The 69635-nt window shown below is 45.6% G+C and overlaps 6 protein-coding genes and 1 non-coding gene across 9 annotated transcripts; 5 read left to right on the top strand and 2 right to left on the bottom strand.

Annotated features, from left to right (window-relative positions):
* Positions 1 to 1444: 1444 nt before the first annotated feature.
* LOC124665330 (probable glucuronosyltransferase Os01g0926700) lies at positions 1445 to 4407 on the top strand. Its single transcript, XM_047202745.1, has 4 exons — positions 1445 to 1903; positions 2438 to 2826; positions 3291 to 3532; positions 3637 to 4407. The coding sequence occupies exons 1-4, from the start codon at positions 1801 to 1803 to the stop codon at positions 4148 to 4150; spliced, it is 1248 nt and encodes a 415-aa protein (XP_047058701.1). The 5' UTR covers positions 1445 to 1800; the 3' UTR covers positions 4151 to 4407.
* A 7685-nt stretch (positions 4408 to 12092) lies between these two features.
* LOC124660335 (probable glucuronosyltransferase Os01g0926600) lies at positions 12093 to 14745 on the top strand. Its single transcript, XM_047198143.1, has 4 exons — positions 12093 to 12196; positions 13020 to 13408; positions 13616 to 13857; positions 13950 to 14745. Exons 1-4 carry the CDS (start codon positions 12094 to 12096, stop codon positions 14461 to 14463), a joined length of 1248 nt encoding a protein of 415 aa, XP_047054099.1. The 5' UTR covers position 12093; the 3' UTR covers positions 14464 to 14745.
* A 2725-nt stretch (positions 14746 to 17470) lies between these two features.
* TRNAF-GAA lies at positions 17471 to 17543 on the top strand. The gene has a single exon. It is a non-coding gene; the product is annotated as a tRNA-Phe (tRNA).
* Positions 17544 to 36766: 19223 nt separating this feature from the next.
* On the top strand, positions 36767 to 38208 carry LOC124661865 (probable glucuronosyltransferase Os01g0926400). The gene is made up of 3 exons (XM_047199756.1): positions 36767 to 37153; positions 37269 to 37510; positions 37623 to 38208. Exons 1-3 carry the CDS (start codon positions 36827 to 36829, stop codon positions 38137 to 38139), a joined length of 1086 nt encoding a protein of 361 aa, XP_047055712.1. The 5' UTR covers positions 36767 to 36826; the 3' UTR covers positions 38140 to 38208.
* Positions 38209 to 44088: 5880 nt separating this feature from the next.
* LOC124664362 (transaldolase-like) lies at positions 44089 to 46791 on the top strand. Its single transcript, XM_047201899.1, has 6 exons — positions 44089 to 44254; positions 44958 to 45129; positions 45227 to 45577; positions 45759 to 45947; positions 46029 to 46211; positions 46325 to 46791. Exons 1-6 carry the CDS (start codon positions 44103 to 44105, stop codon positions 46571 to 46573), a joined length of 1296 nt encoding a protein of 431 aa, XP_047057855.1. The 5' UTR covers positions 44089 to 44102; the 3' UTR covers positions 46574 to 46791.
* Positions 46792 to 48022: 1231 nt separating this feature from the next.
* LOC124665688 (E3 ubiquitin-protein ligase At3g02290-like) lies at positions 48023 to 51520 on the bottom strand. Of its 3 annotated transcripts, none has more exons than XM_047203080.1 (6): positions 51353 to 51520; positions 50044 to 50167; positions 49801 to 49926; positions 48587 to 49019; positions 48394 to 48503; positions 48023 to 48234 (listed from the first exon to the last, which is right to left on the bottom strand). In XM_047203080.1, exons 3-6 carry the CDS (start codon positions 49918 to 49920, stop codon positions 48208 to 48210), a joined length of 690 nt encoding a protein of 229 aa, XP_047059036.1. In that variant the 5' UTR covers positions 49921 to 49926; positions 50044 to 50167; positions 51353 to 51520; the 3' UTR covers positions 48023 to 48207. The 3 variants fall into 3 exon arrangements, with proteins under 3 accessions (XP_047059036.1, XP_047059034.1, XP_047059037.1); XM_047203078.1 differs by having other exon boundaries at positions 50044 to 50161; XM_047203081.1 differs by lacking the exon at positions 51353 to 51520 and adding an exon at positions 50508 to 50555 and having other exon boundaries at positions 50044 to 50161.
* Positions 51521 to 60108: 8588 nt separating this feature from the next.
* Positions 60109 to 62620, bottom strand: LOC124662515 (transcription initiation factor IIA subunit 2-like). The gene is made up of 3 exons (XM_047200342.1): positions 62492 to 62620; positions 62348 to 62398; positions 60109 to 60267 (listed from the first exon to the last, which is right to left on the bottom strand). The coding sequence occupies exons 1-3, from the start codon at positions 62618 to 62620 to the stop codon at positions 60109 to 60111; spliced, it is 339 nt and encodes a 112-aa protein (XP_047056298.1).
* Between the last annotated feature and the right edge of the window lie 7015 nt (positions 62621 to 69635).

Genomic DNA, 69635 nt, shown 5'->3' with positions numbered 1-69635 from the left:
TCTTCTCCTCCGCCTGGCCTAGTGGTTGTTCTGAGTTCCGTGTTGACATTCGAAAGAAACAGACATGCAGCCAGCTGACTCCGCGTTGATTCGTCTCATCTGAAGTAACATGCACGGAAGCCTACTCGTTATTACTAGTAGTTAAGAAAGAGCAATTGACTATTGCAGTTGCAGCATATGGATCATGGACTCGTCGGTGGTTCTCTTCTCTTCTATTCTCCTGTCCAGGAATTTCTAAAGTACATATTTTTATATATAAAAAAGGAACAAGTACAATAATGCATGACCTAATGGAAGGAAAAAATAATAAAAAGTGAGATTTTTTGCTTGAAATGAGGGGCTCACGTTGCTACGCTGAAGATTTGAAAGTGCACGATTTCTGTATTCTTTGGGTTGGGTCCCCTGTCTCTTGTTGATCACCAGCTAATGCTTTATGCTCTTCACCTTTACAATAGTTTTTTTTTGTGTGTAGATAAAGAAAATCATTGAGTGGAAAGCATTAATAGCAAGAGAAAGCTTTGGGTCCAACTACTAGGACACAAAAACAGATACTGACTCATGAGTCGTGACAATGAGTGGATTGGCCATTCCATTCATCCCATGTGCAATGGAACAGTCCAAATCATCATATTTTCAAGGGAGAACAGTTTTGTCACGTAGGGACTAGAAGAAATTGACCCAAGACCCCAAATATACTACAAGAGGGGCTTTTCGATTTTTCCGAACCTAGGTGCACCGAGCCCTTATACAAAACAGGAAAAAACTAAGAAAATGAGAGTGCTACAGAATAAAATTTTGAAACTTAAGCTTTAGCTTTTGTGTAGAAAAAGATTACGGTAAGAAGCTTTGGCTGCAATTATCAATACCCCCAAAATGGATCATGATCTTCCCTTAGTTTTTGCAGAAAAATATATTGTAAAAAGCTTTGGCTGCGATTATTATGAGCCAAAAATGGATCATGAGTCATGACACTGAGTGGCCATTCCATTCATCCCATGTGCAGTATAACAATCCAAATCACCACATTATTAATTAGCAGAAAACATTTGTGTGACAGAGGAGACTTGGAGAAAGAAACTGAAAACCCAAATACAGTAGGATTTAATTATGTACCAAACAATTAGACTATGACAGACCCAAATACAGTAGCAGTTAATTACGTACCAAACAATTAGACTTTGTCGGTGAGCGTGCTAATTACATACTAAAGCACAATTAGAAAGAGAGATATGAGTTGACAGTTGACATGTTTAAGGTAATAAGACAAGTGAGAGGTTCAGTGTCCAAGTTTGGTGTGGAAGGAGGAAAGAAACCTGGCAACTGACGGGGGGAGGTAAGCCCCTCACCAAACCTCCATGGAAACATCACATTGTAGACTTAATCTACAGCTCATCATTGGTGTGTACAAAATGTGAAGGAAAGTAGCAGGAAGGAGGGGACAGCTCTCCCCTACCTTCCTCTCATCTTTTGGCTCAAATACTAATACCCCGCTTCCCTTGAAGTAAACATGAACCATTCCGGATCCATTCTTCTTGAAGCTCTTTTCTGTGTGTAGAAGGAGAGGAGGAAGAGGCAAGGAAGCCTAGGAAAGGCCCCGCTCACCATCCCCCACCACCAAACGCTTCTTGGTAGGACAAGGAATTCCCGGAAAAGTTCCTTCCCCCGTTCCTCTTTAACTACCCCTGGCGATTGCCTAGCCAACAAGACCAGAGCCAGACAGAAGACCAGACAGAGAGAGAGCGTTGGAGAGGAGACACAGGTGCTGGAGAGAGGGGTACGCTTGTGGGGATCGAGAGGAAGATGTCGAGGTGGGGCTTGGCTGCCATCGCCGTTCTTGTGGCGGCGACGGCGCTCTTCGTCGCGGCGGAGGCTCAGCAGGGCCACCAGACAGAAAGGATCTCAGGTGAGGGGCCTTGCTCTTTTGATACGAACACCTTATCAGTTTCTGCAACTCGAACTACTTGATTTCTGTAAGGCTGTTTTGTGTCCATCTGGGAAAGCTGCCAAAGCAAGCATATTTTGGCACCTCACAGTATGGAATTTTTCATGTTTGATTTGGTTGTGGTTGCACTTTTCCTTCCTGAATCACATGTCCTGGTTCAGATTACATGCAAATGAACTATACAGAAAGGTGGAGGGGAGTAGTTCCTGTTAATGTTCTACCCCCAAATGATTTATATCGTTTCTTGTTCGATTCAGACCTCTTTTATTGCAAACCCTAATGCTATTGACACTTCTGTCGATGTAGTCAGGACATGTTGCTTGATTGCTTAGGGCAATCATGATTCATGCCATTTAGCAGTTAGGCCTGCACCTTGCTTACCTATGATACAATCCGTTCAACCAAAGTGCTATGTGACCCTGTTCTCAAACTTGGCATATTCTTTCCTCTGTCTCTGGGCAAAACTAATGGTGTACTGTGGAAACTGAAATGCAGGAAGTGCTGGTGATGTGCTGGACGATGACCCTGTTGGGAAGCTCAAGGTGTTTATCTACGATCTCCCCGGAAAGTACAACAAGAAGCTGCTGAAGAAAGACCCTAGGTGCCTGAACCACATGTTCGCCGCGGAGATCTTCATGCACCGATTCCTGCTGTCCAGCGCGGTCCGGACTTCCAACCCAGAGGAAGCAGATTGGTTCTACACGCCCGTGTACCCGACCTGCGATCTGACACCTTCAGGTCTCCCGTTGCCATTCAAGTCTCCGCGAATGATGCGCAGCGCCATCGAGCTGATCGCGACGAAATGGCCTTACTGGAATAGGTCGGAGGGGGCAGATCATTTCTTTGTCACACCACATGACTTTGGCGCTTGCTTCCATTATCAGGTACAGACACACATTGCAAATCCCTGCTGTTGCACACATTCTCTCATTCAATTAACTTAATAGTACTAGATGTAAAGCAATTGTTTAGTACTGAGTTCGAACAGCTGGGGCATATCTGATTGCAGCAAAGAACATGGGGACAATGGGGCAGGAAGATGCTGCTCTCATTATTTATGCTTATGAATGGGCACCTCTGACTTAATTACTTCAGTTTGCACATGTTCTGTCCCTTTGTGTCAGATAATGATTTATTTCTTTTTCAGAAAATAATAATAATGGCTGACTACTCTTTAGGTTGATGATTAACTGTCCAATTGAAAATAAGCACCTACGTCCCTCCGGGGACATCCGATAAAATAAGCACCTGCCATGGCATACCTTCTTTTCTTCTGACTGGCACTCTCTTGTTGCTTATTCCAACTCAATTTGTCTTTCCGTGACAAGAGCTTCCACTATTATTTCAGGAAGAGAAAGCAATTGGACGAGGAATCCTTCCCTTGCTTCAGCGTGCCACACTGGTTCAGACCTTTGGACAAAAGAACCATGTCTGCTTGAAGGACGGCTCCATCACGATTCCGCCATTTGCACCTCCACAGAAAATGCAAAATCACCTTATTCCCGGAGACACCCCTCGGTCCATCTTCGTGTACTTCCGTGGTCTGTTCTATGACACCGGCAATGATCCCGAGGGTGGATACTATGCAAGGTAAAAACTGTTGTCTGTCGAAAAAGAATACAACCAGTCTTTCTATGCTTCCTTGCATTCCCTCTTATTGTATTGTTGGTCTGACGTTTTTATGTATTCTACAGAGGTGCTCGTGCATCTGTTTGGGAGAACTTCAAGAACAACCCGCTGTTTGACATCTCTACCGATCACCCACCAACATACTACGAAGATATGCAGAGGTCTGTGTTCTGCCTCTGCCCATTGGGCTGGGCTCCATGGAGCCCCAGGCTGGTGGAAGCCGTGGTTTTTGGTTGCATCCCGGTGATCATCGCAGATGACATCGTCCTGCCCTTCGCGGACGCAATCCCATGGGAGGAAATCGGTGTGTTTGTCTCCGAGGAGGATGTTCCGAGGCTGGACAGTATCCTGACATCCATACCGACAGATGTTATACTGAGGAAGCAAAGGCTTCTCGCAAACCCTTCGATGAAACAGGCAATGCTGTTCCCCCAGCCTGCTCAACCAAGAGATGCATTCCATCAGATACTGAACGGGCTTGCTCGCAAGCTTCCACATGGCGAGAATGTCTTCTTGAAGCCCGGGGAGAGGGTCCTGAACTGGACTGCTGGCCCGGTGGGTGACCTGAAGCCTTGGTAGCATCTCTCACGGCGTAGAGATGTAAAAAAAAACCTTTTTGAAAAGAATTTTTTACAAACCTGATATAGTTTGCGCCTTATACCGCCATGGTTGCGTAGTGCTGACCATAAGCCAAATGTACATTTTCGTATCTCCTTTTCTGATAGCTATCATACCATATACCTTTGTCTCTTCTTCTTCTTCATTAGATGATGAAGTATGAACAATTGTGGATTTGTGGATATTATAATGAAAATTACAAGGTTTCGATCCTGTCAACTGTCTGTTGTCATCTCAACTGGGGCTTGCGACTTCCAATTGACAAACCTGCACATACTTTGTCAGTCATGTTCTAACGCATGACCCGGATGATGATTTTTATTCCTCCTCCGTGCATTTTTATGTCCTATATAAACAGTCATGAAAATATGAACTGTTGTAAGAACCGATAGTCGAACCCGCGCCTTTGTTTACTCCTCAGAGACTGGCGTTTGGGGCAATCTCATCTCAACAGTTGCTCAATGTGAGGTTTACAGTGACAGTCCGACCCTTGCTGGTAATTATCTTTACTGGTTGGCTACCAGAGATTGAATGCTTGAGTTTGATTTGGATGGACAGAGCCTTGCTGTGATCACGGTGCCTCCTGTTACTGATTTCCGACATTTCAGCTGTCACATCATCCAATGTGAAGATGGTACTGTTGGCTTCGCCATATTGTCCCTCACTTGCTTCAAAATGTGGCAGAGGAATGTTAATTTCCATGGTGTTGCCACATGGTTGCCCTGGAAGACCATTTAATTGCACAATATTCTTACGCTCCGTCCTCAGATTGAGGGAGCGATAAGACGGGTGAAATACTGGGTTATGATGAGGATAATTGGGTAATTTTTTTATTTGTGGATGCCAGTGTCTACACAGTTCATCTTATGTGAATGCAATCCAGAAAACTTCGTGAAACTTCTAATATCTGCAACATTGAAGGCTACTGTCCTTTCACAAGTTCCTATCCACCAGGTTTTTATGTTCTGAGTACACGGTTGCTCTAATACCTTCATTGTTCTTCTAAGAGTTCGCTGTCAAGAAACAACTAAAGCTTAGTTAGCAGTTGTCCTTTTTGCTAGATAGATGGGCTTGTAGCTGAATTGATTTTTCTGTTACCATTCCGTGTAGATACCCTACACTCTTTGGAGATACCGAAGTAACCGTCAAATGACTAAATGAGTAGACAAACTTGTAGCCGTATTTTTTTTTTTGCCCTCGCTTTTCAGATATACCGAATCAAATGTCTCGAGTAACTCATTTCGTTGCTTTGGAACCTCAAAGCTAGTTATACTCCTTTATTCAGTACTATCTGTCTTGATCTTGCTACTAATGTTATCTCCATAGTAACAACTTTACTTGAATTTATAACCTCTGAAGTAATAGATTTTTTCTAACCTGTTGAAGAGTGAACACCCCCTGCTGCAAGTGACTAGCGGACTTGTACCACACAGAGATATATTGAAATTTCTTGTCTATAATTGGGCTATATTTATCAAAGCTGAATACTCAAGATCCCTTTTGTTGCTGCAGTTTATTGTTTGGGCATATTCTTGTTTTGTTTGCTTGATACTTGTGAAAACATTTGGACAGTTTATCAACTAAAAATTTCAACATAAATTTTCTTTGTTTTTTTAAAGCAGATGTGTTTTTGTTTATTTATTGTTAGTATCAAAACTGGGTTCTAAAAGATCAATAAAAGGGAGTTATTTTGCTCAAGTTATATTTGTTGGCTCACCTCTGAGACTAACTCACTGTTGCCTTCCCTTCTCCATTTGTATTTTCCTCAGCACAGTTATTAATTGCGTGGCTTCTTATGCTTCTAGGCACACCCCTTGCTGGCGAATTTAATGGAGCTAAAATGTTGCACATAGGATAACTATCTGGTTTGATGTGCTTATTTGCTGAAATGGTTCAACAGGTAAGAAAATCTTAATATTGTTTGTGAGACCTGGAGACTCGATTATTCGATTTTCTATGGAAAAATATATATCTGCCATCATGGATAGCATACACCACAAAGTACTGTTTATTTGGCTGTTGGGATTCACTCATGTGAATAACACATCAAACAATTAAATTGACGGTGATGCTTAGAAAATAAAAATGACTCCTTGAACTGTAAAATGATATCCAGATGATCGAGATATTGAATATGGTATTGGTGTTGCAGTTGCTTGTGAGTGCCTATCTGGACATGCCTAGAGGTTTCCGTGGTTTAGCTGTATCATAGTCTGTAAGCTCGAAGCAATATATTGCCCCCTTTTGGCTTCAGCTTGTGGAGAAACCAGCTTTAGACCTCTGGGGAGAAGCTGTAAAAATATTAGTACTCCATTTTGTTATCACTTTATTACAAACATCAGCTTAAGTATTCAACTCCAGTATATTATTCCATTTTGGATATATCATAGTTTGTATTGCTTTTTATCATTCTGCTTTTTTTAAAAAAAAAAGTGGAGGCAAAAGACTTGCATCCTTCATTAATCAAGGAGGAGTGTCTTGACAAGACAAAGTACAAAGCAAAAAAAAAGTTTGACAGGGGGGGGGGGCTACTCTCCCGCTATTAGAACACTCAAATGTTTGGCGCTCGCGGAAACCCAAAATTTTGTCTCATCTTTAATCATCATTAAAAGGATCGGTGCAGGGGTGGACTTGTTGCGGAAGACCCTCGCGTTTCTCTCTTTGCAAGTCCAACTAATGACCATTCGGCGTAGATACCTACACTCTTCGGAAATACCGAAGCATGTGTCAAATGACTAAATTAGTAGACAAATTTGTAGGCATGTTTTCACTCTTCAGAAATACCGAATCAACTGTGATAAGTGGCGCATTTGGTTACTTTCGAACCTCAAAGCTAGTTATATTCTTTTATCCAGTACCATATGTTTTGATCTTGTTATTAGTGTAATCTCATAGCAACAACTTTTCTTTAATCTATGCCCTCTGAAGTAGTAATAGTTTATTTCTCACCTGTTGAAGAGTGAGGACTGCTACAATATTGAAACTTCAGAGTGCCACACAAAAAACAATGTCTGTTTGAAGGACGGCTCCAATTACAAATCCACCATATGCACCTGCGCAGAAAATGCAAGTCAGCATTTTCCCAGAGACACCCCTCAATCCATTTTCGTATCCTTCTATGGTCTGATCTACGATACTAGCACTGATTCTGAGGACGGATACTATGTATCCGAGAGAGTATCCTGACATCCATACTAACAGAGGTTATACAGAGTCTTGCAGACCCTTTGATGATGCTTTTCTCGCAACCTGCTCAAGCACGAGATGCATTCCATCATATTTGAATGGGCTTACCCGCAAGCTTTCTCATGGCAAAATGTCTTATTTTGCGCTTCTTAGTATCCATAAAAAACAATCCAGAACAGGTGAACTGTTGTATGAAGCAATGTCCTTTCACATAGGAACCTGTCAAGTTGATTTATTGGAGATTGGAAGTACCAATCAGGCTTATAGCAGCAGTCCTTTTATAAACGTCGCTTATTTCTCAAATAATAATTTTCAGACATGTGACTGAATTAGAGCGCCAAGCTGAAGCTCCCAACAGATGTTTGTTGGCTCCTGAAAACTGGAGTGAACTTCAGGCCTTTATGTTAGGCCTTCCTTAGAAAACCGGAAATTTTCAAGTTACACAGTTAAATTGACCTTGTGCTATAAGCTGGTCACTTAATCCACCTACTTTGACAGCCACTGCAAAATTTACCCTGACTGCGGCATTGCTAGTAGTTTCGCATAAGTCTACCTTTATTAATTAGTACTTCCCAAAACAGAGGGGATAAATTACATCCATTTCAAGAATTAAAAAAAGATGTCAGGCCTGTTCTTGACCTATAACATCAACAGGAAGCAATAGATGAAATGGTGTTCTTTATATAAAAAAAAAGATGAAATGGTGTTGGCGTCTACGCTCGCTTGGTTACTGTAAAAGAGCTCGACCTGTTGTTAGCCAGGCTTATTGCTAAGTGGTTTCATCTGGTAGCCTGTCTGGTAGAGCGATTTGACACTTGGAGTAATGATTAGGCATCTAGCTTCTAGTCTTTGTCCAAATGTTGCCGATACATTAAGCAAAACAAAAGCGTTTGGACATGTGACCGAATTAGCCAACAGACGTCTGTTGGCTCCTACGAAAACGAGAGGCGGCAGCGTCATCAGGACTTTTGCGCCATGGGCTCGCTTTTGTTAGGCCTTCCTCAGAAAGGGAAAAAGAAGTTCAGGTTGAAGACTTCTAAATTGGGCTCTTTCATGAAGAAATGAGGAAGAAGAAGACGAAGATAGATGGTTGGCCTCATCATCCAGTAATAATCCTCTAGCAAAAAACCACTTATTTTGTATTGCTTTTCGATCATTGAACGTCTGATGAAGATCCGAGAGCGATCAAACTTGTCCGGCTTCAGACCGCTGGTAGTATTCAAGTTGAGAGGCTATATATAATCGAGTCTGAATTCATCCTACAGTCGGTTGACAAGAATGCACATTTTCCCGGGATATTCACTTTGGCTCATAGGAGCATTTGCTCCCATTATGTGAATCAACATTTTGAAGTGTCAAAAAATTCTAAAATAAAATTTTACATGTACATCTACACATTTTATGTTAGTACACAAGTTTTCAAAAAAAAACTAAAAAAAATTGTGGCTCCTGTAAAAAAGACAAATTTTGATGCTATAACATGACTACGTACAGGGCATTTTTTTTGTCTTTTTTGTACACGCCATATAAAATATTGTTTCTCCACGAAAACTTGTACACTAACATAGAATGTCATGATGTACACCAAAAAAATTATGTCAGATTTTTTTGCCATTTTAAAATTATTTTTTATTATTTTGTATAATGGGAGCATTTGCTCCTATGAGCCAAAACGCCTCCTCCCATTTTCCCTCCCTATTCCGAACGGCGACGGAGGGTGAAGCTCCGTGAAATCAAATGCATTTTCTAGCTCGACCCAGAGAAACTAAACTCTCCTAAACTTGCAGGTAGGCAGGCGAGTAGGTAGGGGTCAACTCAGACAGGGAAGACGACGACATCTGGATCTTCTTACTGCTGAAACCTAGTAGTACCATACCTAACTACCGGCCGAGCTGTACGCCAGCCGACGGCGACGGGCGGCGGGCGAGCGAGGTAGCTGGCGAGACGACAGGCGCCGCTCGTCCGCTCCGAGTCAAAGCGGGGTGTACGCATCGATCGGCATGGCGTATCTGGATGTCATGGATTGATTGCGCGGCAAGCACGCATCCCGTTCCACCGACAGATTCGACGGCCCTCTTGAATACGCGGTTTGGAGACTCTCGCTGGAGCCCGCCAAAAAAGAAGCGACCCAACGCTTCCTTCCCCGTCGGTGCCGGATATTACTGGATTAGATTAGCAGCGTTAATCTCCGCGTGTTCCGGGGCCGATTGATCGTCTCCGTCTGCCTGAAAAAGCCTAACTTTTGTTTCCTTCGCTCACCTAACCCAACCGCCGTTCAGACGTACGGGGCGCGCGTAGCACTCCAGGACAGATAGAACGACCGCCACAGCTGTTCTTTAGCGACCAACATCAGGCTAATAACCCGGTGCATGATCCAGCTATATACCTAGAATTTGCTTTACTGATCAAAAGTTAATCCTGCAATTAGGTTAATGTCCCTGCATTTAGCTCTGCAAACTCATGGATCATGTATTTTTTCCGAAGAAAAACATCTAGCACACCACCGTAAATCGGCAAAGTTATGAGGCCATTTCGAAGAAATTAGGCTTGCACATGTCTCTGTACTTCGGCTCTCATATGATGTCAATGGATAAAAAGTATTGTGATTTTTGTGTTAAGAACCAACTTAATTTGGTGCACGCAAAATTGTTTTTCAGCACAAATCTTCTTTTTTACCGATGGAAGTATTCCTTTATAAGAGATTTTACACAACTATGATCAGGTGCAAATAAAATTGAATATATAACTTGCTCCAATGTTTCTAAATTTTGCTTTCAAAGCTAGTTCTTTTAGTGACTACCTTAAGGACGCGAATTTTTGGCACATGGGTGCTATGCACCCCATAAACCCGAAAATTTGTGGTCATTTGAAATATTGAGAAAAAATTCAAATCCTTCTAAAAACAAAGGATGATCAAGTATTGTAGTCGTATAAAAATATTTAGGCTCAAAATAATTCTCATGGTTTGTTGCAAAAAAGACAAATTTATGACGAATATAGAGTGAATAATACATGGACATGGGGCTTGTTCGATTTTGTAATTTTTAACCGGGTTACAATTATAGTAATTCCCTCGCGAAATATTTTTATACAAGTGCAATACTTGATCATCTTTGGTTCTCAAAAGGATTCCAATTTTTTAACCTTTTTTTGAATTATTGTTTTTTCATTTTGGATGTATTGTGTGATTGCACCCATGAGCATGGATGTATTTTACATACCTTAACACTTACTAGCTGAGCATAACAGCACATGCTCTTCGGTCAGAGATTTTTTTTTTTGGTATTTTAACAAATCTACACACCTATTTGGTTCAAAGGAATTTAGGAGGATTCTATTGCTTAAGAGTTTTTTCCTGTAGTTTTTCTTTGGTTTATATGGTTGAAAAGCATAGGGATTTTTCATATGTGATCTACTTTTCATGCAAATCCAAACAAAATTCCATTAAGTCCAACCTCTTTAAATATTTGTTTGTTTCAATAACAATTATGCCACATTGCCTAATGATTCAAAACATTTATGGGTTTTTGTAGTGGTGCAATTCGATGACTACTAAAGATGAAACCAACAGTGGGAGCGTATTTGATAAAGAAGGTGGCGAGTCTCGAATGCTGGTTGTTTAGTACAGCTTCACATTGTTCTTGGGCACATACTTCGACTACGGTGTGTCTAATGGTGACAACTTATGGCGTGCAATAACTCAGCTACCATCTCCAAATGGTTGCATTCAGAGTTCATAGGATCTCGTGCTTCCACATGCCTCACCACCATACATGTCTAGTGCTTAGTCTCAAAGTACAAAAAATTTAAAATATTCTTCTTAATAAATTATATAAATGTTCCTCTTAATAAATTATACTATATCAAATATCAATGCGATATTTTTACCATTAAGAAATGTTACTACTTCTCATTCGACCTAATTCCCATTCAAATGACGTCATCCACACAACGTACTACATGAATAATTTTGTATGATGTGAACTTTTTTACCTCGTCTCCGTTGCATTGCACTTACAAGTGAAAAAACTCTTTTGCAAGCTCATTTGCAAGTAAAAAAAGTAGTTGCAACCTACTTGTAATTAAAAAGATCACAGCTACAATCTCTCTTGCAAATCGTAAGACACACAAATCAAGGTACAAAACTACAAATCCGACGGTTCAGGAGTTGAATGAGCTCCAACTTAATTCTGATTCGACCAACTGTTCAGGAGTTGAATGAGCTCCAACTGTTTAAAAATACTTTTTTTTTTCACATAGCACTGGTCATGCCAAATGGATTTCGCGATATGATTCTTGATTTTTTTTGAAAGCCAATTCCCGTCCCCAAATTCGTGGACGCGTATGCGTATTTACAGATACGGTGCTGGATTTACTAGTGCGACCGTGTGCAGCACCTGCGATCACAGTACGGTGCTCCTTCCGTTTTCAGGGAGGTGAACGTCCCACCAAACCTGTTCCGCCGACAGCTAGCGCATCATTGACACCGAGAGCCGGCGAGACGGGACGCGGCTCCCACCATCATCCTCCACCTCCGCTCGCTCGCTCGCATTATTATCACCCTACGCCCCTCCTCTCCTCTCCGACTCCCCTCTGCTCGCCAACGAGCAGCAGCAGATTCACCTGCAGCTCCGACTCTCCCCGCTCCTAGTCCCGGCGCCGGCTGCTGAGAGCTTTGAGGAAGCACAGGAGGGGCGGCGGTGGCGGTGGCGGCGGGGATGGGGAAGCCGCGGGTAGCGCTAGCCCTGGCGGCGGCGCTCGCCCTGCTCCTCTCCTGCTCGGACGTCGTCGTCAGGGCGCAGGACACCGAGAGGATCGAAGGTATGTCAGCTCATACGCGCGATTCGTCTGGAGAAATAAAAATGCTCCCTTTCTTTGTTCAGCTCCTCGTGTTCTGTTCTCTTTGCCTCCGCTTTGCTCGCCGGATGTTCTCGTGTGCGCTAGATTGCTACAGAAATGCTCGCGCTTTGATCTGAGAATATCGGTGACGCTTTGGTCGCTGGGATCTGATTCCGGGGCGGGGAAAGCGCGTCCGAATCCTGCTGATTGAGCCTCTGAAAGTCGGGGAAGAAGCCCTGCGGCGTGAGATCTGCGGCTGTTAGACCAGCTCGTGATGCGATGCCGAACCCATCAAGTGTTCGTGCCAAGATCTCGAAACCACGATAAGATTTTTATTCTGGGTCGCATGTTCCGACCTCGGTCACCGACAGCAAGTAGCGCATGTCTGACTTAGTAAATACAAGCAAGATCCTCAGCCAGCCAAAAATTACCATCATTTTGGCATTATTAAGCCCCTCAACTGATTCTGGACTCCAGTCTAAATTGTCTGTTTCGTGCCAATTTATTGGGCAACAGCTCACACAAAGTCTAAAACTGTTCCGTAAATCTGTATCGTAGCTATGATTGTGCTGTGGCAGTACTTAGTTCTCACGTTATGTTACCCCAAATTACCCAACTTTAGTCATTATTATACCTCTCAACTGATTCCGGACTCGAGTCTAAATTGTCTGTTTCGTGATAATCTATTGGGCAACAGCTCACTCAAAGTCTCAAAACTGTTCAATAACTCTGTCTTGTAGTATGATTGTGCTGTTGCAGTGCTTAATTCTCACGCTTCCTGTGTGTGGCTATGATGGAAATTCAGGTAGCGCTGGTGACGTGCTGGAGGATGATCCAGTGGGGAGGCTGAAGGTGTACATCTACGAGCTGCCCACCAAGTACAACAAGAAGATGGTGGCCAAGGACTCCAGGTGCCTCAGCCACATGTTTGCCGCGGAGATATTCATGCACCGGTTCCTGCTGTCGAGCGCGACCCGGACCATGAACCCGGAGGAGGCCGACTGGTTCTACACGCCGGTGTACACGACCTGTGACCTCACTCCGTGGGGCCATCCCTTGCCCTTCAAGTCCCCGCGGATCATGAGAAGTGCAGTTCAGTTCATCTCCTCGCACTGGCCCTATTGGAACCGGACAGAGGGTGCTGATCATTTCTTCGTTGTGCCACATGACTTTGGGGCATGCTTCCATTACCAGGTGAGTCATAGAGCAAGAATGAAAAACCTGTGTCTTCTACCATCTATTACCACTGAAACATAGAATGAACATATTTCCACACATACTACCATGAACTTTCAGAATTGCCCATTCCCCTATGTAGCATGTTAAGGTCTTTCGAAATAAACTGCATGCTCGTGTATAGAACCTTTCAATTGATGTACATTTGGCATTCTCGTTGTTCAGGAAGAGAAGGCAATCGAGCGAGGAATTCTTCCATTGCTTCGTCGTGCTACGCTGGTACAGACTTTTGGGCAGAAGGATCATGTGTGCCTAAAGGAGGGCTCAATCAACATTCCACCATATGCTCCTCCCCAGAAAATGAAAACTCACCTTGTTCCCCCAGAGACCCCGCGGTCCATCTTTGTGTATTTCCGAGGTTTATTCTACGATACAGCGAATGATCCCGAGGGTGGTTACTATGCAAGGTAAGGACCTGAAACATGTAGTACCTCGTAATCATTCTTAATGAATTATTGGGGCACAGAAGTCTTGACGTACCTGCTATATGCAAATGCAGAGGTGCTCGTGCATCGGTGTGGGAGAACTTCAAGAACAACCCTCTTTTCGACATCTCGACGGACCACCCACCCACCTACTATGAGGACATGCAGCGCGCTATATTCTGCCTGTGCCCGCTGGGCTGGGCCCCGTGGAGCCCCCGTCTGGTGGAGGCCGTGGTGTTCGGATGCATCCCGGTGATCATCGCGGACGACATTGTCCTGCCCTTTGCCGATGCCATCCCGTGGGACGAGATCGGTGTGTTCATCGCAGAGGATGACGTCCCGAAGCTGGACACCATCCTCACGTCCATCCCGATGGAGGTGATCCTGCGGAAGCAGAGGCTGCTGGCGAACCCGTCGATGAAGCAAGCCATGCTTTTCCCGCAGCCCGCCCAGCCTGGCGACGCCTTCCACCAGATTCTTAACGGTCTGGCGCGGAAGCTCCCGCACGACAAGGGCGTGTACCTGACCCCGGGGCAGAAGGCACTGAACTGGACCCAAGGCCCTAAGGGCGACCTGAAGCCATGGTAGGTAGCAGCGCATGGCGCCATGAGCTGATGGTGTTCAGTCAGAATCAAATGAGAGGACTGATGAGTATACCAGCCCAGCCAAGCCAAGCCATTACTGTCAAGTGTAAAGCTCCTTACTTCCTACTGCCTTGCTTCTTTTTGTGGCGATGTGCCTGCCTACCTTCCATGTGTAACATGGTTACCTTGTTTTTTGTTGCCCTAGTGCTAGACTACTACTGCTGTAGGTGATGATGGATCTGGATCATATAGTAATTATGTATATGACCTTTGTGTTACATTGCTATATATATGCCGATCTGTAATGCAAAAAATAATTAAGTAATGTTAACAACACATCACTGCTATCCAGGGTCCAGACCTAGAGAGAGATTGCTTCTTGCAATGCAGATGCGGTTCGTGCCTGCCCTTGCACTATCAGAATTCAAAAGGCAATACAGTAATGTGATATTTCGTTGATACGGTAACAGGATTTGTAACAAACAACACATGGGTTGAGTACCAAATTGTCGGTATGATGTGTATCCAGGTACATATGGGACGGTTTTCATTTTTTTCTTTTACTTCAAAATAATTGTTGAAAATTCAGGCCTTGTAGGGCATAAAGGAGTCAACACACCCCCCCCCCCCCCCCTCCTAGTCCTGCAGCGTCTTCCTAGGAGTTGTGCGGTCAAACTTCGGTTACTTTTCTCGCAATTGTTTCTTATTCTTATTCTCAGCCTAGCGATCAAAATCCTGTGCCTCACCCCATGAGGGCTCCTTTGATTCAAAGGATTTGCATAGAAATTGTGTAGGATTTGGTTCCCATGGGAAAATTTTCTATACACGTTGTTTGATTCATAGGAACATATCCTATAGGAAAAAATCCTATAGGAATTTTGTAGTGTAATTCCTATAGGAAAAAACCATTAGCTCATACCTCATGAAAAAATTCCTTTGCTACAATCAAACAAACTTCATCTTCCTATAGGATTGAAGTAGCCATGCCATTCAAATCCTATACCTTTCCTATTCCTATGTTATTTCTATCCTTTAAATCAAAGGAGCCCTGAGAATTTGTCATAATATGTCTGACCAAACCTACAACCTACATGGGAGGGATGAAGATATAGGTTAGAAGCAAAGACTTCACCATAACTAGAGGATAGCAGTATTGGCATGTGTTTCTATAAATTACAACAAAGATATAGATTTACAAAATATTTGCATCGTTAACAAAGATATAAATTGGCGTGTGTTGAAAAATGGAAACATTACCAGGCTTTGGAAAGATTCTATCATGGGCGAGCAACCTTTCTGTGATAAATTTCCTGTTCTTTTTAACCTATGTCAGGTGCAGGATTGTACCATTAAAAGTTGCAGGGAGGCAAACTTTGAAATCCCTTTTCGCAGACGTTTGAGAGGTGAGTTAATTGACCATTGGCAATATATCTTAAACATCTTGTTTTCGATTCCCCCTTGTGATGATGATGACAAAATTGCTTGGTCTTTGAACAAGAATGCTGTTTTCTGTACACTCTTTTGGAAAAACCCCTAGCCGGATGTAATAACAAGTGGATTTGGAAAGCTAAAATGCCACTGAAAATTAAGATTTTCATGTGGCAATTTTGCCAAGATGCTATCCTTACTCGAGAGAATATGAAAAGAAGGAAATGGCCCGGATCACCAACTTGTTCCTTCTGCAGGCAAGTCGAGTCGAATGATCACATCTTTTTTACCTGTAACACTTCGAGAGTGGTTTGGGGGGGGTTTTGGCTTCGGCCATGAGGGTGAGATGTATCCCTACTTCTTTTTGGCAAGCCATGGCTTGGCTTCATACTTATTCCCCTGGCTTTGAGAAATTCTATACCATCATCATTGCGGCTGTGTGTTGGGCGATCTGGAATGTGAGGAATAAGATCACTTTTGATAAACATATCCTGAGATCGCCGAGTGAAATTTCATACTTTGCGGTGGCTTTGATTGTTTACTGGACAGGTTTACAAAAAGCGGAGGACAAGAGCTACTTGATCGAAGGCGCGGAGAAGATGGCTCAGGCGGCGGCAGCAGTCTACTCAAGGCGTACAACAACTTCGCCAAACCAGACGCAGCTGCTGTTGATCAAGGGAGCCTAAAAGACACTCTTGCTGGCCGAGTTTGCTAAGAATTGAAGATCATCTCAGGCTTTTGCTGTTGAAAACTGCTGCTTCCTTTGTTGTTGTGTTATCCGCTGTCCCCTTAGTTGTGTGTGGTGTGAACCTGTTTGTCTAGAACTTGTTATAGGTGGTGTCAGGTTTTCGCCCCATAGTGGACATCTCGATGTCGAGTATCCACAGTGGGTTTCCTGGCACTGCCCCAACTCGCTTCCCTTCTCCCTACCCCTCTCTGTTGTAACATAACTGAACTTGTTCTTTCCGTTTTTGCAATGGAAAGGGATGGAAGTCCGGTTGGAAAAATATTTGCATCGTTGATGCAGAATGGAAAAATATCCATACCCAGTTGTCAGCTAAATTTAACGTGTGATAGGATTAAGGGTGGTTGGACCGCCACCACCAACTGAAATTTGTATAGGAGCAAAGTTGTGCCAAGCCAAGCAAAAGGCAAAGCCGGAAGGCTAAACAAAAAGGGAAAAGAAGCAAAGTGTGTTTTTTAGCTCACGGGCAAAACATAAGCATATGTCAAAGTTGTTTTCAGCTAGGATCACAAGCTAAGCAAAAAAATGTTGGTGTGAACTGTGAACTGTGAAGCTTGAACACTACAGACTTTTTCGAATGGAGAAAAGCGAACGTACAAATTGGGCCAGGGATTTGAGAGGAGAGGACTCTTGGTTGACTGAAATGGCAAAGAGTGTGACGATAGGGCCGACCTCATGGCTTTAGCGGGCCGCCGTATATGAGTACCTGGTATGGGCTAAAACGAGCCGCGCTAGAACGATAGAAAACGGCCAGGCGGAGCCCAAATCTGAGCTCTTGTTAGTTTATCTGCTAGTGACGGACACGACACTAAGGGTATAACTAATTGTGAAGCAAACAGCGGGGATAGCTCAGTTGGGAGAGCGTCAGACTGAAGATCTGAAGGTCGGGTGTTCGATCCACCCTCACCGCAATCTGTTTTTTCTTCCTCCGTTGTAGCATTCTCAACGTTTTTTTACCTGTGGGTACTCTTAATCACTGTGCCATAAAATTGGTGACGGTGGGTATTCTTGATCGTTTGCGGGGGAACACACATCACAATGGTTTTTTTCACCTCACAAATCACAATGTTAATTTGCCGTGAAGATGCCAAATCACAAAAGCTGAAGCTTCTTGTCGCTTCAGGGGTAGAAATGAAAAACTAGACAAAGTGTCAAACTGAAAGCTATACGTTCATGAACGCGCTCGCAAAATGGCACGACAGTCGGCTGTGCGGTAGACGTAGCGCGCGACGCCCGGACTGCAGAACTTGGCCATCCGATGGCAGCGCATCGCGCAGGGAGACATGCTCTTGAACGTTCCCTGTTCCACCATCAATCATTCCTAATAATGCTTGTTTCGTGACAGTACCATGTCTGTTCATAACTGAACAATGGTGTTCCTATATGAATATTGGCCGGTCGCAGTCCTTGGCGAGAGGAGGTCTCAAACGTAGCGATTCGCTATTCGATCACTGAATTAATGGACGCTTGTCGACCTTAGTTTATTAGCTGCGGGTAGGCGGCCAGGAATATCTTGGTCCGTTCCCGGACTTTCTGGTGCTAGCTACGGCCATAACGTGATGTCATACGAGAATTGATCCCAAAGCTTTCCCTACCGTTCATTCCCAAGAGTACAGGTAGACCGTCGTGTTTTGGGGTTGCCCCTGTACCCGATTCATGTGTCTGATGGAGTAAATTTAGGCTATATGGTTTCCTATTCGGTAATCCCAGACCTATGGAATTATTCATACGGACAGGCCTTATGGACGGATGTGGACTGTAAAAATGATCATGTAGCCGTAGAATTACTCTTTCCTATTTGAGGACAAGGAAGTATACAACTGAGTCTGCATGGCGACTGTTTCGATGGAGCCGGTTGATTAAACCGCAAGGAACACATGACGATGCGTTGATTTATTCAAGCGCCATCACTCTCCCTCTAACTCTCTTTCTCACATTCGTCGAAGGAGGCATCTTTTTTGCAGTACTCTGCCAACAAGCTCAAACTTGGCACTGAAAGCTCTTCCAAGGTTGATGGAGAGGGCAACTCCTCCAAGAGGCCAAGGGGGCTATGGAGACCAACCACTTCCATAAGGAAGTATCTCCAACCTATTTCTTGAAGGTGCCATCAGCATCCGTTTGGATACGCTCCCCATCCGTAATTCCTTCAAGAAGGAGCTACCATCATGAAGAGCATAACTGTGAAGAAAAACATCATATGTAACTAGATGGTGAGGCTCGAGGATGTGGACGGGAGGGTCATCATGCATCAGATGTAGCGACACCTAATGTGTATAGAGTGACCATCTTCAACTACTCGTGTGCAGAGGTGCTTGTCAAATGCACCGAGCACGATGTAGCCATTGCCACGATGGACGAGGAGTAGATGCTTGGAGTTGTCATCTTAAGATTGTTTATCATGAATTTAATTATGTTTGTTCCGTTAACAAGTATGTGTGTGAATTCCCCTTTACCAAAAAAATACAAGTATGTGTGTCGGTGAACTAAGGGCACGATTGGTAGATGTTTTTCGTCTCCCTCTAGCGCAGTGTCCTAGGGTGCATGGACACCGGAAAACATGAAACAAAAACCTTGTTCTGCACAATGTATGGTAGGATGCACATCCCGCTTTTGCACGAAGAGAGAAACGGGAGCTTGGTGTTTGTTTGTTTGCACTCGATTTGGTTACCAACTGAACATCCTTTAGCAGTCACACCTAAGCACCATCAGCAGGTGCATGTATACATGTAAACACACTGTAGTAGGTGTATTCGCCTACGTCCGTTGAAACGATAAATTTACAACATCATAGTTGTGTGAAACAGCAAGATCAAATTACTGACATGGGGGTAGCACATCAATGACCATAAGTTATGGAATTGGGTTTTAGGGAAGAGGATGCGTTGCTGGCTTTATTGGTGTACAAACAATAGAACACACGGACACGATTTACCCAACTTCAGGCCCTCAGAGGGAAAATCCTACGCGATGCTTGCCTTCTCTCAATTGATGATGATTAGGTTTACAATATCGTCGTGATGGCTATGGTGTGATCTAGGGTACGTATCATGGATCTGTTATCAAGTGTCCACCCCATCGATCCCTCCTGGTCCTTATATAGGAGGTCAAGTCTCAGAACTTCGGGTCGGTTACATGTTCGACTATATATCCCTGTATGGGCTTGTACTTCTGTTGCACGCCAGGTTCTTGGACGTCGGTTGCTTATTGTGCCATGGGATTTATGGGCCTTTCGTTTGGATCGATCGCACCCGGTATTGTAATGGTAAGGTTTGATAAGATCATTCTAACACCAATATGTGGCCAGATTATAATTATTGGCTCATCAGAACAATAAAAGAATGAACAAATATACAATGTGCCTCATATATCCATCGAGATGAAACAGAATATACCAAGTATGATGCACAAGAACTTTTTGAGGCAGAACACAAGGTAGATACAGATCATGTTGTTAACAATTTAATCACTCAGCCAATATATTGAACATTTGTAAGTTGGTAGCCTCATTTTTTTGGATAAAAGTTGGCAGCCTCCATCTTTTTGCGAGAAATCCACCGATCTATTAATAATCATCAATAGTAGTACAAATAACCAAAAAAGTAAAGAAAATTACAAATTGGTACTCGGACCACCTAGCGACGACTACAAACAGTAGCACGAGCCGAAGGCGCGCCGCTGTCCTCGCCCCTCCATCGCCGGAGTCAGGCAAAGCTTGTCGTAGTAGAGCTTGTTGTAGTAGACAGACGGGAAGTCGTCGTGCTAAAGTCCTAAAGGACCAGCGCACCAGAGCAGCAACCATCGCCAATGATGACAACCGTAGATCAGAAGAGACTATCATGAAACCACACCAATAAACACGAAAACCAACCGGATCCCAGGAGATCCGACGGGCACAAAACTCCACGCGCCCTCCGTCAGCGCTAGATGCACCACCGGAGCGAGGATAGGGCGGGGAGGACCTTATTCTGACTTTAGGATGTAGCCGCCGCCTCACCATCCTAAAAAAGAGACTGAAAAGCAAACTAAATTAAGAACGGAAACTCCCCGCCGGCGAGGGACCGTGGTCCGCCACACCTCCAAGGCCCCAAGGCCACCGGAGGCGGAGCGGACCGGCGGTATCGCCGGCGAGGAGGTTTATCATGCAAGACCAAGAAGAATTATATGCCAATATGTTATTGCACGGCCCTAGGTATTGCAAGAAATTATTAGATACTATTGTGCTACTCGTTTAAATTATTGGTCATTCACAAGTTTTAGAGCCTCATACTATCATCGGACACACAAATCGCAGGGACTAGGTTAGTGAACATAGTACATTGCTAACCATCACTATTAGTAGAATGTACATGTTTCATTAACTCCATCCCTTGACTTAGGCCACATTTACATCATTGGCCTCAAACACCAAATAAAAAAAAGGCCTCATAATTAAACAGAGCATTCTTAGAGACGCAGCAAGCGAATGAAGAGAAAACACATACACTATTCTATGGAAACAACTCGAGATTCGGTTGCACCATCCCTTGAATATCTGATTAATCATTGACCTAAGAAATGGACCCACCCCACATACACTCCTATGTTTCCCTCCTTCAAAATTCAAATTTGTCAGCACCTATCCCCACTACCCTTTTATCCACCTCCTCTCCTTCTTCTCATCTACTCCATCCTCTCCTCCTTTTACTCCTCATTTCTCTCCTCCAACATCTCCATCCTCTCCTCGTCCTACTCCTCCTTTTTCTCCTCCAACATCTTCATCCTCTCCTCACCCTCCTCTCCGGTGCACCTCTCTTTTCCTTCCTTCCTCCTTCCTCTCCAACACCCTACCTCCTCTTCAGCCTCCTCTCCTCCTTCCTTCCTCTTCCATCTCCCTCATATGCTCCTCCTCCATATCCCTCCTCTCCATCTCCCTCCTATCCTCCTCCTCCTCCTCCTCCTCCTCCTCCTCCTCTCCAGCCTCTTCACCTCCTTCTCCGGCAGCTGACTTATCCGTAGAATTTCATCTCTTAAGAAGAAAGACTCCATCCCTTCCACTTGTCGCGTAAAACCATACAGCGCCGCCCATGCGCTTCCCAAGGTAAACATTGTCATGTAATTTGTCTATTGCCTTGCTTTTTTGTGTTGTTATTCACTTCTGACAAACTTTCCCTCTTTTTATACAGGATCATCCAAATCTTGTTTCACTTCCTCCCCTTCCTGAAGGTGGAGAGGTCGAAGAAAGGGTTGTTATCTCCGATGATAACCCAGATGCCCCCTCCTTTACAAATGAACCCGCAGAATCTCGAAGATCTGCGGGATCCGACGAAAAAGAGGATGTCTCTGAAGCCACTGCGTCGGCACAATCTCTTCCTCCCGCTGTTTCTCCAAGGAACAAGAGGAAAAGGGATGATGTCGAAGATTCCGGCACTTCCAAAGTCGACGAAGCTGTTCCTTCGCACCAGAAGGCAGGCTATGATCCATACCTTGAGTCTATCATCAGTTCGTAAGTACCCTTTTTCTTGTTTACTTGTACTCAAAAATTCTTATCTATCTTGCTTTTTTACATTGTCGACGCTTTCTTTTAGTGATGATGAAGAAGAAATACCCACTGCTGATGTGGCTGCTCGAACGAGCACGTCACATACTTTAGTTGCTTCGGAAACGCCGGTCGAAGGAGAAGAAACGTCGCCTCCTCGACAAAATGTCGGCGCTGCTACTCCTCCGGCAAGCCCCCTTGTCCCTTCACCAAAAAGGGCAAGGGTTGAAATAAATCCCGAGCTTACTCTTCAATCGAGTAGCTCTTCTAACCCTCTCTTGGATGATGTAAGTTGCTAACACTCTTGTCGTTGTTTATATTTTCTCTGGTTGCTCTATATGTCGCCATTTTCCTCATGCCAACATTTTCTTTCTTTGTTTCTCTTTAACAGCCGATGATCAAAGAGCTTCTTCGCATCGGTGCCCAATTCATTGGGTACCGTGATTACGCCAGCAAGACTGAAGGTAATGCTCGACTATTTTTTGCTTCCTTTCTGCATGACTTGTCGACGTTTATAGCCAGTCTTTTTTTTTTCCTTTTTTCAGAGAAACTGGCAGAAGCCAACGAACGTGCTGACACGCTTGCTCTAAAGTTAGAGCAATGTGAAGAGGCTCGTAAGAAATCCGAGTCAGATGCGATTAAATCTAGGCAAGAAGCTGACAAGGCCAAGTCTGATGCTGCTGGTGTCGAAGATCTTCGGAAACGTCTGCATGACGCCGAGACTTCGCTCAGTGATCACATAACTGCGCAATCTGCTCGCGAAGCGGCGATCACCAAACGCATAAAGACGCAAAGTCGTCGATTTGTCGGTAAGCCTTTGCACCATTGCATACCCTTTGGGTTTTCCTTTTTTGCACTTGTTTGTTGACACAAATTTCTATTTTTGTTTTGTCAGATAGGACCTCGCAAGAATTTGAGCTTGAAGATCCTGACAACGATGCTCTTCTGGACGCCGTCTCATTCCTTGAGTTTCATGGGTCGGAAGCGCGTGAAGGCATGGATGAAGCCAGGGCGGGGTTGTCGAAGCTTTTCCCCTATTTCTTCCCGAAGAAAGAGGAGCCTGCAACTTTCCTTAGCCTTGTCAAGTGCTTCAATCCTCCCGAAGATCTTGGTCTGAAGTTGCGCCATGAGAACATGAAGATTGCCGTGGAAAGCATTGTTGCCTTAGTTGCTGATAGTCAACAAACTATTGACTGGGCAAAAGTTGGCGACACGGAGCAAATAGAGCAAGCAAAATGGCGATCCTTGATTAAGGCGGCAAAGCTTAACACGAAGAAGATCCTGGCCTATCTTGGGATCAAGCCATCTTCGACTCCTAGCTCTTCAAGGCCGGAGGTCTAGTTTTTGCTTTCTTTCTTTCCTTTGCTTTTGTCGCCATTCTAGTCTTGGCGACAAGTTTCCAGCCAGTCCCTTAGGAGAACTCCTTTTGTAATGGCCATGTAAATTTTCTACAATCAATGAAATTCCTTTTGATGCTATCTTTGATTCGGGAATTTTCTTTTCCAGTTGATATTTGACAATTACTCAACGAATCCTTCTCCTCCCGATGCTGCTCCTGCGTCTTCCTTGTCGAAGAAAGTAAGAAACGATGACAATTACCTTGAAGGGTCTTCCAACACACCTTTGTCGGAAGATTTACAAGAACTTCGACAACAACTTCAGTCCGTGAAGAAATAGTCGCTTATGCTTATGGAGCAATCCCGAGAATCTTCTCAAAGGGAGAAAGTTGCGCTTCAACAAGCTCAAGATGCCATAACTGAAAAGGACGCCGCTGTTGCTGAGGCTGCCGCAGCTTCATCTCGGGAAAATTCTATGCTCCAGCTGCTAACAGATGCTAGCTTGGATATGGCGGGTGAGTTTCATTGTCTTTGTCTTGCTTATTCTTTTCCTTTGCTGCTTGCTTCCTTATTGCCCACTGAGTTATTTTAAGAAACAATAGGTGCTTTTTTGGATACTACAACTGAAGATGAACGTGTCGAGGCTCGTTCCAATGTTCTTCTTCGGCTTGCGCGTGAACATGGGTCGACTTTTTGGGGCACACCTGAACGGACTCGCCAAATCGTGAGATTTCAAGATCGTGCGCTTCAGGTTCGCGAGTATCTTGACTTCTGTACAAGGACTTTGTCTCTGGTTTATGGTACTATGTTTCCTCGCAATAAGATGCCAGAGACTCTTCCTGCATTGATGGACAAATTTCGAGATGCTCCTCGCATCCACGGCTTTGTACGAGCTCAACTAGCTGCTGGCGCGAGGTTTGCGATGATCATGATAAAGATTTGCTACCCGAAGTTAGACATAGGGCAAGTTGTCCCAAAGTGCCTGGAGAAGATGTCGAAGAAGAAGAGAAACTTCGGCAAGTACGATGACATTGTTACTCCTGTTGCTGAAGATATGATGGATGAACTTCTTCGGATGGATTCCGAATTCTTCGTGAAGGGTAGCTACGCTGAGCATAGTACCCGCGCTGTAAATAATGAGCGTTTGACCATAGATAATATATTGGGAAATTCTTGAAGACGAAACTTATTCCGAAATTTGTATCCTGTATAAACGAGCTATATTGTAAAGTCATTGTGTTTTATTTTTGTCGCCAAGCCCCGGGCGTTTTGATTGCGATTGTTTATTATAATGCGAGGTTGTCCCAAGGCAAGATAATATACACTGTGTACTATTTTTGCGGGGTGCAAGCCCCCGAGCTTTTTGTTGATCACTATTTTGTCGATATCTCTTTTTGTTTTGGCGAGGTATTTTTTTTATCAAGGCAGGATGCTTCTTCTTGCGTTCGTCGGCACTGTGTTTATATATATTGTATCATGTAGGGGAAAACCCCTGATCTTGTCGGGAAAAAGATATGTACTTCCACTATCTTTATTATATTGCAGCACCGCGAGCCCGCCTCATTAAAAACCTTCTCCGGCCCCACTCGGTGCCCCGAAAAAGGAAAAGAGTGCGTCTGAAAACTCGCGGGCGTTTCAGTACATTGTAGCTTTACAAAGGAGGACTATATTTTCGACATCTAGGCGTAGAAACGCCTGAGCTGTGCCACGTTCCAGGGATTTGGCTCGTCAATCCCTGTCTTCTTGTCTTTGATTCTGTATGCTCCTCCTTCTATTACTTCTGTGACGATGTATGGTCCTAGCCATGGTGACTCGAGTTTTTCATGGCTTTTTTGATTGAGTCGTAAAACCAGGTCACCAACTTGGAAAGATCTTGGCCGCAATCGTCGACTGTGATAGTTTTTCAGGTCTTGCTGATATTTGGCGACTCGTGACAGGACTTCGTCTCGAGCTTCATCGAGTGCGTCGACATCATCCTCCAAAGCTTTTCTCGAAGTTTCTTCGTCATATTCTGCGACTCGTGGAGAATCGTGTTCTATTTCTATCGGCAAGAGCTGCTTCAGCTCCGTGGACCAAAAAGAACGGCGTTTCTGCGTCGCTCGTATTTGGTGTTGTTCGAATACTCCACAAAACACTTGGTAGCTCCTCTGGCCAAGTATGCCTAGCTTTTTCCAAGGGTCCTAGCAGGCGCTTCTTGATGCCATTGGCCTTTTCGACTTGACCATTGGTCTGTGGATGTGCGACAGACGCAAAACTTAGTTTTATGCCCACCTCTGCGCAATATGCTTTGAACTCCTTGGAAGTAAAGTTACTGCCGTTATCTGTGACGATGCTGTGAGGTACTCCAAAGCGAAAGACAATGCTCTTCACAAACTTTATTGCGGATGCTGCATCTGGTGAATTTATTGGCTTCGCCTCTATCCACTTGGTAAATTTGTCGACAGCCACTAGCAAGTACTCATATCCTCCTGGCGAAGCTTTGTGCAATTTACCCACCATGTCGAGACCCCATTGAGCAAAGGGCCAAGACAGTGGGATTGGCATAAGTTCCGCTGCTGGTGAGTGAGGTCTTGCCGCAAATCTTTGGCACGCGTCGCAAGTTCGCACTATTTCCTTCGCATCCTCGATTGCTGTTAGCCAATAAAATCCTGTCTCGAAGACCTTAGCCGCGATAGCTCGCTACTCGCGTGGTGCCCACATATTCCTTCATGCACGTCCTTCAGGATGATTCTTCCTTCTTCGGGTGTGACGCACCGTTGTAGCACGCCCGAAATACTTCGTTTGTACAGCTCCCCTTTAACCACAGTGAAGGCTTTTGATCTCCTGATTATTCGCCTTGCTTCGACTGGATCGTCGGGTATCGTTTTCCTTAGGATGTATGATATGTAAACCTGCATCCATGGAATTTGCACCATCATGACTAACTCTTGCTCTTCTTCTTCTTCTGCTGTGTCTTTGGCGATACTCGAGGGTTTCTCCTTCTTCTCCTTCTTTGTTTTTGCTGGCTTTGTTGATCTCTCGCTAATCTCTTCCCAGAACACGCCTGGAGGGATTGCGAGGCATTGCGACCCGATGTTTGCAAGAACGTCGGCTTCATCGTTGCTCATCCTGCTGATGTGGTTTACCTCACAACCATCAAATAATTTTTCCAGCTCACTGTACACCTCTTTGTATGCTATCATACTTTCGTTGACTGCATCGCATTGATTCATGACTTGCTGTGCCACCAATTGTGAGTCGCCGAAAATTTTCAATCGGGTTGCACCGCAAGCTTTCGCCATCTTCATCCCGTGTATAAGAGCTTCGTATTCTGCTTCATTGTTAGACGCGTTTGGGAATGTCATCCGCAAAACGTACTTCAATTTGTCGCCTTCAGGTGATACCAATATCACGCCTGCTCCAGCACCTTCCAATCTCTTGGACCCGTCGAAGTTCATGGTCCAAGTTCTCGATAAATCTGGGGGTCCCGTGTTTTGTAGCTCCATCCACTCTGCAATGAAATCTGGTAAGACCTGCGACTTTATTGCTTTTCTTTTTTCATACGTGATGTCCCGAGGGGAAAGTTCTATTCCCCAAAGGGAGACACGACCCGTAGCTTCTGGGTTGTTCAGTATATTTGATAAGGGAGCCTCATTGACCACTATTATCGGGTGCGCCGAAAAGTAGTGTCGCAATTTTCTTGCTGTCGTGAATACTCCATATGCTAGCTTTTGATATTGCGGGTACCGCTGTTTTGATGGAGACGAGTACTTCGCCGATGAAATATACTTGGCCTTTGAACTCCATGAAGCTTGCCTTCTTCTTCCCTCTCGACTACTAGGGCCGTGCTGACCACCTGAGGTGTCGCTGCAATGTACAATAGGAGAGGTTCTTTCTCTTTTGGCGCCACCAATATCGGTGGTGTCGAAATTGCTCGTTTGAGATTCTCGAAAGCTCTGTCTGCTTCCTCGTTCCATTGAAATTTTTCCCCTTGCTTGATCAATGCATAGAACGGCAGCGCCTTTTCTCCTAGTCTCGGCGACGAATCGCGCTAAAGCTGCGACTCGCCCCGTTAGCTCGTTGTATTTCTTTCAACTTTGTTGGCTTTCTCATAGTAACGATGGCCTGTATTTTTTCGGGATTAGCTTCAATCCCTCTTGCTGATACTAAGAACCCGAGAAGTTCTCCAGCTGGGAACTCCAAAAGAGCACTTTGTCGGGTTCAGCTTGAGGCGGAACTTGTCGAGGTTGTCGAAGGTTTCCTTCAAGTCTTCGATCAAAGTCGACCCTTTCTTTGATGTTATTACGACATCGTCGATGTAAACTTGTACATTTTTCCCGATCTGTGTTGCTAGGCACTTCGCATCATCCGTCGATATGTTGCTCCCGCGTTTTTCAGACCAAAGGGCATTGTTTTGTAGCAAAACACGCCATAAGGTGTGATGAACGGCTGTCTTGGCTTCATCTTCTTCTTTTAATCTGATCTGGTTATAACCAGAATATGCGTCCAAGAAGGAAAGACGTTCGCATCCTGCCGTGGAGTCGATGATTTGATCGATCCTTGGGAGGGAAAGTGATCCTTGGGACAATGTTTATTGAGACACGTGAAGTCGACGCACATGCGAAGGACTATTGTGTGTTTCTTCGGCACCATCACTGGGTTAGCTACCCATGTGGCTTCTGTAGATATTTCTCTGATGAACCCAGCATCTTTGAGTCGATCTATTTCTGATAACATGGCTTTGCGGCTAGGTTCCGAAAAACGCCGCAAAGGTTGCTTTACTGGTCGTGCGAGAGGATCCAAATTGAGGTGGTGCTCGGCAAGTTCCCTGGGTACTCCTGGCATGTCGGCTTGGACACCATGCGAAGATTCTCCAGAGTGCTCACGGAGGAACTCGACGAGCGCGCTTTCCTATGCGACATCCATGTTTGCGGCAATGGACGTCGTTTTCTTTGGATCTGTCGGGTGGATCTGTACCTCTTTTGAATCCTTGGTTATATTGAAAGTTGGCTCCTTAGAAGATCTTCCTACCTCTGGCAGCACATCATAATCAGTGAACCTTGGTGCCGCATATTCTGCTTGCATCCCGAAAGTTTCTAACAGACGATGAAAATCTTTGTCGCATTTATCGGATAATGCAAAGCTTCCTTTGATTGTGATAGGTCCTTTAGGCCCAGGCAACCTCCACAACAGATATGTATAATGCGGCATCGCCATGAACACTGGCATACGCTGGTCGTCCCAACAAAGCGTGATATTGCGACGGGAAATCCACCACTTCGAACTCCGGATTCTCTATCCTCGTAGTTTTCTCGGGTTCCAAACCGAACGTCGAGGTTGATCTTGCCCAATGGGTAACTTGGCTTCTACTGGTGTAATCCCGTGGAAACGTGTGTCGGTTGGTTTCAGATTTGCTAGGGATATGTTCATCTTCCTCAATGTATCCGCATACATGAGGTTTAGCTGCTGCCGCCATCTATGAAAACTCTCGACACGTCAAAACCAGGCGATTACGGCGGGTAAGATGAGTGCCGATTGTCCTGGTCGAGGGACTTGCTGCGGATGGTCTGCGATTGTGAAGCCGATGTCTTGCCCCGACCAATTTAAGTACTCGACTCGTTGGTGGAGGCATCTTCTCTCGCCATGAACACTTGTCGAGATATTACCTTCGCGCCCTGTTGGATGGCCTAGCTTTCGAATCATCGAGACCACACCGTTAGAGTTGGGGTCAACATATGGAGGTGGATGTGGTGCTGCCGCAATTCTAAGCGCGGTGTCGATTTTCGTCGGTAATTGCGGGAGGAGGTGGAAGGTGAATCTCGCTCCTTGGCTCCCGAGGATTTCTGTTATTTGCTTGGGCATTTGCGATTCTCGCGGCTCACAGCATTGCTCGAAAATTGCGGCGGTCTTTTCGTAGATGTCCCGATCTGCCTCTTTCCATTGTTGTCGAGGTAAAAGTGCATTTGACACGGACCGTTCATCATTTCCTCAGGAGACACATAAGGTCTTTGAATCCTTGGTCCACTATTTTGTCTGTTGCCGCGAAAATCACCTCTATTGTCGCCTTGTTGCTCGTTGCTCCTTTGATAATCATCTCGACTATTTCCTCCAGGATTTCCCCGAAAACCAGCCGATATATGGCCGGGAGCATCGTTGTTGTAGAAGCGGCGAGAAAATCGCCTTCTATTTTGATAATTTCGACCACGATCTTCCTCCGGCGACCTGTGTCGCTTGTTGTATATTGCGTCTTCTCCATCTGCCCATTTATTGGCGATTTCCATCAGTGCTGATATGGTCTTGGGATTAGTTCTCCCCAAGTCCTCGATGAAATCTGCTCGGCGGATTCCTGCCACGAACGCATCTATTGCCCTCTCGTCGGATATGTCCTCTCGCCGAGTTCTTTATGATGTTCCACCGCTCGTATATATTTTCTCATCGACTCGTCGTGTTTTTGTCGACATGCCCGTCAACTCTTCCAACGACGCAGGTTTCTTGCACGTGGATCGGAAGTTTTTCACGAAGATGTCCTCAAAGGTTTCCCAGCTGTCGATGGAGTTCAAGGGAGTTTCTTTATCCAAGATCTTGCGGCACCACTCAAGTGAACTTGGATACTTTGCATAGCTGTTGCTCCGGTTCCTCCTACCAGCTTTACCATCTCGAGATAATCCACGAGCCAATCCTCGGGATCTTGCGGGCCGTCGAACTTCTTGAAATTCTCGGGTAACTTGAACCCTTTTGGGACTCGAGTTTTTCGCACTCTTCTCGTAAAGCACGGGAGCCCACACATATCTTCGTCGGCAAGCTGCGGCGAGTGCTGGCGCTCCCTTCTTTCTTGTCGCGCTCTGTCCACTCTTACTTGGACTGCTGTGTCTCTTGCTCCACTTGCTCTTGGTGGGTCTTGAACTGCTGCAGTGGGTCGTGGACTATTTTGCCTAGGATTTTCTTCGGGAGGCGTTGTTGCAAACGCTGTTCCCATAACTCCTACTCCAGCCATTGCCATATTGAACAATGGTTCTCTCGGGTCCCCAGGAGGTGGTCTGGACGCCAAGATGTAAGCTTGTGTTGCCATGTAACCTGCCTCTGGCGTTTTTGGGATGATATTTCCTCTTTCGTCGATCGACATAAAGGACATGTCGAGATTTTGGATTATGTTTCCTCTCTCGCTTCAGGTATGTTTTGCAGCCGAGACATTGCTCTCCTCCGAGCTTCTCTGTGACTATCTCCCGAAGTTCTAGATAGTCGACTTAAATCTGCTCGGCGTCCGCTGATGCGGAAGTCGCTTCTTTCCTCCTATTCAAGGATGCTCGTCTGTTTTTCCAACTCTCTGCTAACTCGAGCAAGTCTATATTGATATGCTTGAAGTTCTTGTACGGTAGCAGTGGTGGTCATAGGTTACGAACCATCCATGGCTTTCGCGGCCCTATCCCACGCTTCTTGCGGGAGGCTGTACTCTTGCGCGAGTTGTAGGATCCGGGATATTTGGTGCCTAAACCATGTCCGAGATCGGCGGGATCGACGTATGGATTTCCCAACTCGTCGAAAGCCTCCGATGTTTGCGGGTCCGATGTGCCTGCCCCTTCTACCACATAGATCCGATGATATTTTGCGCATTGATTTTTGTCGGGATTGGTGACACCATCATATAGAGTGGTGAAGACCTTTCCGATGGCAGCAGAACTTGTCGATGAAGTTGAAGTCTGTCGACGGCTGTCGGAGTTGCTGCTTATAAAGGAGTCCGCAGACGACTCGAAAGATGTGTTGCTGAAGATCTTGGCGAGCTTTCCGCTTGCCTTGTTGTCGACGAAGTATGGCGACGAAAACTCCTCGTCACTCGACGAAAAGTTAGAGTCGACCGCTGAAAATTCCGACGAGATCGGAACTTCGAGACGGTAGGATCCTTCCTTGTTGACGCCAAATCGGAATTCTCCGAACGTCATGATGATGAGCTCCTCCAGATAGGCACATGCATCCATACGGGAGGGCGGGTGAGGAATAAAATTGAATAGATCAGTTTTTCCCTTGTTACCTCGATCCATCGCGTTGCTCTTCATCGCGTTGCTTGCTGTTGATGAAGTCGAAGATCTTGAACGTGCCATCGAGATCAGCTCCTTGCAGCCTCTAATTCCCACAGACGGCGCCAATTGACAAAGGATTAACTTGTCAATGCCTACAGATTGTAGACTAGGGTTTTGCTAGAAGTAGAGGGCAAGTAGATCTCGAAGGTTTAGGCGAAAAGTACTCGACGATTATGAAAACTAGGGTTATGTTGACGGTAGATTCGATCCTTTCTTTGTCCCTCGACTCCCCCTTATATAGGAGGTGGAGCCGAGGGTTTCGTTTTGTACAAGTTACAGAGTCCGGGACGGTTTCTAACTCATCCCGCCAGATTACAAATAACACTTCCTATTACAATTCTAGCTTTCCTTAATATATCTTGGGCTCCCGAATCTTCTTATTCTTCGGATAGTAGGCCTTTAGTAAACTCCGGGTACTATATTCGGCAGGACCATTTGGGGTGCCTATGTCACCGACACCTCCCTCCTCGTCGGCAACAAAAATAAAAAACAAGCAAAAGGGAGAAATAAAACAAGCAAAAAATGTTGCTAGATCCAGATGCAGTTTCAAAAATAGTTTTGGCGCATGTAGTGCAGTACCAGTGTTGCACCAGCCTCAACTACCAGTGGCGCACCTATAGCTACTAGTATGCGGCGCACCATGGTTACCAGTGGCACACCAAATGGTGCGCCACTACTAACACTCAGCAATGGCATGCTAGTAAAATAGTGGCGCGCCATGGTGCGCCACTGATAACCAAAATTGGTGCGCAACTAATAGCCTTTTTCCTAGTAGTGTATATATAACATTACAAATAAGAAGAATAGTACACACATGTAATCACACCAAGAATAGTAATCCGATGGAACTCTAACCCTAGAATTTATGCTCTGCATGTTATCGACCGCCCGTCCGCACACCATATATGGCCATACCTACGGTAAAAAGAGATGCGATGAAGGAGTTTGGAAGCCTTGCCGCCATTGGCAAGCCGTCAAAGGTTGAAGTAGTGGTGGTGAAGGTGTTCTTGCTTGGAGACGACGATGCACGGTCGATGTCGAAGCAGCAGAGGCAGGGGATAAGCGGTGATGGGAGACAACCTCCGTCGTCGGTCTCCGCATCGCCACTAATAGATGAGCCACCGGCGAGTTTGGGGGAAGGGAGTGAGACGAGGGTGAGGGGGATTTATGGCCCGTGTCACGAACTAACGCGGCGTGTTGCGCTCCTTCTCCGCGCGTGTATGTGAAGTGTCCACTGAGACTACGGGAGGAACGGTCGATTCAACTATTGAACTGTAGCACCACCCGAGACTGCTTTGGCACGTGCGGGCCACGACACGGAGGAAGCCAACTATGCAATCCTCTAATTTTTTTTTGCTTCCAAAAACATTTTTTAAGGCAGTGTGGCCTACCAATCGTACCCGAAGAGTCTCGCCTTAGCCATACTGCATGGTCGTGTAAACGCCTAGGTAACCAATGAACCAAACACACCCTGTAAGAGCTAGCTATTGGTGCGCTACTACGTGATAGTACTATGCCAGTGAGTTATGCGTGCAGCGTACACGATTCGTCTAACAATGGCACATTTGCAAGCAAGATGTACATATACGTACCGGGCGGGAGGTGTTGGGCCAGCCGTGCATTTTACTCCTACGCATTCGCCTGGCTGGCGACCGGAGTAGAGTGTTTTGCTTCGAGCTGTTGTGATGGTGGTACCGAAAATCGAAATGCGCGCGCGGCCAACGGTGCGGTACACAAGCCGCTGCACGGTCCGAGCTCGCACACAGACTTGCATCGTACCGCTTCTACCACTGCATGCATGCATGGACTGACGGACACACGACACACGCTGAACGATCGATCGATCGGCGAATGCCGAATGTTGTGACTGGTGGCACTCGTGCGACTGCGAGGAGCCAGGTGGACAGCATGCGCTGATGCAGCATCCTGGTTTGAGATTCCTGCTCTATCGATCGGGCTGGACGGGCTGCTGGGCATGAGAGGCACGTCACGATCGGCGTCACATGATGATTAGATTTCTTTAAGCGAGCGGCAACCCAACCACTCGTACACTCGTACCTACCGGCACGGCACACACACACACAGACACATGCTTTCCTCTTTCCCGATACTGTATTTTCTATCCACCTTCCTTTACGCCTGCCTTTCCAGCTCCAGCGTCACGCGCCTGCCTGCGTGCGTGGATCCGTGATCAAGAGAGAGCAGCAGTTAATTAGCAACCAAAGCCAGAAGAAGGGGATGAATGATTCCGCATGCAGTCTCGTGACTCCCTCTTGATAATAATCCATGCCACTTTGCTTAATTAACTAGGCTCTGATATGATCGTACCAGCAGCACGATGGCGCAACGTGGTTGGCATCACCACATGCTGGAGGAAAACAAGCTTATATAAAACTGAAAAGGGCAAGCATCGCATCACATCCATGCACTACTGCATCCACGATCAATCAGTCCATCCAGAGGAGGGAAAGGGATTGTTTTGCGCTTGAGGAGAAGCAAGACGCAGTGGTAATTAGACCGACGGTGTCGGTTGATTCCGTCTCACGCCACACGCTCCCTCTGTTTTCTTTTCTTGCCCACCACCCCTCCTCTAGCTAGACTATACTCCAGTAGTCATTCGCTGTGTGCGTTGTTCAAGTCTTCGTTTCCGAGCATCAGCGGAGTTGTATATTTCCCACTGATCTTCACCACCTTGACCCACTCGCCCCTCGCCTCGTCGTTTCACCTCCGCCGATCCCCCTGTCTTTTTTTTATCTGTCCTCCCTTCGTCACCCCGCTCCTACTCCATCCATCGCCAGAGAGCCCTCCCGGCTTTCAGCGAGTGAGAGGGACAGTCCACCAGCACCTACGCCGACAGGGACGACTCCCAGAGTCCCAGTGCCCCGCGCGCGTTTCGACAAGCAACAGCGGCCGCTGCTCATAGCAGGCAAGCAGCAAGAACCACCTCAATTCCCGCTCGAAATCGCGTCTACGGCTGCTCCGGCGGCGGCGGCGTCAGCGTGAGCGTGGGGGGTCTTAATTCGCGCAAGCTTCCAAGGAGCGTCGGTGCCTGACTGCCAGCTGTAGCGGGACACGGCTTTCTCAGCAAGGCCAATGGGGGCGACAGCCACCGCCGCGGCGGTGGCGGTTCTGCTCCTCGCCGTCGTCGCCTGCTCCGCGGCCGCGCCGCCGCAACTCAAGCACGCAACGATCTCAGGTACGCCCCCTCTCCGACGTCCCCTCCCCTAGCTCCTCTGCCTTCTTGCTGCTCCCGGGTCCTGAATTCCGCCGTCAGAGCCGACGACGCCCCCACAAAGCCTGTCAGCCTGACCAAATCGAAATTGACCCCGCCGAGATTCAGATTTCCCCTGCTACGCCTCCATAAACCGCAATGCGAACGGCCAATCGCTCAATTGGTACCAAAATTGAGTGCCAATCGTGCCGTCCACACCACCTACCAACGCTTACATCCAATTTCTGCTCCGCCGCATCTGCATTCCTCCGGCGACCCGGTTTTGAGCAAGTCCCGTGCACCCGTAGCAGCCTATCGCTCGCTCGCTCGCCCGCCGGGATCGGTCATGCGTGCCACCTACATTGCGCCGCCGAGCTCCCTGCGATCCACCATGTGCCAGACTGGCCGGTACCCCTGACTGACGCCCACTGTAATCAAGGCACTGTACCGGCAACCAAGTAAGTACAGGCAGCGGCAGTAATCACCAATTCCGAGCCGTTCTTGGTAGGTGGATGCTGAATTCCGCAGTTTCCCGTGAATTAGTACATTGCATTGCATCAAATGCTTCGACACAGACACGGTGATCATAGCTCGGTGACGAGCGTCGTGACTCTGGGAACTCTTCCCCAGTTTCCCCTTTCTGCATCGTCTCCTACACGGCCACTCCCCACTCATGCTCCCGCTTCACTTATTCAGGAAAATGGCTGCCATTATTAGCATTTCTTGCGATGAGCACTACCGCTGCCCTGTACCTACCCTGCACAATTTCCTCCATCGCATGCATTTTCGCGAAGATATGGAAATGATTCGTAAAGCGAGCTAAATCCAGCAGCACTGGTCGTCCACTCACTCACTCCGCTAGCCGATGGATATCATAACATCACGGATTCCCTTGCCTGTTTTTTTTTTTTCGTTGAACCTGACATGCTAACCACCAAATTGGTTATTGAAAAGGGGGGGTAAATTTAGCCTGTTATCATTAAAGTGGGAACTGATTGACAGGGATTGATTTATGTCTGTACCATGTGGGCAGGTATGTAGTATATTGTAGTTGTTCAACTTTTTTTGTGTGGATGAACAACTAATCAGTCATTTTCACCAACTATATATTCTCTTCATAACTAGTGATTTGGTATGCATATATGTCCACCCGGTTCCCTCCGAATTGAATTGTATGTACATGGTACTGAATACTGAAACTAGTTCTGTCAAGGTTCCATTGATTTCAAGACGTCAATGAATTGTCTGATTGCTTAGCTTAGGATAGTTTCTTCTTTTTTCTTGGTTTCTAGGTTAGCTCTGTTTGGGCAGATATATATTGTAGTTGTTAAACCTTTTTTGTGGATGAACAACTCATCAGCCATTTTACAACAACTATATTCTCTTCAGAAAGTGGTTATTTGGTATGCATAAATATTCAGCCAGTTCCCTCCGTACTAAATTGTATGTACATGGTACTGAATACTGAAAGTAGTTCTGTCAAGATTCCATTTGTCAAGTGCACATTTCAAGACATGAATGAATTGTCTGATTGCTTGGCTTAGGATATTTTCTTCTTTTTTCTTGGGTTGTAGGTTAGCTCTGTTTGGGCAGATATATATTGTAGCTGTTAAACCTTTTTTTTGGATGAACAACTCATCAGTCATTTTACACCAACTATATTCTCTTCAGAAAGTGGTGATTTGGTATGCATAAATATTCATCCGGTTCCTTCCGAATTAAATTTTATGTACATGGTACTGAATACTGAAACTAGTTCTGTCAAGTGCACATTTAAAGACGTGAATGAATTGTCTGATTGCTTAGCTTAGGATATTTTCTTCTTTGCTAGCTCTGTTTTTGGTTTCTTTCCACCTAGGCTAAGCTTTGTGGTTATGTTTGATACGTGCCCTGCTAAGTTTTTCTTTTATTACAAGAATGATGCATAGTTTGATCCTTGTGTTCGAGATAATGAACCGAACCAACTGATTGTGCATGACCACGAACTAATTTTCAAACATGATGAATGGCTGCAGGGAACGCTGGCAATGTGCTTCAAGACAACCCGGTGGGGAAGATCAAGGTCTTTGTCTATGAGATGCCGAGGAAGTACAACCATTACCTGCTGGAGAAGGACGGCCGTTGCCTGTACCACATGTTCGCGGCGGAGATCTTCATGCACCAGTTCCTGCTTGGGAGCGCGGTGCGGACCATGAACCCAGAGGAGGCCGACTGGTTCTACACCCCGGTGTACGTGACGTGCGACCTGACGCAGCAGGGGTTCCCGCTGCCGTACAGGGCGCCTCGGATCATGAGGAGCGCCGTGCAGTACATCGCGGCGACATGGCCTTACTGGAACAGAACTGAGGGGGCAGACCACTTCTTCCTTGCTCCCCATGACTTCGGGGCATGCTTCCACTATCAGGTAAGCTTATATTCAGCACTAGTGGATTTCATCAACGGCAATGCAAGATCATCAGAGTAAGCAAAACTGAATTTTGTGTTTAAACATACTGAGAACCTGTTTGTTCCAATTTCAGGAGGAGACTGCGATTCAGAGGGGGATCCTGCCGGTGCTCCGGCGCGCGACGCTGGTTCAGACGTTTGGGCAGAGGAACCATCCGTGCATGCAGAGTGGCTCCATCATCATCCCTCCTTACGCCAACCCGCAGAAGATGCAGGCTCACCTCATCTCCCCTGGCACGCCTCGGTCCATCTTCGCCTACTTCCGCGGCCTCTTCTACGACATGGGCAACGACCCCGAAGGCGGCTACTACGCGAGGTAATGAACTACTACAAAACAATGTCACCATGATCAGTGTTGATGCAATTGCAAATGCGAATGGCACGATGAATCATGTGTAATGGAAAATGTAACAATGAACGAAATGCAGGGGCGCTCGTGCGTCGGTGTGGGAGAACTTCAAGGACAACCCTCTGTTCGACATGTCGACGGAGCACCCGTCGACGTACTACGAGGACATGCAGCGCGCCATCTTCTGCCTGTGCCCGCTGGGGTGGGCGCCGTGGAGCCCGCGGCTGGTGGAAGCCGTGGTGTTCGGGTGCATCCCGGTGATCATCGCCGACGACATCGTGCTCCCGTTCGCGGACGCCATCCCCTGGGAGCAGATCAGCGTGTTCGTCCCCGAGGCCGACGTGCCGCGGCTGGACTCGATCCTGGCGTCGGTGCCGCCCGAGGACGTGGTGCGGAAGCAGCGGCTGCTGGCCAGCCCGGCCATGAAGCAGGCGGTGCTGTTCCACCAGCCGGCGGCGAGGGCCGGGGACGCCTTCGACCAGGTGCTCAACGGGCTGGCCCGCAAGCTGCCCCACGGGAAGGGCGCGTTCCTGCAGCCCGGGGAGAAGGTGCTCGACTGGAACGCCGGCCAGGAGAGCGACCTCAAGCCCTGGTAGACTGAGAGTCCTGTGTATGTAGATCGCGCCTGTACATTTCAGTTTTTCTTCAGACCACACTTGTTGTTCTTTCTTTTTTGTCCCGTTTCGTTCGTTATTTCTTTCTTTTTTTGCGTGTATGCAGCAGCAGCAGCCAGCAGAGATAGAGAAGCAGCCCAGCGTGAGGTTTGTACGTGTCGATGGTTTGCGATGTGTGATTTAATTTAGCGTTTAGCAGCGCGCCTTGCTGTGATTTTGCTCAATCCTCTTTTATAACATGCTGCTACGTGCGCCAACGAACTGACACCGCTGATGTCAAAGCAAAAAAAGAAAGAAATGGAATTCTCCAGGGTTCTGACGCGTGCACCTAGAACTGAAATTCTCCAGGGAATTTGTCAGGAAGATGCAGACAGTTCCCGCTGACAGGGAAGGAATGGGAAAAGTAACAAGAACAGTACGTGGTCTCTGAAGTCTGAACAACCTGACGAGGTACACAACTACACATCGCTGTGATCTTTCGGGCAGTCAGTGGGGTGGTGACGAGCTGCTGCTTCGTCAAGTCAAAGCAGCCCCGCCCCTCTGATTTGAGAGAAGCCGCCGCGACGATGTTGACCAACAGAAGCGATCAGCGGGCGGGACCGGAGGGTGGCCGGGTGGACTTTGTGCTGCAGCTAGCGTCGCGCTCGCCGCGATGGCCAAACGGGCAACTGGCCATTGGGTTGGGGTCAAGTTTCAGGCCCTTGGCCCTTGGGTTTTGTTTGTTGTTCCCCTTCCCTCTATTTGATTGTGAAACTCCTTTTTTGAATCATGTTTTTTAAGTCCATCGATCTATTCATAATCCTCAACGGTATAAAAAAGCTCTAAAGGTAATAAGAATTACAAACATGTTCTTTCGACAACCTAGTGGCGACTACAAGCACTCAAACAAACCGAAAGCGTGACGCCGTCCTCGACCCTCAACGAATGTCGTAGTACATATTGTTGTAGTAGACATAGGAAAAACCGTTGTACTTAGGCCCTGAATGACAACGACCAAATCCAGCGAGATCCGCTGGGAAAGAAACCCCACACACCCTCCAGTGAAGCACCGCCAGTACGAGGGTTAGACGGGGAGGACTTCATCTTCAAGGAGTCGCCACCACCACACGTTCATGAGTAGGACAAAAACCCTAAAAAAGGAAAACATGAAACGGAGCCCTCCTGCAGATCACCTCTATGACGTCCTAGCCTAGTGCTCAATATGATTAATAGTATACTTATATCAACAAGTTGAAACTTTTTTTCGGAAGCTCATCTCCAAAGATCTTCGAGATTAAGCGTTCTTGGCCGGGAGCGATTTAAGGATGGGTGACCGACCGGGAAATTGATGACATGTGCTAATCTGTGGGGCTAGTCTAGAGCTATAGGTGAGCTGTCAGGGTAACATGCCTGGCCTAGGGGTGGGGGTGTTACAACCTCCATGGTCTCTCTCTAAAACCACTCACCATTATTTCTGATGATAAAGAATTGTGACAACTTTGTAGACGAGGCATTTTACACCCACATGGTTTTTAAATGAGTTTTAAAAGTACTTTAAAATGCTTTTGAAAAAATCCACGAAAATGCCACACGTACGTCTTGATGTTCTATATGCTCGTAGAGCTGTTTCATGAAAAAACGATATTTTATCTGTAGTGTGGCAAAATAAAAAAATAAAAAAATGGTGCATAAAAAACTATTCACGAGACATTTCCTTACTTTTTTTTATGCGGGACACAAAAAATGTTGATTTCTCGTGAAGCTTGGTGTACGCACATAGAATGTCGAACTGTACACACGAAATTTTTGTTTGGATTTCTATTGACATTTTAAAATGCTTTTCCAAAGTGGATTTCCAAAACTTTGTTTAGTTTTTTAATAGTGTTAGCACGCTTATTGACACAGATACAATATGATGAGACCCTTACACTAGTTCTAGGTCGACCAAGATTTAAGATAGTTATAGATTAGCTCTATAGCTGTTAGATTTGTATTGTTATTCGTGCACATGAAAATTACACATGAGCTGCGCATATAAATTACTCCGTTCGAAAATAAATGACTCGAATTTATCTAGATGCGCATATATTTACACACTAAAACACGTCTTGTTACCTGAGAATCTAGATAAAAATCCGAGTCATCTATTTCCAGAAAAAGAAAATATAAACCAGATTAAAGTTAGGTCAACCAAGGACTAAAACCAGCCGCGTTCTATTGAGTAAGTAAAAATGCGTTCAGATCTCTCGCGTTCATGGCAAGAAATGCGCCATTGAACATTGAGCAACGGTAGGTACCGGGGTACCTCACGAAAGAATGCACGGGTGGCTCCAGTAGCCGCCACCCTCGACCCTCCGTCCGTCACAGTGTCACCCGTGTATCCGGCGGCTAGGTGCGACGAACCTGATAAAATACGAACTCGACGAGGGGGCCAGACTGCTGCTGTTTTTTTTTTCTTTTTTCAAGAACGCTGCTGCTTGTTGGACTTTTCCTGCGTCCAAGGGACGGGGCACTTGCTTATCACTTGCCTTGCTTGCATCAGCACTACGCTCTGAGGGCGTCTCAGCAGGCGGCCCATCCCGCCGCCAGCGTCCGGATGGGTCGGCCGGACAAAGCCGGGCCCAACGCGGGGACGCACGCAAGCGGACGGCCGCGGCGTCGGAACGACGCAAACCCGGCCCAACTGGGCCGGGTTTGCGTGGCCGCGGATGGCACGCGGCGTCCTCGCGTGTCCGCGCCTGTCCGCGTGGGTGGCCCACTGTCGGTGCCCGGTCCTATTAAATGTGGATCGGGGGAAGTGGGCTGTCCCTATCCGATCCCCGCTTTCCACTCCGGCCGCACGCGCGAGCTCGGAGCTTCCGCGCCGCCATGGCCCCGAGCGCGAGTTCTCGCCATCCGCCAACGACCACGAGGCGGCGGCCGGCCGGCCGGTCCGCGCCGGCGCCGTTCGCCATGGGGCCGCCGGCGACGCCCGAGCAGCGACCGGATCTACGTCACCGTAGCGGTGGCGCGGATGTTACGGGACGTCGGCGTCCCAATGCCGTGGGGGACGTGCACCTCCACCGGGCGGCACTTGAGCCCGGATCGGGTTCGGTGCCGCCCATCCCGGCGTCGAGGCCGCGCCCGCTACGCCGAGATCCCGGAGGCGCCGCGCTCAGCTGCCGGCGGACCTCCGGCGAGGACCCCGCGTGCGGCGACGCAAGTCCCAGCCGGGACTTCGGTTCGAGGTGGAGCACGATGCGCGGCGGCGCACGTGCTTCACATCCGCGACGGCGCGGCCTCGCGCGCGGCCCGAGCACGGCGCGCTAGGCGGGGCTGGCCGCCGCCCGGCGGCCTCTACATCGGCGAGCCCGGCTCCCGGCCCGGCCCCGGCCGCGGCCGCGGCCGCAGCCCGGGGAGGAGGAGAACGACCGGAGGCTGCAGGGCGGCGCTCGCGGCGTCCGCGAGCGGCGGGACCTCGACGAGCCGGCCAAATGGCCGCTCCTCGCCGAGACGCTGCGCACCTCCGCGGCCGGAGGAGGCGGCCGGGGAAGGCCCGGGAGGACGCCCGGGCGGACGCGTGGGCCTTCCTCCGAGCTGGCGCGCCGTCGGGGAGGAGGCCGCTACGCGTCGGGCGGCGCTCCGGGAGGAGGAGCGCCGGGCCGCGCGCGCGGCGGAGGAGGAGCGCCGGCCACGCGGGCGGAGGAGCGGCTCCGACGGGGAGTCCGCGCGGAGAGCACGGCTGCGCGGGCCGGCGAGCCCGCCGAGCGCGCACTCCGCTCGGGAAAGGGCGCGGTGGGACCCCGGCCGGAGTCCCCGGTGCCCTCCGGCGTGTCGAGCCGGAACGAGCGCGTCGCCGCGCCGGCGGCGTCGTCGTCATCGACGCCGACGATGACGAGTACTGCGGGGGTAATCGCTGGCGGCCATGCGCGAGCTCGCAAACCCTGGCTAGGGTTTGCTTTTTTTAGTTTAAAGCCATATATGGCTTTCTTTTGTGTAAAATTTGCCCAAAATAGGGCTAAGTTTAATGACCAACTAGTTTAAATTTATGTTTTGTTCTTTTCCTTTTTTATTTTCATTTCGTTTTATTTTATTACCAATGCAGCTGCGTCCGCGCGTTGGGCGCGGCGTGCGACCCAAACGGACACGCGGACGCGGGCCGCTGTCCGGGTGTCCGTTCGGCCACGCAAACGGCCCAAAACGGACGGCCCAGCGCGTCCGTTTGGGTCGCGCGGTTGGAGATGCCCTGAGGCCCTGACGGCTATGGCACGGCCCTATGTCGTAAATACGAGGAATTACAGGGACCTAAGTGCATCTACGCACGAATTATCATGTTAATGTTATCCCCCTTCTCTTTTGTTAGGAGCACCTTTTCGCGGCAGGAATGGAGATGGGACAAGGTTTAGCGGCTGCTTAACATCGTCAACCACCACCAATCAGAAATGCCACCAACCCACCATTGTTCCCTTAGCTTGACAGCTTATTCTCTTCGAATCGAGGAATGTGTAGGCACTAGCTAGATCGGAAAATACGTGAATGGTCACGGCCACTCATCAACCTGACTTTCATTCCATTGCGAAAATTAGTAGTACAATATTTTATTTCAAATAAATCAGGCACATACTGACATACACCTTGACATGAAACTTACCCCTAGAATGTTCCGACAAAAAATACGACCATGTGTGACTCCCACAATGTACTTTCCACAATGCGAATTTCGATGCTTGTACTATTTCTTGGGCATTATTTTCATTTTTGTCCAACATACATACTTTTGTATCTCTTTTAAAATTGTCCATAAACATACTTACAACACAACTTCTTTCGTATTTTTATTTATCTAGTAGTTTTTCTTTTCAAATTTACTAATCACTCGAGTTCAGGAGTATTACCGCCCAAATAATGTTCCCTTATCGAAGTTGTTGTTTCCTTGTCGCATCTCATTGTCGAAAGATGGCCAACTCCAACCCAACATCATTTTCACAGAGAAAGACGATAACCTAATTACCGGTCACGCAAACACATGATATTGCCTAGATAGACATCGGTATGTTGCTTTTGTGGCTAGATGGTGGTGTTGTTGTTGTTTGTATGCAATCGATATGGTAAAAAAAAACCCCGGTTATATGTTAGAGGTTTAAGCTACGGTTCACTCCAAGCCATTTCTCTGTGGCACCCATATCATTGTCGATAACATGCCAACTCTAACATAACATCATTATCAAGGAGGAAGGGGATGGCCACATCGCCGTTTTCAGAACATGGCATTGTCATTTTCATGGAGATAGAGGATGCTCAAACACCTTCCTCGTGGTCCCTCGCCATTGGAGTTATTTTTTGTTGTTCCTTATTTGAGTACGACATTTCGGCAACATGACATTTTCAAAAAATATGAACGTATATATAGAAAGAAATTATAAAGCCGATTTGTTCACTTATACATGTCAATGTGTTCTCCATATTTATAATTCTTTATTTTGCAATGCATCAGATTGAAATTATTATGGATTTAAATAGTAAATACTTTGACTTTTGAAAACTTCAAATAGAGCATTCGATTATTATGTAGATGTGGTGCATTTTCGCTGCTTATGTTGGCATTTGGCTGTATAAGTTGTAGATGCAAAATGGGACTGTACAAGGTATCCATCGAGGAGCGGATCGTGGCACACGTTCACATGCCTCCGCGTACACACCGCGCGCAGCATCCAAACGGCTCCTCAGAACAAACATGTGCGTGCACGGCTGATCCTCTGCCCTGCCCCATCACCATTCGTCCTCATCATAATCTCAAATACGCGGAAACACGGGGTGCTAAGCGCAAAAGCGCGCAGCTATTTAACGTTGAGGACGAACGGCAAGTAGCAGAAGGGAGCCGTGTCAGCAGCCACCTTCCGCTAAACCTCGCAACAACCCCCGTGACCAACCCGCCGCCGCCTCACCAACCCCGCCTCACCTCGGAACCAACGCCCGCCGGAGCCACCATGGCCGGCACGCTGCCCAAGCTCGCCGCGCCCAGGCCGGCGGCCGCCGCGCCGCTCCCCTCGCAGTCCCTGCGCTCCGCCGCGCTCGCCTTCGCCCCCTCCGCCCGCCGGTTCCGCGTCTCCGTCTCCGGCCGCGCCAGGAGCCCCGTCATGTGAGCCTCCTCTTCGCCCGCCCCCCGGTTGATTAGATTCGCGATCTCGTTGTCTGGCTTAGTATTTCAAAATTTCACAATTCGAATTCGGGTGGCTGGGTGGGTTGGATCGCCGTGCTGCTCTGCCACCGGTAGATCGAGCGGCGGCCCGACTCGGCGCCTCGTGAGGCGGCGAGACGCTCGGATCCGCGCGCGGCGTCGTGGTCCTTGAGGCCTGTGGGCGCGCATGTGCGGCCGTCCGATTGGGGGATGGACCATCTCGGTCAACTCGATCGAGGTGGCCCGTGTTGCTTCCCGGATCCGTCACTAGATTGATATGGTGGCCAAGTAGCAGTACAGTACTATGTAAGCACGACGGCAGGTTGGTTGTGGCTTCACGCCAGAGCAAGAGCCGTCGCTTCTTGATTCTTCGTGCTTGATTGACAGCGACAACCATAGCCTCCCTCCCATGTTGTGCATCCTTTTCTGCTATTGATCTCGTGTCACTTGCATATTGTGTTTACTAATATTGCAGCACTAGGTTGCCGCCACCTCATGTGTATATACAGCGTTTGCAGTGCTCATGATTTTTTTGACACTTGCAGTGCTCATGATCATGAATAGAAAGTTCCTTTTGCCCCAAAAAAGAATAGAAAGAGAAGTTTTCGTGTGTATATGATGCAGCAATCATTTGGATGTGACACTAGTTCTTTGTCCCTTTCAGTGCGATGGCTTCCGGCAAGGAAGGGAACGGTGCTGCGACGAAGAGGACCACGCTTCATGACCTCTACGATCTCCAGGGCCAGTCCCCGTGGTACGACAACCTCTGCCGGCCCGTCACCGACTTGCTGCCCTACATCGCCAACGGTGTCCGTGGAGTCACCAGCAACCCGACAGTAATCATCCGTTACCATTTCTTTTTCTTGAACGCTGTATGGATTGTTCATGAGCCTGCGACGTTCCCTGCTTACTGTGTCCCCCCTCACAATACAGATTTTCGAGAAGGCCATCTCGACATCCAGCGCGTACGATGATCAGTTCAAGCAGCTTATATCGGCTGGGAAGGACGCAGAGAGCGCTTACTGGGAGCTCGTCATAAAGGATATCCAGGACGCGTGCAAACTTTTTGAGCCCATCTACGATGAGACCGATGGAGCTGATGGTTACGTCTCAGTGGAGGTGTCTCCTAGGCTGGCAAATGAGACTCAAGGTACTGTTGAAGCTGCAAAGTGGTTACACAAGGTGGTCAACCGCCCCAATGTGTACATAAAGATCCCAGCTACCGCAGAATGTGTTCCTTCCATCCAAGAAGTCATCGCTAATGGCATTAGCGTCAACGTTACTGTAAGTGCTGAGCTCTGGCATTGCTGTTATTATCTTATTTCTCCGTAGTTGGCAATGTTTATCATATGTGCTATTTTACATTTCACTGCTTATGACATTGCTATGTGTAAACTGTTTTGTGATTGTATTTTGCTTTGGGTGCTAAACCTGTTGCTCACAAAGTTTATTGATGTTGCTGCAGCTTATCTTCTCGGTTGCAAGATATGAGGCTGTTATTGATGCTTACATTGCTGGGCTTGAGTCTTCTGGTTTGAGTGACTTGTCCCGTGTGACCAGTGTAGCGTCCTTCTTTGTCAGCCGAGTTGACAGCTTGATCGACAAAAATCTCGAGAAGATTGGAACACCTGAGGCTCTTGCCCTCAGGGGAAAGGTAGAGACAATTGAAACTAGCAGGGTTTTCTAAATTACTAGCATCTAAGTTTTGAAAATCTGACCACCTTTATTCTCTCAGGCTGCTGTAGCACAGGCCAAGTTAGCAAATCAGCTTTACCTGAAGAAATTCTCTGGACCGAGATGGGAGGCTTTGGTGAAGAAGGGTGCCAAGAAGCAGAGGTTGTTGTGGGCATCCACCAGCGTGAAGAACCCGGCTTACTCTGACACTCTTTACGTTGATCCTCTCATTGGACCTGACACGGTGAGTTTCAATAGTGCCTTACCTTATTGGCTGGGGTCATACTTCTTACAATTTTACACAGATTGAGATTTTTAGAACGCTTCCTAACTACTCGCTACCCTTTGCACACTCAGGTCTCTACCATGCCCGACCAAGCTTTATCGGCATTCCTCGACCACGGGACAGTTGCTAGGACAATTGACGCGAACGTGTCAGAAGCCGAAGGCATATACAGTGCCCTGGAGAAGCTGGGCATCAGCTGGGAAGAGGTTGGGAAGCAGCTGGAGCATGAGGGCGTGACCTCCTTCAAGAAGAGCTTTGACAGCCTGCTCACAAGCTTGACGGAGAAGGGCAACGCCCTCAAGACCGCCGCCAATCTGTAGGCGCTAAAATTATCGGATAGAATGGTTTGCTACCCGCACCTGCCAGCGAATGATTACTGAATAAATGCCAGCTTGCTGGCTCTCCTCTTCCCATTTTGGAAATGAACGCTCCCAGTTTTCTGGGTCAGCATTTGTATTCTAGGCGTGCCTGGCTGTCATTGTGTAACTGTAACTGAGGCTTGTTGATTTGCAACAGCTGCTATGCGTTTCCTGATCAATTGTTCTTGAGCAAGTGATTCGAATATGTATATTTGGGAAATGCATTTTTCTTTGCTGTATTCGTATCTCCACATAATTATGAGAATTTTGGCAATTGAGCTCAGTAATTTCTTAAAATACACCAGACCCATATTCTGTTTTGATGTATTGACACTTTGATCCAGCTAAATAATAATTTAGGAGGAACCAAACGAATCTTTCTGCCATTTGAAAGACTAATGAACTATATGCTGAAATTTGTCTTTTTATGGAGCTCACATCATGTGGGAAAATAAATATAGCACCTGCAAAAGCCCATCCAAAATACCCACATCACAGTCTGAGCTAGGGGGTATTTTGGATGCGTTGTTACAGGCGCTGCATTTTATGTTTGGAGACTTCAAGATGGGGACAAAAAAAAATACTTCCAAGATGGGGCAGCAATGTTCAAGCTGAGTCACTGCATTTTATGTTTAGAGACTTCAAGATGGGGCAGCAATGTTCAAGCTTATTCAACTGAAGTTGAAGCCTACCTGAGTGAAGAAGTCTGGTAGGAAGAGTGAAACCTATATTTGCTGACTCTGGATTTATCGTCGCTTATTGGATTCATGTAATTGGGTCAATGAACCGAAAAGTGCTTTTAGCTCCTGAGCTCCGGTGCTCTCGCTATGTTAAAAAAAAAAATAAAAAAAATTACAAGTTATAAAAATCATGAAAATAATTCTGAAGAATGTCATTGATACATCCCACAATCATGCAAAATCCCAATCCGAAATTCTTTTTATTTTGAGCTAGAGAAAAATAACAAAATCTGATATGCTTTTGAGATTTGAAAATGACTACTCATATCTAGAATTTTGTCATTTTTGTGTAGCTCAAAATATTAAGTATTTGAATTTCTTGCATGTTTGTGGGATACATCATTGTCTATGTGTGGATTTTTTCCAGATTTTTTTTAAAACACAAAAATATGATTTTTTATTTATTTTTTAAACGAGATCACTGGTGCCCATGTGCACCAAATCTCTATCCGTCAATGAACCTCCTAGTTTTTTTTTTTTTGTAAACTCATGGAAGATGTAACTATTGTTGGTAATCAATAAAATCCCAGAGTCCCATGAGCTCATGAATAAAAAATTGAAAACCATTATCTAATTCTACCTTTTAAGTGGCAGTGAAAAACATATTCAGATATTGGACATGAAAATCCAGCATGACTTCCATGATTTCAGCACACATAAGAACATGATCTCGAGGAAGTGATCAGATTCGATTGCGAAGAACTATTATTTACAGACTCTCCAGCATCCCAAACTGCAGATACTCACACTCCAGCATCCCACACTGCAGATACTCACACTCCAGCATCCCACACTGCAGATACTCACACTCTCTCTTTCCCTTCTCCTGATGCAGCCGACGCACAAGTTTTTCTCTCAGGGGCTCTCACAAAACTCCATTTCCTGCAATTTCGTCATATTAAAGTTGTTGTCAGATACACAGGGAAATACACTTAGGATAGGAACTGATTATAGGTGAGCTGTGGTGGCAAGACAGCATCAAGTTAACAATTTCGATATTTCTTTAGCTTGAAATATAGTCTGTAGCATAAACTGTCTTACCTTCCCACAAATTGGACAGGTATCACTTCTCTCCATCCACTCATAAATACAACTTAGGTGGAAATGATGGGAGCATTTAGTTATAATCTGCGGATTTTCCGGGGTGTACTCTGCACAATGAGCAAGCAGTGAGAAAATGTTCACACACCATCACATGGCCACTGTATTCAGACAAAAATGCATGTAAACAAACCTTCCAGACAAGTAGGGCAGACATCTTCGTCTTCTGAAGTGACAACTGTGTAACTGCTGTTATATGCTTTTCCAGATAGACTCTTAGTTGACTCAGAACGACGTACTTTATGTTCACCCTCAGGTTCAGTGCTGCTCCATTTCTTTTGAGCAGCTAAATGTTCAACACCAGAGCTGCTGCCGTTTCTTCTAAGAGCTGATGACTCTTCTTGTGTCAGATTTATAGACTTTTCACGCCTTGATACCAACCCCTCTCTTTGAACTCGGGCATATCTAGGGTCAGTATCATATGGGAGTGGTCTAGAAACAAGGTGAAAAGTTTCAGACAATGAACTATCGGCTACATTAGTACTTGAATTAGTGGACGCCGATGGAGCAACTCCTTGAGCTGGGTTGCTTGGCCTAGAGTCGAGCCTCTGGAATGTAGCGGTATACTACACAGACAACAGAAAAGTACTAGAGTTAGTCAGTTAGAATAAAAGTTTGATAGTAAAAATAAATTATCATATTCATATCGTGAGTAATCATTGAAACAGCCATACATGTTTCAAATTATTTGTGATTTCTCTACTACGAACATGTCCAGACAATGTCCACACACCATAAGTCATGTGTAAATGTGGTTGAATGCAATCAAAAGATCAATACTTATGCAAGATCAAGGAAACCTGGTCTCTCTACCATACTTTGCCTCTTCATAAATGTTTTGTACCCAGCTGATCATCGTACTGATGTGCCAGTGTGCAATCTAAAAAGCTCCTACACATAAGGTTGCATTGTGCTAATTGCCATGATAATATCATGCAATGAGCATAGCAGTGGCATCTGGGCTCAGCCTAAAAAATGTCCTGACAGAAAAATATATGTGACTGTTCAACATTAGCAGGTCGTCTGCAGCTTTTACCAGCAGTCATTAGTCAAGAAGAGTAGATATTAGATCAACATGCTACATAAGACTTGAATGTCCCAAAAGATTTGGCTTTTGATAGGACCGCATGGAAATCAGCGATCCATGTGCCTGAATCATAGTTTACTTATTCTTTTTTCTCTTTCCTTATTTTGGTTTCCTTATGTTTCCCTTGGGTTTCATATCTAGTCTACCTGACTTGCTTGGGAAAAAGGTTTTGATGTTGTTGTTGTTGTAAATGTGCAGGTGTAATCATAAGTGGTTACAATTTGGATGCTGGAAAATATCAGATTAACAAGTAGCCTTACCCCGCCAAAAATGTTTTGGACAAAATGCCTTAGAGATAAGCATTGTCTATAGACAGGATTATTTGGATGAACATATTCATCAAGGTCATCGGTGCAAAGGCAGCAGCAAAATCCACCCATGATTCACTGCAAATAGCAAAGGCCGGAAGTATCAATTGAATATGGAAATTTAAAATGCACAGACGAACTTAAGTGTTATCGAAGCATGGGTTGCCATGGGTAACATGAGGTCTCAAAAAATACCTCTGGTCTTGTCCCTTTATAAAAAGAAAATGGTTGATATTCAACTGTGGAGCCAAAACCTTATTTCCAGGCACTCGTGAACAGCTACGAGTTTATCAGCACGGAACATCCTCTAAAACTGCAACTAAACAAAATGGAAAGAATTATATAATATTACTATAATACTGTGTAGAATTATGATATTTACTTGGTATGTTTAACCAAACATGGCAAGAAAATCATAACAGAGGCCTAAAAATTGTCCATACTTCATATGACCAGTTTTCTACTTCCATATGCCAGGAAAGGCATACGAACATTAACTCTTTTCAGATCATAGCTTTTATTTATTCTTCGCGTCGCGTCTCTGGGTGACACAGCCATTAGCTATTTGGTGCATGAAAGAAAGAGAAAGTAAAGATTGCACGGAACCACAATTGCAATCAAAAGGCTAGACTGAGTACCACTAAGTAAGTAGTGCACACCATAGTAAATGTGCATTGTTGACGAGAGTAGAGAATGAAGAGGACAGTTGGTCCACAGATGCAAGGACCTGGAGAGATAAGGGAATCGGCACAATAAACGTAAACTGAAGACGTGAGTCCTAGATGCCAGACAAGAGAATGGAATGGGCACCTATAATCAAAACCAATGAAAGGACTGTAACTGTTAAATGGTCAATCCTCAAACAATATTCTTGTTAGTTACAGGTAATTGGTCTGGACATTGGTTTACTGAGTGTCATGGCGCAGATCAAGCCTCTGAGGTTGTCCAGATGAACATGCACTATTCGGTGAGAATCACTGCACTCACTGGAAAGTATTTCTCTACTTACTCGGCCTGCTTTGAGGAATCAGCTACTCCCTCCATCCTATAATATAAGATGTATATTGGTTGTAATAACATCTTAATGAGAACATCTCATTGCCAATTTCATCTTTTTGATTCCACGGACAAATGTGCTAATTAACAATGTGACTCGCCTGCAGACGAACTACCAAGTCAAACTAATCGGCCCTAGTAGCTAGCAAGGAATCTACGAGTGGAGAGGAGAGCGTGCGTCGGGGCGCATTGACGCAATCCACCTCCCCAGACTAGTCAAAAACGCATGGCATGGGACTGATCCACATCTCGGCCGGCCGGCCGGCAGGCAGGCAACCAAATCGGCGCCGGCACCCGGATCGCATTCCGCGGAAGGAGAAACAAAGCGCAGGCGAGGCACGGGGACGAAAGGTTCGTCGTCCGAGGACGGGGCAGCGACAGCGGAAAGAGCACCGACAACATAAAGCGGCGGGGTGGGGACTGGGGAGGGAGGCGTCGAGGAGCTCACCTCTCATGCGGCGCGACGAGACGGGATCGAGGCTCCGGCGGGAGGGGTGACGGAGCGAGCAGCGGCGGCGATCCTCTGCTTCAGGGCAGGATTGGGGAGCGGCGAGGGGAGAGAGGAGTGGAGGAGACAGTGGAGTTTGGGGGAGGAATGGCGAGGTGGGAGAAGGAAGGAAGGAGGGCCGGTGCGCGTGTGGACTTTTCACTTGGGTCGCCCGTGTGCGGTGGGGTGCGCTGTCGCTGCAAGGTCAGTCCCCAGTCCAAGTTGGTACCATTACTCCATGTTTCATGTTTGGGGTGATAATTTTTTAGGGTGTTTGTTTTTTATAAGGTTGTTGGCACATGATGTTTAGACTTTTCAAAGTATGTGGGGGTAAATGTAAACATAATTATGGCCATGTTTGTGTTTTTATAACATAATACTATCTCTTTATTAGTTTGTAATAGTGAAAAGGGCATTTTCCTTGCTAACTTGTTTTGTTGTGAACGACAACAAGATTAGAGGATTGAACCATGTGCTTGAGGTAGTCTAGGCACATCCGGAGGAAAGCAGAGATGGTTGAAGACCCCTCAAAGCCAAATATGAAAAGAGGCGTCATCCGCCATCGCAAAGATTTTTTTCTATTGGCTCGTTAGAAAATCCATAAAAAGGGGCCCACTTCAGAACGTGTTGGGGGAATCAAAACACAAGCACAAATAATATACTTGTGCCCACTAGCCTTTCCATGGTCAAACATAAGCCCTCCTTAATATATGTGACAACATGTTTTGCAGGCCTCGAACTTTCAAAGTTCCAAACTCCAGGAACTTTCAAAGGGGCCAACAGATCGTCTAGTTTACGATGAGGCTGCAGGTCATCGTGCAGAACTACGTATATGCTCTTAAGTTTAAGTTACATTGATAAATTCTAATGTGTGAGTCCATATGAAACTAATATTTTTGATTTATGGTTGAATTTTTAGGAATAAAAAAATGTTAACAACGAGCCAAATGGAGTCACCAAATGGAAGTATACCTCATTAGACTCCTAACAGATTACGATGCGCCGGGTTTTCAGACACAAAATGCTTGGAGCAATGAGGCATGGCCACATATTGTTTGTCGACTGAATCAAAAAGTTTGTTGTGTCGTTTAATGTTAAGCAAGCCAAACAAAAGGAGCAAGATTTCAAGAAAGACTACCTTAGTGTAAAAAATTTGTTGGGCGAAATTGGCTTTGGATGGGATAGAGAGAGAAATATGATAGAGGCACCAAATAGTGTTTGGCTAGCTTTGCTGCTCGTAGGAACAACAAGGATGCACTCCAATGGAGACACAAGTCATTTCCCTTTTATGATGATTTAGTTCCACTATATGAAGGTGCTATTAATGTACTTCCCGTGTATTTCCCTTGCAGCATGCACTAGTACCTAATTTTAATTTTTGTAAACAAATATTTGAAAATTATTCTTTAGGTCGTTATGCTGAAGGGTGAACTCTTCAAGGTATGGACCATTATGCTAGCAAGGCAAAGAATGCACCGGTTTCTTCATCACTACCGATACAAGTGACTATTTTCTATGAATCACAGTCGCCTACTATACCAGTCACATGACTGTCAAATATGCCATTTACTTTAGATGAAGAAGTTGAGGAGGCTAATTTGGATTCTCTCCCATATCTATCTACACCTCTGCAACATGTGCAATCCCAACCAAGATCCACATAGATAGAGAAACATGACACTAGGCGTGGGAAAAGACTGAAAGCAACCTTGATGAAGGATTGCAGGAGAAATATCTAAAACTGAAGAAGGAAGAAATTGATCGATTTGCTGCCATTGAGAAGAAGAAGCTAGAGGATCTGTACAACATCAACAAGTGCATCACCGTGATTGAAGGGTTAGATGGTATACAACTAGGTGATATGCTGATGGCATCTCACATCTTCAAATGTAAGGAGAACAGAGAAGTTTTCTTGCCATACTATACTTCTGAACTGCGTTTGGTTTGGCTTAAAAGAGAAATTACACGTGTCCAGGAAAATCAGCAAAATTAGAACAGTGATGGTGTGATGCATTAAGACCAAAAGGTTATATATTAGGGAAGGCGACATATACTTTTGTTCAGTTTAGTCTGGTCATAGAGCTGGCCTTAATGGCTTAGTGTGGCACATTTTGGTAGCTAGACAAGATACTTTTGTTTAGGCATGCAATAGAACTTGCAATATTATTGCAGACTTGAAGTACATGTTGATACAACTTGCATGTCATATTACAAGCACATGAGTGGTAGCTGAATTTGGATGTTGTATTGAAAATATGCTAAGATCTATGTGATACATAGGGAGTGTTCTTTTGGGATTCTAAGAAAACTTCACGGTCCACAACAACAGAAGCCTAAAAGAAGGGTCCAGCTCCTACCTCGCTTATTTCAACCGCGAAGCCCAAATCGTGCCTATAGCCAGAATCGGCCGGCGACCTCCTTCTGGAGAGATTCCCGAGCTACTCCCGTAGGAAACGAACCGGTATCTGTAGCTACCCTTTTCATTGCTTGTATTTACAGAAGAATGCCACCATAGAGAATGGGAAAGGGGAAAATAATAGAGGAAAGACGTTTTGTGCCCGCCCTGTGTGACGCCCAGTCCATGCTCGCCTCGATTAACCCCAGCTAGGAATCCCTTCGTTGCCGCCCGCCACCGCCGCTGAACAGACGCGATCGACGCCAACGACCTCCTCCTCTCGCGTGAGGGCATGGCCGCCATCGCATCCAGCCCGGCCGCCGGCCAGCTCCACCTCGGAAGACATCCTCTAGTTTCCCTCTGCTTTCCACCTCTATTCCCCCGTCCTCACCGAGCTCCGCCACCCGCCTGCCGCCGCATCCTCCTGTTCGTCCGCCTGTCGACCTGGCACGAACCCGTCGCTGTGAACTAGCTCGTCGTTGGGCTGCTGCAAAACACGCATGCAGATCCATCCTGCTTCCTACACTTCAAATCTTCAATTTCCTCATGATGCTACTTGTTGTTGATATCCATTAACTTATGTGGAACCTAGAAATCATGGTGCAAAAAGGAGGTGTCTCATGTCTTAGAATCAAGATCTGCTACAGGCCGCTGATGAAAATGGCAAAGTTTGGTTATGTGTAAACCATGAAAATTTAGGGGTGTTATAGACATTGCACTACTCGACCATCGAATAAGCTAAATTTTTAGAAGCTAAAAAGAATAGTAAGAACTAGCTTCTATGAGCTTCTCCCCACCACAGATTCTTCTCACTATTTTCCAAAAAGCTAGCTTCTCTAGAAGTAGAAGCTCAAAAGAAGTGGGCCATAATCTGCCAACATTTGTTGTGCTATGCCATCTCTCAGTTGCTTCCCAAATTCTCTAGAGTAATAAAATGTGTGTATATCACTATCATAGTTGTGGTTCCACCTGGCATATCAACAACTTGTCTAGATCAATCTCCATATTATTAGTATTCTCAGGCTAAGAAAAATCTCCATTATGTAGGCGTATGAAATTGCGCAACACACAACTAGCAACTGATATGTGAAGCCACTTTCAGTATTGGAAATCTCATTTTAAGTATACCTATAATTCTCTCGATATGGTTTCTAAGTTGTGCATGCCATAGGTTGAATAATTCCTTGTAATTTCTTGGCCTTTGGCGAGCTCTTCCTTGTTCTTGTAAGTGATACCTAGTACCATGATATGGAGCAAGGAATTTTGGTGTATTCGCATAGCGAACATCTACAAGATAAAGTTTTCTAGGAGGAACTTCAAAACCATGGTTAAGTGCATCTTGTAGCACTCTTTCATCTGAAGCCGATCCCTCCCAACCAGCATGCACATGCACAAACTTCAAATCAAAATCACACGCCACCGTAACATTCTATGAAATTGTTTGCTTCCTATTCCGGTATGGTTCTTGCTCATGCACTGGTACTTCAGTGGAATTTGTGTACCATCTATATAGCGTCGATGCAATTTGCTCTTCTACTGAGACATCTCTTCCATCAACAAGGCGGTTTCTCTCACGCAATTTCTTAACCAAAAGCTTGAAATATTTGCTCTTCTACTGAGACATCTCTTCCATCAACAAGCCATGTCGTTGCATAGACGCAGGATAAATTGGCAGATCATTTTCCGCACAAGTGCTCAGCTAAGCGTCCCGCACTGTACATGCCCTAATAGGGCTAGGGCAGCACAAAAAACTTATAGGGCAACACTTTTGGTCATATAGGGCAAAAGGAGGATTTTTGCTAGAAAAGCAAAAATCATCTTAGTTCAAACAACTAGTTCTTCAAATCCCCATAGCATAGTTCGAATCATAAACTTAGCTCAAACACAAACAAAAGGTAGCATAGTTCAAATCATAAACTTGTTCAAACAAAAATAAAATATGCAACATAGCGCTCATGCGCTATTGTTATTGTTGGCATCTATTGTCACTCTTTCTTGTTGCACAATGCCAACACTGGTGTTGTTGGGATCACTTTCTTTGCCTCCTCCATTGTGATCTTGGCGCCGATGTAGGTACCCATGCTTCCTCCCATGTAGAAACACATGCCGGGCGCCCATGCTAGCCATGCCCATTGCACCCATGTAACCTCCAAATGGACCCATGTAGCCTCCCATGTTTCCCAAAGCTTGTTCCTTCTTATTCAACAATTCATCGAGACAAAGCTCCACATATTTCCTTTGTTTCTCATTCATTTCACTTGTATCCATGAACATAAGCTTGTGCTCGGCTTCATTTGCCTTTTGGGATTCCTCCATTGTCACCTTTCTCTCCTCCATTGCTAGCTGCCTCTCCTCCATAGCCACCCGCCTCTCCTCGGCCCCCGCCTTGCGAAGCTAGGCCTCCTTGAGCTCCTCCTTTTTTTCATTTTCATTGTCGCCCACCTCTCTTCCATTTCTTTGCGAGCATTCATAAGTGCATTCAAGAACTTTTGTATGTCATCATCTCCACTCTTCTTCCCCTTCATTTCCTTGGAAAACTTCCTTCCATCGGGCCTCTTTGTTTTGGCAATGGAGTTGGGAGTTGGGTTTCCCTCATCACTAGATACACATAACAATCAACAACCATAGCATCTCAAATAGAGCTCTTCCCCTTCCTCCTAGGTGCCTCATGAATATCACAAATTTTCCACTTCTCGTTGTTCTCAAGTTGCTCCCAACAATGATGCGCTCTACCCTTCTCTCCTTGCCTCCCTTGCCCTTCTCTAATTTTCCCCTGAACATATTTTGTGCCATAGTATTCTACATATAAGAATAGAAAAACTTTATTAGCCATGTAATTGACAAAGTTTAGTTGCCACCTAAAAGAATAGAAAAACTAGGATACAAAACACTCACCCTATCAACATCATTCGTGCGACATGGGTTCATACTGTTCACATTTGCAAGGCATGCCAACCACTTTTGACAAACGGCGGAGATTGTTCACCAACGATGGCGAAGAGAAGTGGAGGTTCTTTCATTTGCCATCTTCCTCTTTGTGAAGATCATAGAAGTCCTTCACTATTTCTGAGTAAGTATATTTGGGTTGCTTTGTACCGATGGCCGGATCAAGCCATGTCCTCTTCCATGCCGTAATAAGCAAGATATCATATTGTGTAGTATAGTTACCAGATCTTCCCCTCGGTAACACTTGTAATTAATGAAGATGACTCGATGAAACCCTACTCTTCCATATCAAGTGATCATCCTCCCTTTCGTACTTTTTGTGATGGCAAATTCATGCTCTCCAAGAACTCCTCATTTTCCACACTGCATGAACAATAATTAAGCACGAAATGCACTCAATCATAGAACATATACATCGTACACTCAAAATTGACATGGATAGGAAACAAACCTTTGCAACATTCTGTCGAACGCGTTGAAGGCGGGCGGCGGGACAAACGGTGCCTTCAGCTCCTCTGCCACAAGTGACGGTGGCTGGGGGTCTTGCTGCAATGTAGAAATGTTTCCGGCAGCGAGCGGAGGTGATGATGCATGACACATTGCAGATTGCTTCTTCTTGGCGCCGGTGCCCGCCCCGGCTGCCTGCCGCTTCACAACGGCCACCATCTTGCCCTTGGCCAGCTTTTTAGCAGCCATGGCGGGACCCTGGCTCGTATCCTGGTGCCGACGAGCGGCCGATGCAATGCGAAAATCGGGTGGCGTGGGGGTGGAGGCGTATGGTTTGACTGCACGGCTATGGAGGCTGCCGGGATTGGGAGAGGAGTGGAATTGGCCGACTCCATTCCATGGCTAGTGACTCCTGGCAAGCTCCTACTGCTATGAAGGCAACCTTAGGATTTACTAACTTGGAATCGCATGCCATTATCTTCACCTTGCATATATCCTGTGATTTGTTCTCCTTCCTAAATGCCACATCTATTTTTTGGAACAAGAGCAAAAGCTTTGCTCATTTCATTAATTAAGAATGAGTTTAATAGTACCACAGACGGACCGAATAAGTACATTATATAGAAACGACTTCCCCTTTAATCGTGTGCATCATAAGAAAGTTTGGATTTGGATATAAAATGCACTCACCTAAGAGATAAAAGAGTCCCCCTACACCCCACTATATCTTTAGAATTTCATGGGGTGCAAAGTGCACAAGGCGTGTGACAACACATGATACAACAAAATGTAGAGACACGATAAGTAGATAATCATGGGTAGCAAGAAATATCAAATAAGCACACCACCACGATTATTAAACAACACATTGTTGACATAAATAGACCAATCTATTAGGTTCACACACACAACTAACATAAAGTGCATACGAGACATAATAATAAAACGATAGTTTTCTCACCAGCTTGTAAAAATCCAATGAAGAACAAAAAGCTTGGAACCTGGACTATTATTAAAGCCTAGGAAACCTAAAAGGACTACTCCCCCACTTTAGCATCGAAACACCTAAAAGGGAAAACAGTGATGTTGCGCATAATCCCATGATATCACTCATTGCATTGTTCAATCTTGTCTCCCTCCACGTCATTGGAAGACTAGGAAGAGGTGGAGGAGGTGGAGGAGGAGGAGGTGGTGATATCAGTAGGAGGCGTATGAGAATCTGGACATGCGAGACTCTCCACACGTAATCGACGATCCAAGTGCGAGCTGCAAAGGCCAATTCTGCCCACGATGTTGGTAGGTGCCTTTTCCAGTTTCCCTGTGCGAGGATCATATACTTGTAATATCGATTCGCGGCCACGACGGTAGTAAAAGAGCAGCTTTCCACCAGGACACATCACCCTGAGAGGCACAAGATCCACGACATGACCCACCTTGATCGTGTACGTGTTGATCCAAACAGCCTTGTTAACGTCGAGCAGGAGCCATAGGTTAACCGTGTTACGCTTTGCATGAGCGATGCACAGGGAGCCGTTGAGCTCGGCCAAGCCGAATTTCTCCCATGGAGTTGGAACAATTCCTGACGGTCCGTGGATGGTCGTCCACTCCTCGCTCTCTAGATCGAAGCCGAGAATGTGGGTCTGAAATATGGAGAGAAAGTGCAATGCACCGTTAACCTCTACTCCGTCACTGGAGTCACAGATCATACCCGAGGGCGGCGTCGTTTGCCTCCACTCGGAGCTGCCATTGTCTCCTAACGTGAGGACCTCGCATGTCAAACGGCCAGGGAAGACGATACAAAGGACCTTGAGAGCGCCGGACCGGGCAGCGCGACCGAAGCCGAACCATGTGGGGAGATTAGAGCCAAGGGCCGCTGCCCAGTCCGGTCTCGAGCAGGTCGCGATCGTCTCCCCGGTCACCAGATCGATGACGCGCAGGGTAGGGTACGCGGCGGAGTAATAGCTGTCCTGGCGGGAGGTGAGGAGGACGAAGCTGTCGACGCTCGCGAGGAACTTCCAGTGATCGCCCAGATAGACAATGCGGCGCACGGCATCGCCTTCCGCGTCCATGATCTCAAGGGTTGAATTGCTCCATGACATGGAGTCCTTGGTCGCGGCGACCAGGAGCGGCTGGGCGCGGGACCTGTGCGCGGCGACGAAGGCCGGGTTGGAGATGAGGGCGCGCCATGACCTGCACACACACCGGCACCGGAGCAGGGACCTGAGCGGCAGCCATGAGAGGATCTCGAAGAAGACGTCCGCCGATGGTGTCGGGAGAGGCGTGCTGGCCCCGGCGGCGGAGCGACGAACAAGGCGGCCCCGCGTTGGTGCCATGGCAGCGCTGGTTGGTCGAGAGGCCTCCACGATCGACCGGCTCGATCTGGGATTGGCGAGGTAACGTACTGCGGCGGTCGGATCAGCCAAACCGGATGGAACCGTATGATCTAGTAGATGGAACTCGTATTGTAACTGGATTGTTCGGCTGCCGCCTTCCGATTATGATCGAACATCACATTATTTTTCTTTTTTGAGGGATCAGCACAGCTCGTTAATTACCTCCTACATATACCCACTATATCTGCATTATTATCTGGAAAAACCATTCTCAAGTCAGAATGTATATGCAGCGAGCATGTTACAACAGACAGAGATCTAGGATAGCAATACGCAAACATGTCACATTCTACACTTACTAGTTTCGGCCATCAACAAGACATATAATCGACAGAAAGAAGAGAGCGAATTCTCCGTTCCATAAGCGATATTACTCCAGATGATTTAACTCCTCTGCGTCCACAACGGGAGTCTGTCTAGCTAGGTGCTCGTGAAATCATTCCAGATAAGCGATGTCAACACGACTGTTGAGTTTTGGGGGCGGCTAGCCTAGCACGAAGAGGACTATGGTCAAAAAGGGCTGGACTCCTGGCAAGCTACTGTTGCGGAGGCCCCTCAGGCTTCATCAAACTAGCATCGCAGGCCACGATTTTCACCTTGCCGATGTTCTGTGCCATCTCCTCGTTCCTGAACGTCGCGTCTGTCAGGATGAAAATCCAGACCCCGTCGCAGTACCTGTAGGTGTGCAGATGGCCCTGCCAACACAAGAGGGAGACGGCCATCATGTGAATGCAACCAACGGATGGATGGAAAGATGATTACATTATGCAACATATGTAAGCGCAGTAAATGTGGTAAACACCAAAACAAAATTAGCTGAAACATTGTGCAAATGGGAGATGAGGCTTGAGACACGCTAGTGCTGACTCCTGGTAGAGGGTGGTAATTCTGAATTTTGACTGGAATACTAGGGAGACCATTTTGAGAAGCTATTGCCATGTAAAATTCCTATTTTCAGTAAATAAACAACATAGTCTAGATGCATGCCAGGCCATGAAAAACATAAGAGTGTTGTTTCCGGAATTCTTTCCTGGTTTGGATACAGAAAAGGAGTTCTTTGACTTCAGCCATTACCCGTTACCCATTACATCAATATAGTGGAGCACACAGTTATGTTATGCTCCAAAAGTTAGCAATACTTTCATCATGTTGCAATGCAAATGCAGTAAATGTGTGGATGGAAAAATGATTACAGAATGGAATGTATGATAATCATCAAATTTCAGCAAGAAGCATATGGTATAGCTGGCTAATCGTAGCCTGCATGGTAGGTAAGCATTGTAAAGACAAAACAAAACTAGCTGAAACATTGTGCAACTGGAAGATGAGGCTTGAGATGCTAGTCCTGGTAGAAGGGTTGTTCTGAATTTTGACCGGAATACTAGGGAGAACAATCCGAGTGAAACTATTACCACATACAAGTCTTATTTTCAGTAATAAACAACATAATCTAGATGCATCCCAGGCCATGCAAAAATAAGTGCCGTTTCCGGAATTGTTTCCTGGTTTGGATACAGAAAAGGAGTTCTTCAACTTCAGTCAGTAACAATTTGGAAATTGTTGCAGGAACCTATCGTTAGCAAATAAATATTTAATTATTAGCGGGTCTAAATAGAAATAAGGACAGGAAATCTACATACTTGCATGTGACCATGTTACGGACAGACAGTTTACCCCTAATAGTAGTAAGCAATAAAAAGGTATATTTCTTCAGTAGTATTTCCGCCTGCATGTGTATATTCACCACTGCTGAATCTGGAACTTGGTATTTATTTACCATAAAGTGACTTAATTTGCAGAAGTTTGTTTATAAAATAATATGCCAAATAATAACGACACCTAAAAAAATTGACAGAAACAAAAACTTAATAAACATTACTACACTGACAGGCAGCTGACAAGAATATATATCAGGATTTCACTTCAAATCTCTACAGTTTTTTAATATAAAATCATTAGCAGCAGCAACAGAAAAAAAGAGGCATATGCAACCTTTCATCAGCATTGTTTCCTTGCTTCAGAAAAAGATGCTATTCTACTTCAGTCAGTAAGGACTAAGGAATATGTGAATCCACATGATATCAATACGGTTTTTGAATGGTCTTTTTTTGAATGGTGATATCAATACAGTGGAGCACGCAAGTATGTTGTTCACCAAAATATAGCGAAAGTTTCAAATAGTACATGGAAATGATTGCACAAAAGTAGTTGGCAAGAAACAAATAATTATCCATATAGGTTCAGATATAAGTTAGGAACAGCCGAATAGAACTGTCCACATGCCGATCATGGTGCAGACAGTTTATCTTTGATGCTAAACAATCAACATCAGCACATAGTTACATATTTTATACGAGTATTATTTTTCAGGAAAAAGAAAACAAATCTGCCAAAAGACGATATACAATTGTATTTCCGCATCTTATCGACAGAAGATTTAACCAAGTGCCTGATTTGCTAGTAGACAGGTTCATGTTTCTTTTCCAGAGAAGGATGCCAAATGTGCTCGTATAAGGCCAATGTCCTGTGGTGAACTTGGAGAATGCCATGCCAAGTTATTTACTACTACAACATAAGTACACAAGTACTGTTTGGATCAGTACAGCTAAACTGGCAGGTAGTAATAATCGAAAGGCCAGTGGCCGATCTTTATTAAGATAGAAGAAGGTTTTACAGCATAATCATTGTATCTCACTACCTCAGGATTCCCTTACAACATCGACGGTGATAGTAAATAAGATGCATATGTAGCCAAACAGAGATGGCATGTCGTACCTTGAAGGAAGCCCTGCTCGTCAGCTTTTGCTCCAGCACGTCTCTCATGGACTAAAATAACAACATGCACGCAAGATCAAAACACCCAGCGACTCATGCATCACACTTCAGAACCTGTTTATCAGTTGGCGTTCAGGGTCGAACCTCGTCGAACTGCAGCTGGACCCGGACGGCGAGCTCGGGGGCGAGCCTGCCGCTGAAGACCATCTCGTCCAGCGTCTCCGTGAGGTTCACGCCGATGGTGGTCTTGCGGTACAGCTCCAGGGCGACCATCCTCCCTCCCTGGTCCCTTTCCTGGCACGGAATCGACAGTATCAGGATTCAGAAATATCACAGACAGTTTCAGTGAGACCGCACGGATTTTCCCAAACAGTAATCAACTCGCGACACAAATTAGATTCCCAATTAGATAACCAACAAAGGTTCGTCAAGCAGTACCGGCATTCAGAACACCAAACGGCAAACACGCGGATTTCGCAAGTATATTTCTCAACTCGCGCGACAAATTAGAACGAGACGACCAATTTGTTTTTTCATCAGGCTACACAGCCCCGCTCCGCGCATCATCCTGACCTGAACCAATCAATCCTCCATCCGTACGGTTCCCAAATGAAACCCTAGATGTTCGCCCGCGGCGTCGACCGTCGCCGGCGCGGCCGAATCACGCCGCGGCTCCCAGCAACCAAAACCCTGCATCAAAACTAGCATCCCGCGAATCGAATCGAAGCGCCGAGATGCAGGCCCTTACACGCTCGCGCATCCCTGCAAGCTACGCGGCGGTAAAACTAGCACGATTTTCCCCACGCTTCCCTCCCGCAGCAACCAAAAACTCCCGCCAAAAAAGCACACGAATCGAACCGCGGGGAGGAAGGCAGGCTCTTACCACACGCGCGCCGGCGGGCGGCTCGGCTCGTTTCCCTTCGCGGCGGACCGGTTGCTGAGATGGTCGGAGGGGGAGGCGCTTCGGATCTGGGCCGGCGAGCGAGCGAAGTCTCGAAGGTTCGGGAAGGGGAGAGCAGTGGGAAGGAAGGAGGAGGAATTCGAAATTCGAAATTAGTTTCGTTATATAAGCGGAGGCCCAGTGCCGTTCGGTGGGCGGTCTGGTTCCCCATTTTGCATTTTTGCCCCTGGTATACCATTTTGTTTGATTTTTGTTTTGTTTTGTTTTGGAAAAAAATCCGTTTGTTTGTGGTGTTGTATAGGTGCACATTTCAAACATTAGCAAGTCCACATGACCTGCATTTGACCAACCAATTTTTTTGTTATGTAGATGCGACATTTCACACCCTGCGTCTGTTTGTAGCTTATTAAGTCTGACTTCATTATCACGAAACCTTAGTTAGCTTTTTTTTTTCATTTTGCTTTTCGCCACTGGTTTCTATAAGGTTTAACCCCAAATGGCATGTACAATGGTTTTTAGTAAGGTTTCCCCATTAACGGTTCACGCCATCTAGAGAAGACAATAAATACACGCTATGTGATACCATGCATTATGATAATTAATTAATTTTAATAGAAAGTTATGTTCGTAAGGTATGATGCATGGTGCAATGGAGAAAAAGTCTCTCTTATTTACTAAGATATTATCATTTAGCTAAGGTAAGATAAATAAAAATATGACATGCCAACCGTAAGAGAAGGTTGATGTCACCCCATTATAGGTACATGCCCGGCACACTTTAAAAGTCCACCAAGATAGAATTTCGTAAGAGGACATATGCTTCCGTTTATAGGCTTCATGTGATGAACACTTTGGTGAGAAAATTGTGAAAGAATTGCCTCATGGGTGGGGCCCACACTTCATAGTGGCTAGAGATGCACATACGGCAAATTTTCGGGGAATGTAAGATCCACCTCTAGCATTGGTATTATTATGTAGGATAAATCTATGCCTTTCTTCATAATATGTATGGGAGAGCCCCATAATAAGATGATCACACAAAACTGTACAAAGCTATATGTTATTTCACTCAGAATAACCACTGCAATGATTGTAATCAAACCACTCCGATTCCTCGCAATTAAGGGTTTTCCCATGGATATTGATATCAGCTTAGTGGTCTCTCCTTATCCCCTTGACCATATGAATAGCATGTCAGCATGTTATGTCACTTAGCACCTTACATACTACCATATGCCCAAAGGTAATTTCCTCTCTAGTCTCAAAGGCAAATATTACATGGTCAACTTCACATAATATCTAGAGAGAAAACCAACACGTAATCGAGAACCAAAGTTATAAAACATCTCTATTTCATATCATAATATTGCTAGGGTTTCTCCATCACCCCAATAACAAAGTAAATTACTCGCTCATGGAGACAATAAACATCATCATCATAAATATATGGAGTGCATATGGGTAAATGGATGAATACAAGTGCACATCCACAATAGCAATTGGAATTACAACAAGATGAGATGGAAATGGAGATCATGATGAAGATGCAACGGTTGATGATGAAGGAGATGATGTCTTATCCTCCAATGATTGTGTAGCAGCAAGGATGATGCCCTTCTGCAAGTTTCCCCTCGAGATCCCTTTCTGAAGGTGAGGTTATTATTACCTATATAAAAGCTGACCCCTTTTGAAGAAAGGGCAGCGTTTTGGGTACTGTTTATGGTGGTGATTTATCCAATCGGGAATTGACACGGTTGTCCTTTTTTACTGTAGACGTGGAGTTGATTTCCTAGATCCGTTTGCGTTTTTTCTTTTTCTTTTGCAGGTTTAGTTCGTAGTATTACCGGCTGTCAATCGGTTGCCTCTTTATTTATCACACATAGTTTCCGGTTATTGTGGGTCCTTCCGTTTCTTAGGTGGTTGCTGCCTTCCAGTTGCCGGTTATTCGGTCAAAGCGGTGGCCCAATTTCCACAATCGAACAATCGAGTAGATCTGTTGCATTGGTTTCCACCAAACGTGAACGAAGTGGTTACTTCGCCTCCGCGCCTCTCTCAACCTCTCCGCCTCCGTCGTCATCCTCACAGGGGTGCTAGCGTTCTTCTCCTACCTCCTAGCCGCCGTTCTGCTTACCAACGCAGATTGCCGAATGGCATGCCTCCAATCTGGTTTTCGACCACGACAGGTGTTGTGCCTCCTTTTCCTCCGTCGTCAGCCATCTCTCTGTTGGGTGTAGGATGGCGGCCGGTGACGACCACAACGTGAGTTCTGCCTCCTTTTCGTCCGTCCTCTACCCATGATTCGGTCTGGTTCCCAGCATCGGGGACGATTTGTTTGCCTTGCGTGCCTGCCCAGCCTCTCCACTCCATGTTGTACTCTGGATTTAAGTGGAGAAGAGGAGGGCTACTGGATTGGAGGGGTGCCCGTGCCTCACCGCCTTGGTTCCCATCTCCACCGTTCAGACGAGGTCCTGGTTTTCGTGCCGGAGTCACCATCGACCTTGATTCTGTGCCAACTTTTTATATCTTTGTACTGCGTCGGCGTTGCCTCAAGCAGGGGAGAAAGGGGCATGACACAGGTGCACAACCAACCGTACTCCAGTCTTGCTGTTGTAGCCACCTTCAACACGTTTGATGGAATGTCCTACAGGTAGTTTTTTTGGGTTGCTCTTTCCTCTTTTTGTTGGTGCAGCTAAATTACTCATCTTCAGTTTGCCATGCACGAGTGTAGGCTGCAGCTGGAGATGGTGTGCTTGGTGCAACAGAGTGGTGTTAATATTACCAGCAAATAGGCCTTATGTAAATTGTTCTTCTGGTCTATTTTCAAAGGGGGATCCTATGACAGAAGGTGAGTTATGAGAAACCACGGTACCAGCAAATAGGCCTTATGTAAATTGTTCTTCTGGTCTATTTTCAAAGGGGGATCCTATGACAGAAGGTGAGTTATGAGAAACCACGGTCACTATAAGTTTACAGTATTTGAGTTACATATGAGGTTCCTAAATTTAACTTTTGGCCATGGTATTTGCAGACTAACATTTACTCAAAAGGCATGCTTTTGTTGTACCTTTTCTTCTTTTGTTCAGATTTATTTGATGACCCAATGCTATATACTATGTGCAGATGCTCCTCTCTTGATAAGCGCACCGTGTTGCCACAACTTATTTACTTCGCTTTGTACACACTATTTTAGCTTCCAATATTGTCAGCAAATAACTGTCACAAATGCTCATCCAGCAATGTTTCTAGCTTCTTAAATTACACATTGCTCAGAGCGTTTGTTTCCCATTCATACAGATTACTTTCAGTACAATATTGTTAAAAATGATTCTCACATACAAGATAATGTTTACATCTTTGCTTCTCCTAAAATGTGGATTATTTTAGCTCCAAATACTATCAGAAAATGATCATCACGCTTTCTGATTTAATGATGCTTCCATCTTTCCGGACCACATGTTGTTCAGATATACATGTATTAAGATGACCAGCACTAATTAAAATCATTCAGTTTTCTTTGTATACATTTCTTCTGGTGAATCTTGGTTGCATTTTTGGTACAAGTAACTTTCAATAGCATTTCAGGGCCATGTCTACTTCATACACTTCGTGTACTTCCTTGCATACTAAGGTTGTCTTCTGTTCATATGTTGTTACTGTTACTGCCGCTTAATAATGCATTTTTGCTAAATATTATTCTTCCCTAAAAGTTCTTTATCCGTGTTGATATTCTCTGGTATCAACATTTTAATCGCATAAAAATGACCTTCCTTCTTCCACGCAATTATTTGCTTTTCAGCTCTGCATTATCTAGGAGGTATATGTTACTGCTGCTTCAAATATGCTCATATCTGAGGTTGAGGAGATACGACCCTTCATGTGTGATTGTTTGGGCTGCTTGCTTCTCCAGCTAATTTTTTTTTGTGGGGAGTATTCTTGGTGGAACACTTTATGCTTCCTGCTTATAATGCTTGGAACCAACATTTAATTGATGCTAGCAATATCTGTGTGCTCATGAATTTATTTACTTTGGATTTGCTCTATCAACATAATCCTTTTCGATTATGACTAACCGTTATATTTTGCCTCTTTCAGGTTGGGTTGCCTTCCCTTATTGATTTCTACTTCTCTCTTTTGCCCAGATATTCAGGTCTATTTTAAAGAGACCGATACCAGAAATCTATGTATTTTCAATACATTTGGTAGACACGTGTGGCAATGAATGAGGCCATAGAGCATTTTCAGAGCATCTTCAGGTTGAAGCTTTGTTCCCGTGTTGTGTTCTTCCATTTACCCTGATAAGCATTGCAAGCAACATTCTATGAACAAGTTATGTGGGCTGGAGCTCCTGTGTGCACACAACAATAGCTTTTTTGTTCTCTTCATATTGGTTGCCACATGCAGTTCTCTGCTTAGGAAATGCATGAACCTGAGCAGTGACGTGATAGGGTAAGTTAGCCTATAGAAGCTGTAATTCAGCACATGAATTCTCAGTAGCTAATTAGGTGTATTCTTCACATGGATTTAGATCTTGGAAAGGTGCTCATGAAAGCAAATGTTCAGAGTAAATTTCGTTTGCGGGTTTACCAAGAAAAACTACAGCGATTAATCATAAGGCATACTTTTGTTTTGATCCTAGAACAGGAAGTGTATTTAGGATATAACTCACCAGTTTGTTCATAATTGCCTCTAGAAGGACTATTAGCTAATCAGAATTGTACGTATTGTACTTAAAGTTCAGTGTTGTTGATGCTAAATCGATCCACACTTTATGCTTCCTGCTTATAATGCTTGGAACCAACATTTAATTGATGCTAGCAATATCTGTGTGCTCATGAATTTATTTACTTTGGATTTGCTCTATCAACATAATCCTTTTCGATTATGACTAACCGTTATATTTTGCCTCTTTCAGGTTGGGTTGCCTTCCCTTATTGATTTCTACTTCTCTCTTTTGCCCAGATATTCAGGTCTATTTTAAAGAGACCGATACCAGAAATCTATGTATTTTCAATACATTTGGTAGACACGTGTGGCAATGAATGAGGCCATAGAGCATTTTCAGAGCATCTTCAGGTTGAAGCTTTGTTCCCGTGTTGTGTTCTTCCATTTACCCTGATAAGCATTGCAAGCAACATTCTATGAACAAGTTATGTGGGCTGGAGCTCCTGTGTGCACACAACAATAGCTTTTTTGTTCTCTTCATATTGGTTGCCACATGCAGTTCTCTGCTTAGGAAATGCATGAACCTGAGCAGTGACGTGATAGGGTAAGTTAGCCTATAGAAGCTGTAATTCAGCACATGAATTCTCAGTAGCTAATTAGGTGTATTCTTCACATGGATTTAGATCTTGGAAAGGTGCTCATGAAAGCAAATGTTCAGAGTAAATTTCGTTTGCGGGTTTACCAAGAAAAAACTACAGCGATTAATCATAAGGCATACTTTTGTTTTGATCCTAGAACAGGAAGTGTATTTAGGATATAACTCACCAGTTTGTTCATAATTGCCTCTAGAAGGACTATTAGCTAATCAGAATTGTACGTATTGTACTTAAAGTTCAGTGTTGTTGATGCTAAATCGATCAGACGAACTGACGAAGTAATTGCATAGCATCTGTTTTACAATTTGGAGCCCTAAAAATCTATTGAAGGAATTTATATGGAAAGAAGAAAACGTTTGTGCATTTAGGGCTATGTGTTTCTCCTCTTCTCTTCCATTGAGTTTGTTGACCATATGAAAGAGGTCCACGTGATACACATTCAGGATATGGATGCAGTACACATGAAGTACGCTGAGATTACGAAGGTGTGATTTGAAAGGTGAGTTTTTTCTCTGTTCTGCTTCGATTGGTGTGGATTGATAGATCCGTACAAACATAAGTTCAGATCATCATTGCTAACTGTAGTAATTTTTCTCTAGAATGATGTAATTGTTAGAATTGATCTACTTCTAATTTCGTTGAATTCAGTTCTTACAGTTCGCCTACTTTTTAACCATGACTTCAAACCTAGATTTCTAACGAAAAAATACGGTTTGTGTACTGACCAGCGAGCAGGTATACACGAGTCAAGTAGGAAAGTGTCAGCGAGTCAAGGAAATTTTTCTGACCAACAGTCTGAATTTTTATTAGCATAGAATAAGTGAGTATTCTGCATCTTGAAGAATGAGATAGGACGCTCACCCCTATCCTTTATGCTTACTTTTTATCTAGAATTTTTTCCACTGTAACGATTCTTCTCTCTACAGATTCAAAATTCTCCAGATTTTGGGGACTGTAAATTCCCTATGTTCAGAGGACAATAGTAGGAAAATTATGTTGTTTGGTCACAAAATATGTCACGCAGTGCAAGTTCCTGCATAATGTGTTTAGCAAGGTGGTCTATGTGGTA

This window comes from Lolium rigidum, chromosome 6 (assembly GCF_022539505.1).
Source record: "Lolium rigidum isolate FL_2022 chromosome 6, APGP_CSIRO_Lrig_0.1, whole genome shotgun sequence".
NCBI classification, from domain to species: domain Eukaryota; kingdom Viridiplantae; phylum Streptophyta; class Magnoliopsida; order Poales; family Poaceae; genus Lolium; species Lolium rigidum.
This window is presented reverse-complemented; position numbering and strand designations above follow the sequence as displayed.

Excerpts from the sequence above, each read along its gene's own strand:
- LOC124665330 (XM_047202745.1), top strand. The coding sequence starts at position 1,801 with ATGTCGAGGTGGGGCTTGGCTGCCATCGCCGTTCTTGTGGCGGCGACG. Across the intron at positions 2,827-3,290 it reads GCGCTTGCTTCCATTATCAG|GAAGAGAAAGCAATTGGACG; the intron begins GTACAGACACAC and ends CTATTATTTCAG. Across the intron at positions 3,533-3,636 it reads GAGGGTGGATACTATGCAAG|AGGTGCTCGTGCATCTGTTT; the intron begins GTAAAAACTGTT and ends TGTATTCTACAG.
- LOC124660335 (XM_047198143.1), top strand. The coding sequence starts at position 12,094 with ATGGGGAAGCCGCGGGTAGCGCTAGCCCTGGCGGCGGCGCTCGCCCTG. Across the intron at positions 12,197-13,019 it reads GGACACCGAGAGGATCGAAG|GTAGCGCTGGTGACGTGCTG; the intron begins GTATGTCAGCTC and ends ATGGAAATTCAG. Across the intron at positions 13,409-13,615 it reads GGGCATGCTTCCATTACCAG|GAAGAGAAGGCAATCGAGCG; the intron begins GTGAGTCATAGA and ends CTCGTTGTTCAG.
- LOC124661865 (XM_047199756.1), top strand. The coding sequence starts at position 36,827 with ATGCCGAGGAAGTACAACCATTACCTGCTGGAGAAGGACGGCCGTTGC. Across the intron at positions 37,154-37,268 it reads GGGCATGCTTCCACTATCAG|GAGGAGACTGCGATTCAGAG; the intron begins GTAAGCTTATAT and ends TTCCAATTTCAG. Across the intron at positions 37,511-37,622 it reads GAAGGCGGCTACTACGCGAG|GGGCGCTCGTGCGTCGGTGT; the intron begins GTAATGAACTAC and ends AACGAAATGCAG.
- LOC124664362 (XM_047201899.1), top strand. The coding sequence starts at position 44,103 with ATGGCCGGCACGCTGCCCAAGCTCGCCGCGCCCAGGCCGGCGGCCGCC. Across the intron at positions 44,255-44,957 it reads CGCGCCAGGAGCCCCGTCAT|TGCGATGGCTTCCGGCAAGG; the intron begins GTGAGCCTCCTC and ends TGTCCCTTTCAG. Across the intron at positions 45,578-45,758 it reads GCATTAGCGTCAACGTTACT|CTTATCTTCTCGGTTGCAAG; the intron begins GTAAGTGCTGAG and ends ATGTTGCTGCAG.
- LOC124665688 (XM_047203080.1), bottom strand. The coding sequence starts at position 49,920 with ATGGGTGGATTTTGCTGCTGCCTTTGCACCGATGACCTTGATGAATAT. Across the intron at positions 49,020-49,800 it reads TCCAAAACATTTTTGGCGGG|TATACCGCTACATTCCAGAG; the intron begins GTAAGGCTACTT and ends TTGTCTGTGTAG. Across the intron at positions 48,504-48,586 it reads CTGCCCTACTTGTCTGGAAG|AGTACACCCCGGAAAATCCG; the intron begins GTTTGTTTACAT and ends CTCATTGTGCAG.
- LOC124662515 (XM_047200342.1), bottom strand. The coding sequence starts at position 62,620 with ATGGTCGCCCTGGAGCTGTACCGCAAGACCACCATCGGCGTGAACCTC. Across the intron at positions 62,399-62,491 it reads TCCAGCTGCAGTTCGACGAG|TCCATGAGAGACGTGCTGGA; the intron begins GTTCGACCCTGA and ends TTGTTATTTTAG. Across the intron at positions 60,268-62,347 it reads CGAGCAGGGCTTCCTTCAAG|GGCCATCTGCACACCTACAG; the intron begins GTACGACATGCC and ends TTGTGTTGGCAG.